Here is a 69,366-nt window from a genome sequence, read left to right as displayed (position 1 = left end):
ATGAGAAAGCTGTACAGTTATATGAAAATCTAAGTTATTTTTAAAAAGTTAAATTTTTTTTTAAAGGTGACCAGTCACTATCCAAATTTGGTCCAAACTTAAAATTGCAGCTTTTTTTAAGCAATAACTAAATCCATAAAAACGACAGCAAAAAAAACAAAGTACTAAACAGCCTGGCATTCAGTAAGATCAATATAAAAATGATTTAGCAGTAGAGTTTTATGAAAATGCAAGTTGATTTGAAAAAGTTATGAACAAATTTAAAGACGACTATCTTGAAATAACCTAAAACTGAAAATTTAGCTTTTTCTTAAACCTTTTTTATTAAATCCATAAGAATGACAGCAGCACACCAAACTACCAAACAACTTGGCATTCTTTTAGATCAATATATAAATGAAATAGCTGTAAAGTTTTATGGAAATCAATGTTGATTTGAAAAAGTTATAAACAAAATTAAAGATGACTATCTGGATTTAGCATAAACTGAAAATTTAAGCTTTTTCTTAAACCTTGTTATTAAATCCGTAAGAATGACAGACATACACCAAACTACCAATCAACGTGGCATTCTGTAAGTTCAATATATAAATGAAAAGGCTGTATAGTTTTATGAAAATCCAGGTTGATTTAAAAAAGTTATAAAAAACATTAAAGATGACTATCTAGATTCAGCCTAAAATTAAAATTCTAGATTTTTTTACCTATTTATAAAATCCATAAAAAAGACAGCAATACACCAAAGTACCAAACAAACTGGCTTTCTGTAAGATCAATATATAATTGAGATAGCTCTTGAGTTTTATGAAAATCCAAGTTGATTTGAAAAAGTTATAAAAAAAATTGAAGTTGACCATCTGAATTTAGCCTAAAATGAAAATTTGAGCTTTTTTTCTTACCTATTAATAAAATCCATAAATTTAACAGCAATACACCTAACTACCAAACAACCTGGTTTCCTATAAGATCAATATATTAATGAATAAGCTGTATAGGTTTTTGAAAATCCAAGTTGATTTGAAAAATTTACAAAAAAATTAAAGTTGACTATCTGAATTTATCCCTAACAAAAAATTTGAGCTTTTTTTCTTACCTATTAATTAAATCCATAAATTTAACAGCAATACACCAAACTATTAAACAACTTGGTATTCCATAAGGTCAAAATAATTTATAAGATAGTCCGAACAGAAAATTTTAGTTTTTTTAATCCTTAATTAAATCCTTAAAGTTGACAGAAATGAACCAAGCTACCAGTTTTTGAGTGCCCGCAAAAGAAATTTCTTACACACCGATAAAATGGATAAAAAAATTTCCTATAAAATATGTTCTGGCCCATCCACTAAATATTTTAAAAAAAGTTCTTGCCCATCCAAATATTTCCACAAAAAAAGTGCTTGCCCCGCCCCATTTTGCACCGGCCCATCCATCTGATAAATATTGAACGGTCCCTTAGACTGACCAGTGCATATCGCGCATGGCACTTTAAATGTATTTAAGCGCGACAAGTAACTTACATTTAGCTGGATTTATTGCCGTCGTAGTTCCATCTTGTCACCTTCGTACTTTTATTCGATGGCATCACGACGGGATTACGAGGTCTTCGCGAAGTCGTGTTGCCATCGTAAGACCTTCGGTTATCTTCGTGATTCATTCGTGTAGACATCGTAATGTCAAAACTGCCCGATGGAAAAGATGGAAACACGAATGCAATACGATGTTCAAAGATGCATTCCCGGTGACATTACGATGGTGAGGATGGTGATACGAACTCAATACGAACCCTAAACATCGGACGCACCTTCGGGGATTTTTTAACATGTTAAAAAATTTAGAACCCTTCCCGAAGTTGTCCCCGAAGGCTAGAAAAAGTGGCCGATGGTTCTACGATGGTTAAAGATGGCACTACGAATAGCCTGATCTGAATACGATCAGTCCCAATTTTGAAAATTTCCATAATCGTGTTACCATCGGCGTAAAAATCGGGACAGTGTGACGCGGGCAATATTAAAAGCCCAATTACATCAAACGAATGTTAAACAACTGTCATATTTCTTACTCGGTACATGAATATTTGTTGTAGAAAATGAAAATAAAACTTGGTCGTTTAGCTCGCTAAACCTCTCACTTGTATAAAACTAAAGTTCCATCTACTCCCTTCAGTACAAAAGTTAACCTTAGATTAACTTTTGGTTATTTTTTTTAAACCCATTTTGTTCATCAAGCTCCGAAAGTATCTAGTTTTTTTCTCTCGTATTGTTGATTTTTGTTTCCTTGCTGGTGATCTTCAGTTAATTTTTACTTAATTAGTCTTTAGATGGTTCGATAAGCTTATTTTTATATTATTTGGAGTTTAGGACTTCATATAATTCATATTTTGTTGAATTTGCTTACGCTTATGTCAATAGCTTTTCTAACGTTGATTCTTCTATTTTTAAGATGAGCTTTAAATCATCATAATATTGTAGACTTATCGGTTCGATGCACTTTTATAAAAATATTGTGAATAATTTCGGATTAGCTATGTTTACTCAATCATCAGTTCTCTGTATTGTTTTGTGGACTATTGCTTGTTTCATAGATGTTTTCGTTTAGGCATGATGCTCTCTATTTTTAATAATAACACCATTATAACATATATATATATTACAATTCTATATCAATATTCTTGTAATGGTTAGAAAATATATCAAATAACACCATTAAAAACTTAATCACAATGATATATTGAATTTTTAAAAATTTATCTGTGACGTCACTTTTTGTATGAACCACAGTTCATACCTCTATTGTACTGTCGTAAATTATTTTATATGTTTGTTGTTATTCTGCGGTTTAAATGTTAAAATGCATATGATGCTCTTTATTTATGTATTTTCTGCTCTGTGTGTCTTGCAATTATTTATACTGTATTCCGGTCAAGCAATGTTGTCATTTTAGCGGTAATTTTAACATTGTCAAATGAGCGGGAGGTTTGATTAGCCGTAAAACTAGGTTCAAACCATCTTATATTCTTAAAATGTCCTGTACCAAGTCAGGAATATGGCAGTTGTTATCTAATAGTTAGTTTCTTTGTATGTTACCTTTTCGTTTATTATTTGTTGCACTATTTAGTTGTTTTGTTTCGTTGTTTTTCTCTTATAGTTGATGTGTTTCCCTCGGTATTAGTTTGTAACTCGAATTTGTGTTCTCCCACTAGATCTATGACTTTTGAACAGCGGTAAACAGTCGGAAACCCGGTTGAAATAGAACAAAAGAATCGAAGCTCTTTGTTAGAGAAGGCGAGAAATGTTTACTGTAATGTTTACTATAGTGACAAAAATTTTAAAAGTTAATAAAAACAAACAAAATTACAATTTTCTTCTCAATTACGAAGTGTTTTATTTTAAAAACACCATTTGCATAAGTTTTCAATTTATTTACTACATAGTTAAGCAGAACAATTAGATATCAGGTCGACGACATGGGTATTTTTCAAATTGGATGTAGAAAATGCATTACCTCCGATTTTCCAAAAAAAATTACCAAGGACGGAAAACATATCAATCTATTAGTTCAGTAATTTTCGTGTCTGCCCCTCCATTGTGTGATTCAAGAAAAAAATCCAAAAACTAGGTAACAATTGTATCGAAAAGAGAAAATCGAATGCACCTTGTTAGGGCGTGTTTGAGTTGAATATTTTGTCTTGATATCGTACAAAGCAAGAATATTTCATAAATCGTTTCCCTTCAGATTCTATCTTTTTTATATATCAAAGCTACAGGTTGACTTTATAACATAAAACAATCACAGTACTAAAAGATAAAATATATGGGTCAAGTGAAATACCTATCTAATGAATCACAAAAACAGAGTAGGTGTGTTCGAATAGCTATTTTTCAAGTTGGATGATGAAAATGCATATCTTCCAAAAATTATATTTTTTTGTGTGTGATAACTAGGGTTTATAGTCTTCAATCACTAAAAAAATCTAGTCTGCCCTTCCACGAAGTATTTAATTAGAGTTTTTTTAAAATGTTTATGAATTTTCGAAAATTCCACCTTACAACCGATCAGACAATAGTTTTAAGGGAGCTACCATTTGATTTTTATGCGGGGGGCGGGGGGGGGGGGGGGGGGGGGAGGGGGGGCGCTAGGATGAAAAAAAATTTCCTGCATTTTTTGTTGTTGTAATCTCTGTCCTGCCTCTTTATTTTTCACTCTATTCGGTCCTGCCTTTTTTTATTAGTTTATCCTGACTTTTTTTACCTAAATTGTCATCCTGCCTTTTTTTTTTGCAAAGTGTCTCATCCTGCCTTTTTTTTTACTCAAAACTCCTGTCCTGCCTATTTTTTTCAAATTTCATCCTAGACGCCCCATAAAAATCAAATGGTAGCTCCCTAAGTTGAATCAATGCAGGCAATATCATTAACTGATGCTCATTAGCTAGTTGATACATTTATCTTTTAAAATACAACTGACATATAAGGATCGTAATGGTGCAATGTGGATAAATTTATCGGTTTTCAAGAGCAAAATTGGTAGCGCGTCATCCCTACAATGGCTTCCATTTCTACGATTGTGAAAATGAAATGGCGTAATGGGGAGATAATTTTGACGAAGTCGAATCCTGACTGTAAACTACTGTTGCCTTTATATATCTGTACCAAGTCACAAATAAAGCAGTGGTTATCAAATAGTCCGTTTCTATGAAAGTTGGCGTTTGTTTTTTGCAGCAGTTCAGTATTTTTGGTGTTCCGTTGTTTTACTCTTATAATTGACGTGTTTCATTTGGTTTTGGTTTGTGTCCCTAATTGGTTTCATTTAAATCAATTTATATCTTTTGAACAATGGTATACTGCTATTGCCTTCATTTTCTAAGATATATAGTTTTTGATTACAATTTTGGCAAATTTAGTTTCGAAAACCTTTATTTCTTATTCTGGTACTTTTTGCTTTCATCGTTTAACGAAACCAAGCAATAAATAAATTTGGTGTATTTACTGTCTTCTGATTGGTTAAAAGAATTAGCTTTATTTTCAATGTTATCAATTTTTATAGCGACACGCCCACTCTAACGTTGTGTATTCATACGCAAACATCTGTGTACATTGTTATTTGTATTAATATATATCTTTGAGCCTTATTTTTGATATAAATTTATTTATAATGAATGGCAATAATTCATTTTGAATTTATTGAACCATAAAATTAATTTTTGACTCTTCACATTTAACATAATCCGCTTCGCGGATTATTCAATGGGAAGAGTCAAAAATTAATTTTATGGTTCAATAAATTCAAAATAAATAACAGCCATTCATTAAATACAAATAACGAAGCGCCTTTCACATACTAAATATACCAGATATATATTTAATTGATACAAATCCTAATACAGTTTAAACGATTCTCATCATATATTACATTGTGTCTTGTGTTCCTAAAACGAGTTTTGAAATTGAAATACCGTAAATTTAAATTTTGCGAAACTCTGCAAATTTAAGGAACTTGTAACATCCTTTTAATATATAAAAAAAGAATCGAACTATTTACCTTTTGGTGTCAGACCACCAATTAAAAGTCCCTATCTGTTCAACCAAATTTTGCAATTTTCATAGCTTTCTAAATTTTTTATCTTAAGTTTAACCTCTTACAAACCAGGTATGTCCTGAATTGTACAGGTATCACCTTTCGTCATGCCAATTTTCAGCATACCTTTAAAGCAATATAAGAAAGAAGAAACCTTCCGAATGGATGTACCACTAAAAATAACCCCTGGTTTTCTTGAAATCTTAAATTAGTATACTATGGAGCGCATTAATCCTCAATTTTTAATGTGAACTCATAGACAAGTAAATTTGGGCTCAACATGGTCTTAATATATTTCTCTTTCACCAAAAGTTTCATTTCTGCAAATTTGTTGGGTAGTTTAAGTAAACAATGACATCAAATGCACTTTTTTTTGTCCCGAGTAGGCCTACTTTCACATACGTTCTAAATTTGAGGGAGTAATTGTTGGTATGACACCTATATATATATATTATGTAATTTTGCTGTCGTCTTTTAGATCATGATAGTTTGAAGATGCAAAAAGAAGAAAAAAGGCAATAAAACAAACATTACGAGATGTTTTTAAAAGGTCGTCATGATTTCATCAGCAGACTTATTAACATCAACGTAAAGTTGGAGATTTTAATCAGCTAATCTTTTTTTTTATCAATTCCTACTGGGTAGTAACATAATGTGCAATTCCAAATTTGTTATCCAATCATGAGAATATAATAATAGCAGTTCAATGCTGATGATTTTTTTCTGACGTCGTACGATCGTTTAAAAAATTAATGATGTATAAGAACGATTGGCTGAACGAATTTATTCATTTATATGTATAAATGCGGAAGGTGAAATCCACAAATCATCCTAGACGAAACTTACAACATGGTTTAAAACGAAGGACGACAAATGTATAAAAAAAACCCACATATGTAACGATTAATCATACAATAAAATGCTAGGTTTTCAATAATTGGAAAATTTCTTTTTAAACTCCGTAATACATCAAAATATATTTCTGTGAAATGTAATCATTATTTTTATTGTCTTTAGATTCTTTGTTATAAAACATCATACATAATATCCAATCTTCACGATAGCATATTATCTATTAAAACGTTTGCTAAAGATAATGCCTTTCCCTTACGTTTGCCCTTTTCCATTTCCTGATTTCCTGATGTTGATTATCCGTGGCTCCTTATTGCACGTATTTGAAACGTACATTTACTCAGCCTGGTACTCTGGCTTCCTGTATCAATACACACTGGTTGCTATTATATGAAGAGATTGTCTTGTTTTCTGCACAGCGGTATACTACTGTTGCCTTTTTTTCTGCACGTTAATATAGTGGTACTGATTGATATTGATATGTGAGAGCAGCGAACGAATAAAAAAGCTCCAGAGTTTCTCGAGAGGCTTAAAATTTACTTTGTGTTTTTCCAGAAAACTCGATAATCTGTTCGTCGTGGTTTTATGGTCTTAAGACAGCTTTACTCTTGACGAAAGTAAGCTTGATAGTGTCTTCTCATATATAGTGTCTTCACTAATGATATTGCTGTCTTTGAAGAATCTTTAATTTTAATATTTTTATAATATATGAAAACAATTATTTTAACATTATTTTAACATTTCACAAGTTTGTCTGGACTGATTTTGTCGTATAGGCTTCTATATCGCTGTGCTATTCCACAGTACAAGATTTGAAAAATGTAAATAACAAACGTTGCAGGAAATTTCAACGAATTCTACATTCAGGTAGTACAAGAAATTGAATTACCAATTTAAGTTGTTTGGTTCTCTTGATAGCAAAGGATATTTAAGAGCTGTCGTAAAGACTTTTGCTTTTAATAACTAGATACACGTTTTATTCAATATAGTTTTAACATTTTGGCTCTACACAAAAAAATCGAAAAGAACAAATCAAATGTTTAACATTGCCATTAAAGTGCGAGGTTTGGCATGCCACAAAACCAGGTTCAACCCACCATCTTTTCCTTTAAAAATGTCCTGTACCAAGTCAGGAATATGGTCATTGTTATATTATAGTTCGTTTCTGTGTGTGTTACAATTTAACGTTGCGTCGTTTGTTTTCTCTAATTTTTGAGTGTAAATTGACATTGCGATAAGACGTGTCACGGTACTTGTCTATCCCAAATTCATGTATTTGGTTTTGATGTTATATTTGTTATTCTCGTGGGATTTTGTCTGATGCTTGGTCCGTTTCTGTGCGTGTTAGTTACATTGTAGTGTTGTGTCGTTGTTCTCCTCTTATATTTATGCGTTTCCGTCAGTTTTAGTTTGTTACCCCGATTTTGTTTTTTGTCCATGGATTTATGAGTTTGAACAGCGGTATACTACTGTTGCCTTTATTTGGAAGGATAAAAACCACAAGGATAAAAATACCTATAGTCTATTTTTTTTATATTTATTTATAAACACTGTACTGAGTATACCAATAATGGGCCCCCCTCTTGGAAATGAAATTTATCTTATCTTATCTTATATTCATGAAATAGACCCAATCAAAACATATAATATATAGTTATCAAAGGTACCAGGATTATAATTTAATACGCCAGACTCGCTTTTCTTCTACATAAGACTCATCAGTGACGCTCACATCAAAATATTTATAAAGCCAAACAAGTACAATATATTTCATGCTAGTGACTGCTTAACTGAAGATATCAACAGGCTAGTAGACCTATATATGTAACAGCAGATTTTTCTTAAATAAACCGGAAGTAACAAGCTTGCATGGAGAAAAATAAAAAATGTTAATAATTTTTATCATTATAATGATTAGAAAAAGCTAATAACAAAAAATACCAAACTCAGAGAAACATTCAAAAATTGAAAGTCCATAATGGCAAAATCAAAATTGCAAACACATCAGACGATGAGATAACAACTGTCATATTTCTGACTTTGTACAGGATATTTTTTTACAATCCACGACTAAAATAAACATGATATTCATCCTAGAATCAATATCTAACAAATAATCTTAGCTTTACTTTTGTTATCTTATGTTAGCAGCTCAAAATGTACCATTTTTTAATGTAAGGCTAGTATTTGTATATACACTAATACAGACAAAGTTTTTGCTGTTGTTTTTGAATTAATTTAGACATTAAAAACTTAGAAGTTTTTTTTATGTTCTATCTTTTAGTAGATTGTGTAGAGTGGGGGGCCCATATTCGCCAGGGACACAATTTCGCCGTTTTATGATTTTGAGGTGTAAACACTTCAAAGGATGACTGAAATGGAAGAAATATGCCAATAAATTATAATTTTATAACAAATATGATTATTTTTTAAACTCAAACAAAATTAAGGCACTTACTGCAAAAGATCGAAAAACGGACAACGATTTTCGGTCAATTTCCTGAATGAAAAACAGGATTTTCATAGATTTTTTTCTTAGCATTTTTTTGACTGATTGGCCTACATTTCTGTTTTTTAAACCTTTGAAATGTTTGCTGTTTATCTATAATGAAATTTATTTGATAAATATTATATAAAGCTGCAGTTATTTGGTTTTAAATAGATGTGTAAAAACGGCGAATATGTGTCCCCCATTGACAAAACTTCAGGAAATTTCAAACACCTTTTAATCTAACTTTACACATGATTATTTTCAAACAAACATGTTTTCAAGCTTAGGAATGTTTTGCATTTGAAGTTATCTTCATATAGAAATATCAGTATACTTCAAAAACATATAGACCTGAACATAAACTGTAGAAAACATGGAAAGATATGGCGAAAATGAGCACCCCACTCTAGACGGATCACATAATACCATTTTTGTTTATAATTTCTTGTTGCCTTTATTTATTCAGACAATGAAATATACAACGATACTGATCTCATTGGCAGTCCTTTCTCTTCACATTTCCTGTATACATTGCTGGTTCTTTGAAAGCCCAGAACACCCGACAAGACGAGAGGACGAGGTATGTTTTATATAAGTGCATCTATATCATTTATATATATTATGAAATATGAGGTTTGGTATTATTTCCAATTAGGGAACAATCCTACACAGTCCAAATGAAGCGAATTAAGCACTATGAGTAAACGGACAGCTTCTGACAATGAGTAAAACCCATACTGTATCTAAGGACAGTCAAGATAGAAATACATATACAAGTTTTAATACTTTATTTAATAAATGAACATTTCAATTCATTGATAGCAAGAAATATAAAGAGAGAGAGAGAGAGAGTCGTAATATTGAAAAACGACGAAGAGACGAACAACAATAAAAACAATACAAGTAATATAATAAATTGGGATCCTCGAACCCTATCATAATCCTAGGGTGAACTCATGTGTAGTTAAAAAAAATAATCTTTTGAATTGTAAACTTTTTTTGCACATGTTTGTTTGAATTCTTGGACATAAGTTGAACATCGATATACTATATCATTTATACATGTAAGATTGTAATATAATTGTTTTGTACTTCCAGTTAACAGATATTGCTGAGGTAAATCCAGAAGATCTAGATGATATGCAGTTATTTTTAACATATAAACCTTACTTTTTGGAATACGCCAGACAACAAATGTTAAGGAAGAGAAATCCACAATCAAAACGATCACTGCCAATCATGTTACGACAACGGAAAGAGAAATAAGAAGCTTGACTCTAATACAATAAAATCTGTATCAACTGTACGAAATTATTTTTGCATGTAATTAGCCCAATTTTATAATAAAAAAGTTTAATTTACATATAACTCTATTCAAGTCTCAAGCAGACCTGTACTGACAAAAGTTATCTTTATTGGTTGTTTTTTATACTACAGGATGCAATGTAGGTAATGCACCCTTCATTTCTCGACGCGTATTATACCTCTTTATACATGTATAATGTTTGCAATGTGTCAAAGTTTGAGCTACAGCCAATGTTTCTATATTCTACAATATGATCTACAGCTAACTCGCAATTCAGTTTATTGAAAAATGAGTCGATGAGCCTACTTTCATTAAGTCTTGGTGTATATAAATCCGTTTAAAGTAATTATGGAGGAGGAGAAGAAATGAGGGCTAGCGCAACTACTTCGGACAAAATGTACCATTTCAACCAAATCGGAAAAACTACATGGTCACTGTTACCATCTTATATGATTCATAATCGTATTTGAACATGAAATAAATATAACATTATACAGATAATATTTTATTATAAAAATTACATTCACTTTCATAATTTCTGACTAAATTAAAGAGAAAAGTTCTTTAGTCCAAATCAATTTGATTTCCGCTATGAAAAAGGAGGATAACAAACGATTTACTAACTAATGAAATATTCTCCTCTTCAAAATCTAAGAATTAAATTCAATTTACAAATCGAGCGTTTTAATTGAATCTTATGTTTTGAATATCTTGGTCTGTCTCTTTTATCTAAATAAAAAGAACATATCAATCATTAACAATTTCCAATATTGTACCACACTGATACATAATTGAAAATAATAATATTCTGTCTTTACAACTGTGTATTCATTTTATACAAGCAATTAAAAGTGTAATCCCCATCGATGCCATTTTAATGTTCGAGTATGTCAATTTGAACAGAATACAGAAGCTTTGCTTACAATGATATGAAAACACTCCATCTTACTTTCTATTTTAAAGACCTGCGGTTAAATAAACAACTTCAAATTTTGAAGGGTGAAATTTCATTGGCTGATTATTTTTAGAACAAAAAATAAAAGGGAGGATTGTCAGATTATTGAAAGCAAAACTTCAATAGGATCTGAATGTAAATCAGATTGATGGTATATCAAGTTCGTATACAGTTGTTGTCTTATTTATCTCAAAGCGTTTTTGTTGTTTCATTAAAAGATACCAATTTGATTATTTTAATGTTTAGATTATTCACAATTTCTTAAATTTGGGAGGAATCAAAGCTTAATATTGTGTGGTAGATACATTAGCTATTTGTTACACATTGTATGAAGGCCTCTTTATGTCGGTTGGTTATTTGTGTCGTTTAGTTGCTTTCATACTAACGTATACGCCTACTTTGACTTGTATTCAAATGTAGATAAGTTTTCTAATGTTAAATCTATACATACCCAGCAGGGCAATCACATTCACATTTAGTTTTAAGGAACCCTGTACACTTTCCACCAATACATCCCTGCCTTAAGTGATCACAACAGAGGTGACAAGCTTTTTTTATCGGACACCCTCCCCATCTACATTTAATCTTTTTCCCTTCTGTTTGGTTTATGGTCATGCCTGAAAGAATTTATTAAGAAAATGTACTATTATTTAGAATTACACAAAGAATTATTGTAAAAATACAGCACAAATATTTTAAAGCTATTTAGAAAAACGAACAACGAAAAAGGAGAACATCATAAAATAACCGTTTTTTGTCTAATGTTATCGTGGATGACAAAAGTGTTCACTTATGACCGCTATTCTAGGAATGTGGTCAAATGCTGTATATTTCTATACATTTAGTGAATACGTGTATAAAAGGTACAGTTCTCAAACGTTACTCAAATAAGAGCGAGACTGAGTGCAGCGATCGACAGAGTGTCTCTTGGTATGCTGCATCACAAGTAGTAAGTCAGGTAAAAACTATTTCCAAAGATTTAATATCAAAATCAAATGATCATCAAAGAAAGAAAAGGCATATACAACAAAAGAGGGACAAAATATACCAAAGGGACAGTCAAACTCATAAATCTAAAGCAAACTGACAACGCCATGGCTAAAAATGAAAAAGACAAACAGAAAAACAATAGTACATATGACACAACATAGAAAACAAAAGAATAAACAACACGAACCCCACCAAAAACTAGAGGTGATCTCAGGTGCTCCGGAAGGGTAAGCAGATCCTGCTCCACATGTGGCACCCGTCGTGTTGCTTATGTGATTACAAATCCGGTAAATAGTCTAATTCGGTAGGTTACATTCATGAAAGGGAAGGGGATTGTAGTTACGACGTAAGGAACATATCCGATATCATTTGTGAAACGGTTATTCCATAACGGTCAACCAACTCGTGATGGCGTCCGTAAAATTTACGAAGGGGTGATTTCAACTTCACCATTTGGAACTCTTGGTTTATTAGCTTCCTTGTGAGCAGTAACCCTCTATAAAAAAAATCATGATAGGAAATGCAAGCACGGGAATATAGTATCAATTGGGAGATATATATCCAATGTATAGTCTTACACAAAAAAGGGCGACGAAAGTCTTACACAAAAAGCAAAGAAAGTCTCACCAGAAAGGAAAAATAATGTTTCATCGGACAGCAAAGAAAATCTCACTCGAAAAAAAAGGTATCACCCAAAAGACAAAGAAAGTCTTGCCTGAAAACTAGAGAAAGTCTTCCACAAGAAGCAAAACAAGTCTTACCCAAGAATAAAAGAAAGTCTAACCCGAAAGACTAAAAAAGTAGAACCCGAAAAATAAATTCTTACCCAAAAGGCAAAGAAAACCTTACCCCAAAGGCAAAGAAAGCCTTACCCGAAAGACAAGGACAGTCTTACCAGAAAGACAAAAAAGTCTTACCCGAAAGGCAAAGAAAGTCACACCCGAAAGGCAAAGAAAGTCTTACTCAAAAGCAAAGAAAGTCTTACCTGAAAAGCAAACCAGCAGAATTATTACAGCTACACTTGTTTTCATGGTACTAATCTGAAACAAAAAAATTACTGAACTTAAACTAAAAACAAATTAAAAAAAAAACGAAAAACGAACATTACACAATAAGCGGCTTGTAGTAACTTGGTGATATAAAATCATTTCTACATGTTGTAATTGACTTTAATTTTATTTTATTTACATAAGCTGTTTCGTTATTAAAGTAAATATATAATTTTTAATCAACAGTGTGTACTGAACAATCAAAAATGAATTTAAATGAGAAGATATTGTATTAGTGTACATTATGTATTTTGTAAAAAATACAAACCCGCATTAATTAATAACAAGCATTTAAAAAAAAATATCAGTTCCTAATACATGTTCAGATAAAACCATTCGCCTTATCAAATCTGCTTGAAAACAGAAACAGATAGTGTTTATAAATAAGAAATTAAAAAAAATCATTTACTTTTGTTTGGAACTTGCCTAACTAGTAATTGTTCTTACATTCACAATTAGAAATTAGCCAAAGTACTACCTTACTTTTTTTAGATAATCAGAATGAGAAAACTTTAAAACGAATATTGCTGAGAATTTATGTTTTTCAAGTTTAGTATACATAATTTATCCACACACGATTTTGCAACATCTTTAAATCAATAAATTTAGATTATATAATTATATTATTACTTGTAAATATAATAAAGTATGACAAAACTTACAAGATGTCCTTTTCAGTTATACCAGTAATTATATTTAACATGCACTTTACTCTTATATCTGAAAATTAATGAATATTATACAAAATATCATTGAAATATTCTTTTGAAAAGTATTATGTGTTCTTTTTTTGTTGTTGAAATAAGTAATTATTTTTAACAATTATTTAGATGCTTACAAAGTTTACAAGAAATACCAGTTCCTTATAATATTTACTGTAAATAAAATTTATAAGTAGATCAACGAATATTACTTAAATAAATAAAAATAAATAAAATAGACTTTTCAGAAATACACATTCGTTTGAAAAAATGCAGCTAGATGAACATACTTACTTTAACGAGACAAAATAAAGCTACTGAAACTTTGTTGTGCGTTCACAGTTATAAGTAGCTTGTTATTCCGGATCCACATAGCATAATTAATTACTTTTGTGTTTTTATTAGATAAGTGACACAATTATTTAGGTTATTTTTAACATGATAAATTTATATATAAAACAAAATCAACGAACAAGTAAACAACTAATTCCTAGAAACCATTGGCAACATATATCCTTACCGGACCTCACCTTTTTGTTCAATGTGATCTTTATCAATCATTTGTCTTAAAACAGCGGTGCCCCGGATTAAAACTCTCCATAAACAAGGTAACAATTTCTAAGGGGATTTTTTTCATTAGCAATTTTCCTGTTACAGTTTTCACACTTATATAACAATATATTCTAAGGTTCACTTGCATTATATATACTGGATACATAGTAATTTTGCGGATTTCATTGTATTGACCGCACTGTAGGTAAGTTTACAACATTGAATATACACAATTAAATGTCCCGTAAGGTTTGTCTATAATCGAAATTTGATTGATTATTTCTCGACTGGTTTTCGTACAGCGGCACCAAAATAATGCATGTTTAGAAAGGGAACAAATTCAACAATAGCTGTATGTACACACACGTCTGTCCAATGTTCAGCAAAGTATATAAACGTCTGTCAACGGAAATAAGGAGATTAATATGAACAGTCACTCGCAATCTTTTGGTAAGTACAGACATTTTGTTTTACGATAGATAACCTACCCACCCTAAACAAGCAGTTCATGACTTCCTATAGACCCTCATTATCCAGATTTTTATTGTACGTGGCTACGTACAGATATATGAAAGTTCCGATTATGTGGTATTCCAAAAATAAAACCCTTAAAAAATATTAACAAAATAAGATTTTTGCCCGTCAAGAAACCAATGTACCTTACTTTTAGTTTCATCTTGATAAAAACAAACACTTTCTTCCAGTATATCTTATACACACATATACAATTTTACCAAGATATGCTTTTGAAATTTCTGGACTTGGCTCGTCATCTCTTTCTCTTAGTCTCATATCTACTCCCCAACTTCATTTTGTTGTATTGCCATAAGAAAATTGCAAGGCGTAGGAATTATGCAAATTGCTGTAAAACATCAGAAGAAAATTAATTGAAGAACAAATAAATAAATAAGGAGATAACAACTTAAAAACTGTACAAAAAGCGATTGAAGAATGACTAAAATGTATTAAGGATGTTCGCTGCTCAGTTTCAAAATAAATAACTTTTCATAAAACTAGTATGTATTGATAGGGAATAAATTGAGGAATCCAAAAAGCAAAAAAAAATATAAGGGTCAATGTGCTTGTTTTCGAGATATTAGCCCTTGTAATTTTGGCGGGAAAATGTTCTCTCTTGATTTTTCATAGCTTTATCATTGACCAGTTGGAGTTCTCAAATACTATTAAAAAATAAATAAAATTTTATAAGACTTTTACAAATGACTTATAATTATACACTTAAAAGATGTATAAAAAGAAAAATGGGGTTTCATGGGCAATTTTTTTTAAGGCATTCAAATGGTAAAAACCAGAGGATTCCGAAAATCTGACAAAAATTTCAAAACATGACAAGCAGACATCCTTAAAGGCCAAAGAACACAATTAACCAATATTTTATTACATACTTGTTCTTTCCTTTAGTTGCAGTATGTTTTCAACAACTAGCTGTAACTACCATAAACAGCTTACTGTAGAAGTGAGTGCATTTTGAGACTGCTTATTTGATATTGGGGCGTCTTTCATTTCCATGTTCATCATGTTGGTCGCTACACTATGCAGTGTTTTAGGTGTCTTTAGTTAAGGGCCTGTACAAAAGTCAATTTATCTGAACCTTGTGATTTTTGTTATTGTTCTTCTTTTTTTGTACATCTAAGAGGGGCGAAAGGGACATTGGAAATCATAAGTCGAAAATAAACTGACAACGTCATTGGTTATAAAAGAAAAAGACAAACAGACAAACAACCGTACACAAAACATAATATAGAAAATACTAAGTCTGAATTGTCGAAGAAATTGGGTGTTTGTAGTTCGTGCATTCAATTGCCCGGTAATGTAATTACTGTTAACTTTTCTGTGGATTGAAAACACTGAACAGACCAACAGCTGTCATAGATGAATACCTCTAATTATGTTGTTTTGTTCAAATTCACTTTGGATGAGATCACATACCAGACATGGGGTAATCGTAATCAGTAATCGTAATCAGCTGTAATCGATTACATTTTGCAGTGTAATCCTATGTAATCAGTAATCATGCAATTTCTGATTACATGTAATCGTAATGTAATCGATTACATGGCAAAAAACAGGTGTAATTGTGATTACTTTTAGATTACTTTAAGATTACATTCATATGATTACTTGCTGATTACAAATCTTGTATATATATGAAAATAATTTTTGATAATGCAAGATGAAAATAAGAAAATGTAAAGCTTGAATGAAAAATCATGAAACTAGTATTCCCAATGATGGGACCTTGTTTAATGTGATAAATTGTATAACAAGTTTGTATAACCAAGTGTTTTATTTTGTTAACAGTTTACTAAAGAAAATTGCCTCTCCAATATTTCTTTGTGAGATTGAGCTCTTATGATACAAGAATATGCCTTGAAAGCATTTATTTTCTTTGATTGAAAAATTCTGATATTAACTCCAAATTCATAAAAGTTTACCCAATATTTTTACATAACTACATTGAAATTCAAATGCAGAAAACATTTAGTTCCTATTTGACTTTGATGGTCGACATAAATAAATGAGCCCAATTAATTCAAAATGGAAGTTAAAACCAGATTTCATTTATTGACTTTTTTTTTAGTTTTCCATGAATTTGTGTATAATATGTGCTTTCTAATTTTTATTCTTTATTAACTTTGAGTCTAACGGCTCATCAGTATAAACAAGTACATGTTCAGTATATACATATGACATAATATTACAAACAATATGCATAGTAAACAATAGGTGATGTTAGAAGTTTCATCAATACAAAATATCTTTTATTACTCTAAACTGTTTCTTAATTTAAAGAGAAATGTATATATTTTCCAAGTTACAAAGCTGTTTTGTGCTTTCACCTGACAATAATTCTATTAATTAGATTAAAAATTAAAAAATTTCAAAGAAATAATGACAATCAAGCACTTTTAACTTTATTGATATTGTTATAAAGACAATAAAATTTTAATACCCAAGCTCACCTATTGTTTGTTAAAAATTAGGAAGTTGTGATTAACACCTGTAAAAACATTCATGGATGTGTCAATTATGTTCCAACAGACAATAAAACTATACTTAATTAATTTTTCCTTATTTGCTCAAGGGAGTTGGTTAAAATTTGTAGAAAAAAAATCAAGTTATATCTTTTACATAGAGAAATGACACTTGTCTATAGCTATTTTATCAAATACACATGTTACACTGTACTTGTCTCAATTCTTTTAAATAAGATGAATAAATAAAGGCTTTAGAAAAATCACCAAAATTAGCTTTTTTGTGAGGATAAAAAGTTATAAAAAAACTTTGTTATTGCAATATACAATGTAATCATAAGTAATCTAAAGTAATCATGATTACTTTAAAGAAAAGTAATCTAATGTAATCGATTACATGTGAAATAGGGTGTAATTGTAATGTAATCGATTACATTTTATTAGCAAAGTAATTGTAATTTAATCGATTACATTTTAAAGTAATCGACCCCATCCCTGTCACATACCCGAATCAAGCACACAGAAACTAGCCCGTACATAGAAGAAAAGTCATTAATAACGTAAATCTTACAGTAAAAGTAAAAGTAGTATTGGCTCAATTGTATGTTCGTTAACAAAAAAAAAATGCCGAGTAGGAACTCTACAGTTTTCAAAATAAAATGGCACAAAAGAAGTATTTGCGAAATCTCTTATATTGAATAACCATTCATATTCAATGAAGACGCATTTTCAAATTTCTTCTCTTTGGAAACTGACAGTGTATTTTTTTCAAACGGACTCTCATTAAAGTAACGGACTTAAGTCATTTTAATTTCTTTTACCTGATAGTTGGGAAATCGGAAGACATACACAGGTGTCCTAATTCAGAATAATAGAATTCCTGTCGTATTTAGTTGAATGATATCAAGGTTGACGGAACGGATATATATCAGGTAATCAAACTTCGTGGTAAGACTCATAGGCGTACAAATGAATGTGTAAGTTCTATGAATATGTTTCCTCAATTACTATGAATTATTGTACTGGATTTATAAAAAAGATGTCATAAGCAAGGAGAATAGTGACGTTTAGTCATATCTAAAATTATTAGAAATTGGTGGCTGACCAGTTGCACATCAATATTTTTGACCATATACAGCATTTCCTCTTTTTTATACAGCAGTTCTGTTAACCATCTATGTATCTGGATCGATCAGCAGGTACAATCCACGATTGTCTACATAAGAAAATGTCTGTACCAAGTTAGGAATATGACTATTGTTTTCCATTTGTTTGATGTGTTTGATTTTTTGATTTTGCCATTTGATTATGGACTTTCCGTTTTGAATTTTACTCGGAGTGCAGTGTTTTTGTAATTTTATTTTTTATTTTGTTCTATTGTTTAATTTTCTGTTACACTAAAAACGAGCTGGGGAGTAAGCTAAATTACAAATGCGTCTACACACTTCCAGATAGCCGTCACCCCAATATTTAGTTGGTGTGCACCTTTATTTTTTACATAACCTAAATGCACGAATTTATGCATTAAACCATATAGATAAAACTTATCACAGTATAAAACTGTTTTACCATTACAAACGTAAATACGATCAATGTAAAATTCACTGATCCTTTAAATAAGACTATTCATAATGGTTAATTTGTGCTTCGTGCCAATGTAAAGAGGTAAATCATTCCTAAATGGTTTTGTTTTCAGTTTGTTCATTAAAGGTTATATTGTGATATCACATCACTGTCAGAGGTTATGGAGGTTCAAGCACTCACTCACAAACATGTTATATCCAGGCAAACTCTTGATGTAACTGTCAATTTAAGGATGTTCACTGGTCATGTTTTTGTCATAGTTGTTGCAAAGTAAATGGGACGAATGTTGTAAAACAAAAGTACATACATATTTCTATTGATTTGTTTGAAATGTGTATTCAATGTTTATCATCGATAAAAACATATTTTAAGCATTATAATTGATTCGATATAAGACATTGCTTTTATAAACAATAAGTTTCCGGTTCATTGTAAACAAATGCTGTCGGCTGCAGATATTAATAGTGAAATTCCGTTTTTACAAATTTTGTAACAGTTTACATCGTTTTTAAATATCTTTATAATTCAACGTTTTATATATGTTATAATAAGTAATGACTAAATATACACCGGGTTTGCAATCTGCAGAACAGAGGCAATTCCGGACGCTCAAGAAGATGATGGAAGACATCAAAATTTGATCATTGCCACCCATGTACGCTGTTGTTTCTGAGCGTATTTCAATAAATCGGATATATCAAACTGCATTAATGAGGAGATCATTGAGTTTGACTGTAGCAATATAATCGCAGATTTTACACGATGGAGAGTGGGTCGTAGTGTTGTAGAATTGAAGTTTTGGCAGATGGTTTATGAACTTGCAAGAAATGTGGTTCTCATTTCTTTGCAAAACTGCAGCAAAATTAACTCATATGGTATAGTTGGCATTTTAAAGATTGTATGTGCTAACATAAAATGTCTTCCCACAAACCTAATTCCCACATGAAAAAGACATGGAATGTCAATTGCAAATTAGCAGCATGTAACTTTCTGTTGTGACTTACATTAACAAGAATGGGGTAAAGTATTTCACCCCTGCAATATTTACTGAAAAAATTATACTGACAAGTAAAACATGTATGTATTATGGTCGTAAAATAAAAGGGGATGGGTCATAATTTCACATCCTTGAATGGCTGCTGTCTATATTTTTCTTCTTTTACCTATGTATCATAAAAAAAGACCGATAGTTTCCCTTACCACTTATTTCACATTTTTTTATCGATCCAGAAAAGCGCTTCCGACACACAAAAGTCATTAATAGTTATTTCAAATGAACTGGCCACTTTTACAGGTTTTGATCCTTCTTAATGGTCGTTCGGTGACTGATAGATTCCTACATCCACGTCACGTGGACTATTGATAGTTGTATCCTTGGTAATCATACCACATCTCCTTATTTTTAAATATACAATTTTCTAACACACAACACAAGCTTCTGAGAACACCTTCATCGGGAACACTGCTGATCAAACGTTTTGATCAGCTTCCCAATTGCGAACTTTCCATTTCTATGTAGCAACATTCCAGCAGCGCCTGTATACAGAGTATATATATCTCCAAGTTGATACGATATTCCCGGGATTGAATTTCCGATCATGATTTCCTTGATAGAAGATTTTTAATCACAAGGAAGCTATTAAACCAAGAGTTTCAAATGGTGAAGTTGATATCATCCCTTCGTGAATTTTCCGGACGTCATCTCGAGTTGGTTGACCGTTATGGTATAACCGTTTCACAGATGATATCTGATAAGTTTATTTTGTCAACAATAACTACAATACTATCCACTTTTCTAGAATGTGACCTACCGAATAGGACTATTTACCGGATTTGTAATTACATAAGCAGCACGACAAGTGCCACGTGTGGAGCAGGATCTGCTTACCCTTCCGGAGCAGAAGGGTAAGCAGAACCCACTTTTTTGTAGGGTTCGTGTTCCTTGGTCTTTTGTTTTCTATGTTATGTCTTCTTAATGTTTTTGTCTGTTCGTCTTTTTATTTTTAGCCATGCCGTTGTCAGTTAATTTTCAATCTATGAGTTTGACTGTCCCTTTGGTATCTTTCGTCCCTTTCTTTTGAAAGTCAATAGAACATAAATTTTGAGAATCAGGAAAAAAGCAGCAGAATCTTAGCCTTCTCAATTCAACTTAATCCGTGGGCTAATATTAGCACAACAACTTCGGACAAAATGTACCATTTAAACCAAATCAGACAGACTAAATGGTCACTGTTACCAATTTTATATGATTTAAAAAATGGTATTTGTACATGAAATAAATATAACATTATACAGATAATATTTTATTATAAAAATTACATACACTTACATAATTTCTGACAGAACTGGATTTAAGGGAAAAGTTCTTTAGTCCAAATCTATTTGATTTGCACTATGAAAAAAGAGGATCACAAACAATAAAGTAACTAATGAAGTCTTCCCCTCTTCATAATCAATTTTCAAACAGAGTGCGCGTTTACATTGAATCCTATGTCTTCAATATCTTGGATTGTCTCTTTTATCTAAATAGAAAAATACAAATCATTAACAATTTCTCAAATTGTGCCAGAGTGGTACATAACTGAAAATAATAATATTCTGTCAATACTAATTGTATATTCAATTTATACAAATAATCAAAAGTTGTATCCCCATCGATGTTAATTCATATCTAAAGGCATGTAAATTTGATTACAAAACAGAACCTTTTGTCGATGCTTTGCTTACAATGATCTGAAAACTATCCATCCTAGTAGCTCTTTCACAAGGAAGATATTCAACCAATAGTTCCAAATGGTGAAGTTGAAATCATCCCTTCGAAAATTTTACGGACGCCATCACGAGTTGGTTGTCCGTTATGGGATAACCGTTTTACAGAAGATGTCAGTTATTGTCCTCATGTCGTAACTACAATACACTTCCCTTTTCACCACGAATGTGACCTACCGAATTAGGTTATTTACCAGGTTTGAAATAACACGAAGAACACGACGGGTGCAACATGTGGAGCAGGATCTGCTTACCCTTCCGGAGCACCTGAGATCAACCCTAGTTTTTTGGTGGGTTTCGTGTTGCTAAGTCTTTAGTTTTATATGTTGTGTCTTTTTTACTATTATTTGTCTGTATCTTTTATATTTTTTTTTACATGGTGTTGTCAGTTTATTTTCGATTTATTAGTTTGACTGTCCCTCTTTTTATCTTTCACCCCTGTTTTAAAGACATTTCGTTATTCCCTGGTTATGTCGGATAATTAAACACCTTAAACATTTGAAGGGTGAAATTTCATTGGCTGATAATAATAAGAACACTAAGTAAAACGGATGGTTGTCAAATTCATGATGAATGTTAATCAGAATAAAAGTACTGTGGATTCATTTATTTTCATGGGCATCATTTTTCGTGGATTGCTGAAAACTTGCATATTCGTGGATATTTGAATTCATGGTTCACCTGTACCAATTAAACCCGCAAAAATTGGTATCCAACGAATTATAATAAAATTCACAGTATGCCAAGTTCAGAAACGTATACAATTGTTGTCTTATTTATCATAAAAGTTTTGTTACTTTATTAAGATAGCAATGTGATAATTTGACGTTTTGGTTAATTCACTGTTTCTAAAATTTGGGACGGATCAAAGCATAACATTTTGTTATATATGCATCAGCTTTTTGCAGAACACTGTATGAAGGCTTCTATATGTCGATTGGGTCGTTTAGTTGCTGTCATACTAACGTATACGACTACTTTGACTTATATTCAAATTTTCATATATTTTAAGATATTGAATCAATACATACCCATCAGGACAATTACATACACATAGGAATCCTCTACACTTTCCACCAATGCAGCCCTGCCTAACGTGGTCACAACAGAGGTATCAAGTTTTGTTCAACGGACATCCTCCCCATCTACATTTTATTTTAATCCCTTCTGTTTGGTTTATGGTCATGTCTGAAAGAATTAATTTAGAACATTTACTATTATTGAGAAGTACACAAATAATTATATTAGAAACACAACATAAATATTTCAAAGTTATTTAATCACTGTCAAGAACGAACTAGGAGTAAATCGTAAAATAACCGGTATCTGTCTAATATAATAGCGGATGACAAAAGTGTTCACTTATAACAGCTGTTTTTAGGAATGTGGTCAAATGCTGAATATTTCTCTTTATATTAAGAGAATATTATTAGTTGCATAAAAGGTACAGTTCTCAAACGTTACTCAAATAAGAGCGAGACCGAGTGCATCGACAGAGTAAGATATGGTGCATCACAAGTAGTAAGTAAAGAAAAAAAGAGACTTCCAAATATTTGACATCAAAATCAAATGATCATTTAAGAAATTAAAGACATAAACAGGCTTACCTGAAACGTCAAAAATCTTACCCAAAAGACAAAGAAAGTCTTACTTAAGGATGTATTCTTCTGACTTTTCAGTCTCATTCAGTCTCGTTGAAATCTAGTTCTTGAATTATTTCTATATCGTGTGATACAAGTGGAAAATATCAATGAATTTTAAAAATATTATAATTAAACATAACTCTGTGAAAAAATTGTGTATCTATATTGAACGGTTTTTTTAGTAATCCAGTTTTCAAATTTTAAGACCAATCAAGTCTGTATTTTTAGCCAAAATTTTTAATAAATGGGTGAGGGATACAAAAAATGATTTTACAGGAATCATGTACAGCCCATATAATTATGATCTTTTCAAATTAGTAAGATATGTATTTTTTCAATCATTTATAACAAAAACGTTGAAATAATTAGTTATCAAAGGTACCAGAATTATAATTTAGTACGCCAGACGCGCGTTTCGTCTACATAAGACTCATCAGTGACGCTCATATCAAAATATTTATAAAGCCAAATAAGTACAAAGTTGAAGAGCATTGAGGATTCAAAATTCCAAAAAGTTGTGCCAAATACGGCTAAGGTAATCTATGCCTGGGATAAGAAAATCCTTAGTTTTCGAAAAATTCAAAGTTTTGTAAACAGGAAATTTATAAAAATGACCACATTATTGATATTCATGTCAATACCGAAGTGTTGACTACTGGGCTGGTGATACCCCCGGGGACGAAACGTCCACCAGCAGTGGCATCGACCCAGTGGTGTAAATAGTTATCAAAGGTACCAGGATTATATGCATTTTGTTCTTAAAACTGAGAAAAATCACAAATATACAAAATTGACAGCATGGTAAATTTTACACAAAAAAGCGTCAAAATATTTGAAAACGTTCTTATATTAACACCTACCTATAGTTTTTTTAAGTAAAATTTATTCAGATTGGTCCACTTCATCTTTGTAGAAAGTATGAAAAAAGTTTAATTGTGGAACTGTGATTTGTTTCAGGATAATAGCTAAAAAAAAGGTAAAAATCGATGAAAAATGGGAAAATTATCAAAGTTGGGCATTTTCAAAGGGCCGTAACAGAAAAAGAAGTGCACCACCACATGATTTTTTCTTCACCAATTATTTTGTTCCAGTCTTATAAACACAAAAATTAGGTTAAGAAAAAAAGTTTAATTCTAGAAATTTTATGGCTCCTCAGAGGTGTACATCATTAAAAGGCAAAACAAGTATTACACGAAAAGCAAAGAAATTGTCAGAAGAAAGGCAAAGAAAATCTTACCCCAAAAAAACAAAGAAAGTCTCATCAAAAGGCAAAGAAAGCCTTACTCGAAACGCAGAGAAAGTCTTACCCGAAAGACATAGAAAGACTCAACCGAAAGGCTAAGAAAGTTAAACCCGAAAGACAAAGAAATGCTTACCCGAAAGACAAAGAAATGCTTACCCGAAAGACAAAGAAATGCTTACCCGAAAAGCAAAGAAATTCTTACCCGAAAGGGAAACGAGCAGAATGATAACAGTGTAACACACCCTTGTATTCATGGTGTAAATCTGAAATAAAAATTAACTATACATTGACTAAAAACAAAATCAAAAAACGAAAATTACACAATAAGCAGCTAGCTAGTAGACTGTGATTATTCTAACAAGTATTTAGATCTATTCGAATTTACATGAAATATTAGTTCCTTGCAATATTTACTTTAGAGACACTTTATTAGTAAATAAGGAATATTACATTAATGAATAAAAACATAACAATAAGTAAATAAAACCAAATAAATAAATACGACTTATGCATTAGTTTGTACACAAATTTAGATGCAGCTAAAAAAACAAACTTACAGTAACGATACAAAATAAAGCTACTGAAACTTTGCTGTGCATTCACGTTTAAAAACAGGTTATTACATATGCACACCTAAGATCATCAATTTACTTTTTTTTTGTTTTTTGTTGAATAAGTGACATTATTTAGATGTTTTTTACATGCTATCATTGTAATAGAACAGCAGAGCTCCGTGTGAATCTGGATCTGCATGCAAGCTAAGGTAAACATTTCAGAGGAAAACTTTTACGTTAATTTAGCATTTTCCCTGGTACAGTTCTCCAACGTCAAAAACACAACATCGAATAGACACCGTTAAATGTCACTAAATGTTTGTCTATAATCAAAATTGATTGATTATTTCTCGATTAGTTATTTCACAGCAGCTAAATTCAATGACAAACAATAGGTACATGTACACGAATATTCTGCAGAGTACATATTATGAGTCCAGTGGAATGTAAGGGTTTTTGAATTGTCACAAGAATAAATATTTGTTTGGTAAATGCAGAAATGTTGTCACGAGATAGGTAACCTACGCACTCCACACAAGTATTTCCAGATTCCTTAGACACCATAACTTTTCAGATTCTTGGTAAAAACAAATATATATTTAACTGTAAGAAGATGTGGTATAAGTGCCAATGAGACAACTCTCCATCAACGTCACAATTTGTAAAAGTAAACCATTATAGGTCAAAGTATGGTCTTCATCATGTAGCCTTGGCTCACACAGAACAGCAAGCTATACATATGTTTATTATCATATGTTTTTTTCAACTGACCCTAATTATTTACCTAATAACAAATATGAGTAACAGCAACAAATGGTATTTATTGAATTACAGGCTTCTGACGTGGGACAGGCACGTATAGAATGTGGCTAGACTAAAAATTGTTCTCGGGCGTACTAACCCTCCCCAAGCATGTGACAGTGGTATAACAGTATAACATTAAAACAAACTATGAAAATCAGTTGAAGAATTCGCAACTACTCAGATCGCTACAATGCATTGCATCAACTAAAAACATGCACACAAAAGACACAAAGATAAGATCTGAAAGTACTCACAGAAAGCTAGTTCAAAAAATATAACACTGATAATAAAAATTATGAATCTAAGACTAGAAATATGTCTGAAAGTATTTGAGAATTTACTTTCATTGAATACACGTCTTTAAACTTTTAACCTGTCCCACAACCTATAATGATGAGATATTAATGTGGCCGATATTTAGAGTCTATAGAGTTATGTGACTCCAATCGTTAAAACATGCCTTACTTAGGTAGATCCTTTACAATCAAATATATTTAGTTTTGTTTATTTACTCGCCATGGTTCATCTCATAGAGACATAACTTGGTTTTTAGGCATTATAATAACAGTTAGACAGAGTTAAAAATAAATTCTCGTGGAGATTCAAATAAAGGGAAGAGTAGTGAGCAAATTTGTTGTCATGAATTTAAACTGTAAGAAACAGGCGGTATATAAATGATAACAGCTGCCGCACAACCATATAGTTTTACATCTTTTTCTCTGCTGTATACTTTGTAGTTCATTATTATTTCTTAAATAATGCTGATTTAACACACTGAACTATATACTTTTTGATAAGAAATATAAGAAAACATATTTCATATTTTTCGGTTCGAAATATTGAACAAAATTTCAAAACTTTTGGCTATTCATCATGGTGGACATAATGACAATGTTCTTGCCTTTTTGTGCAACTGATGGTATATTTTGATTAATTGATTGATTTAAATTTAACCCCCCCCCCCCTTCCCCTTTCAGTTCTATTTGGTATTGTTTGATGATCACATTTTATAGTGGAATTAGCCGAAGTGCAAGGAGAGAACCAGTCGAACGCACCTGTCATATGTGAGGTTCTAACTCACAACATCAAGCATGACAGGCTAGTTATACAGTAGTAGTTGAAGTACCAAGATTCCTTAGCCATCTTTGGTTGAAATTCAAAAGGAAGATAGAACAGACCAATGATTAATTTGATAAATTCTACAAGTGTATCGTATTTTTATTCTTTGCGCCTAATACTGTAATATGCGATTTCGCATGATTCAAATAATGTTTCATTTTGAACTAACAGACGACGATAATAGTCATTACATTGGAGCCACAACTTGAGGACACCGCTGCTGGTGATCTATTAGTTCCCGATGGTATCAATAGATCTGTAGTCAATCCTTTGGTACTGACATGATGATTTATACCAAACATTTCTTTAATGTTTCATTCATGAATTTATAAATCATAAAGAAACTGAGGCTGATCTAAGACGGATTTGGATATTACTTGTAGGGCCTTTTTGACGGTATAGCTTTTTTTCATGTTTTGGTTCTTACTTATACATAATTAGCTTTTAATTTTTGGCTTGTATCGCGTTCCTAGTGAATGTGAATCCTTTTTGTTTCAGAAAAATGTATTTCTGAAAACTCTGATAACAGGAATCGCCATCACTGTTGTATTGTATATGTCATGACTGGTTTTCTTTATATATCCAATTAACTTTGCAACAAACAGCCCTTGTGGCTTACTATTAATAAATTATTAATCATAGCACCGTTTATGAACCTGTACAAATGAATGTTAATGTGCATATTTATAGAACTATCTTTTTAGAAAGAAAAATATTGGCAGATTTTATTAATATAGTACATTTTATTATATATATAAATGAAACATTTTGCTTCATCGGGTCCCTGTATATTAATACATATTTTTGTCATATCTGTACCGTTCATAAGTCGGATTAAACACATTTTGCAAATTATCCAATTACTATTATTCAGACTTGGTGACACTCTTTATATGGTGGGTTTTATACTCCATTCTCTAATACAGGGCATTGTAAAACAAAAATTCAATTTGTTATGCGTTTATCTTTTTGAAGTTTCTAATTTTTCGCAATATATTTGGCATATAATTTGGTGTACTAAATTTCAAGTTAGTTCATTGTAAACAACGTTAACTTAAAAGCATTAACCTGAACATGTACTTGTTTCACACTATTTCAATTTCTGGTATAATTGTGAAACGTAGCACTTTGTAATTACATGGCAACTCTACGTGATTTACTTTACACGTGCAACAGGATATGATTACCCCTCAGATCACCTGATATTACTTCAAATTTTTGGTAGCGTTCGTTTTGCTTAGTTTTCTCTTGATAGTTAGGTATACTGTTCTTTGTCTTTTAATCGTTTTCGTTTTTGCCATTAATAGAGATGGTCTCTCTTCGCTTTAAGAGTTCCGAATAGCCATTCTGGCATTGTCTGCTACTTTCAACATATCATAAAATGGAGAACCGTAAATGATTTGACCATTTCTTAGTCAGGAGTCTACTTCGTCAAAGTTATCTCCCCATTACGCCAGTTCATTTTCACAATCGTAGAAATGGAAGCCATTGTAGGGATGACGCGCTACCAATATTGCTCTTGGAAACCGATAAATTTATCCACATTGCACCAGTACGATCCTTATATGTTAGTTGTGTTTTAAAAGACAAATGTATCAACTAGCTAATGAGCATCAGTTAATAATCTTGTCTGCATTGATTCAACTTAAAACTATTGTCTGATCGGTTGTCAGGTGGAATTTTTGAAAATTCATAAACATTTAAAAAAATTCTAATTAAATATTTTGTGGAAGGGCAGACTTGATTTTTTTAGTGTATGAAGACTATAAACCCTAGTAATCACACACAAAAAATAGAATTTTTCGAAGATATGCATTTGCATCATCCAACTTGAAAGACTGTCGTCAAGTACTTTCAGTAAAAAAATAGCTATTCGAACACACCTTCTCTGTTTTTGTGACTCATTAGATAAGTATTTCACTTGACCCATATATTTCATCTTTTAGTACTGTGATTCTTTTGTGTTATAAAGTCAACCTGTAGCTTTAATATATAAAAATGATAGTAACTGAAGCGAGACGATGTATGAAATATTCTTACTTTGTACGATATCAAGACAAAATACTCAACTCAAACACGCCCTAACATAAAAAGGTGCATTCGATTTTCTCTTTCTGTTACCCATTTTTGGAATTTTTTCTTCAGTCTCATAATGGAAGGGCAGACACGAAAATTACTGAACTAATAGATTGATATGTTTTCCGTCCGTGGTAATTTTTTCATAAAAATCGGAGGTTATGCATTTTCTTCATCCAACTTGAAAGATACCCATGTCGTCGACTTGATATCTAATTGTTCTGCTTAACTATGTACTAGATAAATTGAAAACTTATGCAAATGGTGTTTTTAAAATAAAACACCTCGTAATTGAGAATTAAAAACTGCAATTTTGTTTGTTTCTATTAACTTTTAAAAATTTGGTCACTATAGTAAACAATACAGTAAACATTTATCGCCTTCTCTAACAAAGAGCTTCGATTCTTTTGTTCTATTTCAACCTGGTTTCCGACTGTTCTGCTACTTTTAAACATAGTATAAAATTTTATCTTGTCCCTATTTTCACACCATATTGTATTATATTTTGCGCATAAACTGCAAGATATACATGTAATTACTACCGTTCTTGTTCTTCAGCTAAAGGATACTATTACTCTTCCTGAGCACCATATCACGATAGTATTATTCTTCCTGAGCACCATATCAGGATATTATAACTCTTCCTGAGCACCATATCAGGATATAATAACTCTTTCTTAGCACCATATCACGATATTATTACTCTTCCTGAGCACCATATCAGGATATTATTACTCTTCCTGAGCACCATATCAGGATATTATAACTCTTCCTGAGCACCATATCAGGATATAATTACTCTTTCTTAGCACCATATCAGGATATTATTACTCTTCCTGAGCACCATATCAGGATATTATTACTTTTCCTGAGCACCATATCAGGACATTATTACTCTTCCTGAGCACCATATGAGGATATTATTACTCTCTCTGAGCACCATATGAGGATATTATTACTCTTTCTGAGCATCATATCAGGATATTATTACTCTTTCTGATCACCATATCAGGATATAATTACTCTTCCTGAGCACCATATCAGGATATTATTACTCTTCCTGAGCACCATATGAGGATATTATTACTCTTCCTGAGCACCATATGAGGATATTATTACTCTTCATGAGCACCATATGAGGATATTATTACTCTTTGTGAGCACCATATCAGGATATAATTACTCTTTCTAAGCACCATATCAGGATGTCATTACTCTTTCTGAGCACTATATCAGGATATTATTACTCTTTCTGAGCATCATGCGAAGACATTATAACTCTTCCTGAGCACCATATCAAGGTATTATTACTCTTCCTGCGCACCATATCAGGATGTTATTACTGTTTTTGAGCACCATACGAGGATTTGATTACTCGTTCTGAGCACCATATTACGATATCATTACTCTTTTGTAGCACCATACGAGGATATGATTACTCGTTCTTAGCACCATATCAAGATATTATAACTCTTTACGAGCACCATATCATGATTTTATTTGAACAGTCTTAGGTTATGAAAGGGTTGGCGCCTTCAAACCAGTTTAACCCCGCCACATTCTGCATGTGCTTGTCTTAAGTCAGGAGTCTGGTTTTTATTGGAACGTTTGTCGCTGTATCATCTTTGTTTTTCGTTCATTATTTTATACATAAATTAGGCCGTTAGATTTCTCGTTTGAATTGTTTCACATTTGTCATTTCGACGCCTTGGAAGCTGACTATGTAGTTTTGGTTTTACTCACTGTTGAAGGCCCTACGGTTACCTATTGTGGTTTATTTCTGTGTTGTTTTGTCTCTACTGGAGAGTTGTCTCATTGGCAATAATACCACATCTACTTATTTTTATAAGATATGACTCTGCTCTGATCTTGAACATCAAATATTGGATATTGTTTCGGTTTAAGATTATGAGATACTTCAAAAAGAGGGACGAAAGATACTAGAGGGACAGTCAAACTCATAAATCGTAAATAAACTGACAACGCCTCGCTAAAAATGAAAGAAGACAAACAGACAAACAATAGAACACATGACACAACATAGAAAACTAAAGAAGAAGCAACACGAACCCCACCAAAAACTAGGGGTGATCTCAGATGCTTCGGAAGGGTAAGCAGATCCTGCTCCACATGTGGCACCCGTCGTGTTGCTTATGTTATAACAAATACAGTAAATAGTCTAATTGGGTATACGAGAATATTACTTCTACGTCATTTGATCTCTGGGGGAGAGTTTTCTTATTGGCATTCACACTACATCTTCTTTTTTTTTAAATTTATTTCTACGTATTTTGGTTTCTGATGAAGAATTTATCAATGGCAATCACGATTATTTTTGAAACAATGCATTTATCATACTTCAATTTCGGTTATTCTATATGCTTTTAAAACGGTTCGGGCAAGTTTGATTAGTTTAAAAATAATCACATGTTGGCAAACAACAATTAGATTCATTAAATATCGCGACATTTCAATTCGGAACATAGATAACGGCATTTTCCATTGAAACATGAGAAAAAGAGATTCAACTACTTTACCGCGTATTCGTCCACGTTAGTTGAATTTATACATTTCAAAATGTCGGTTAAACTAGCATTATAAAAGTTAAAAAAATATACCACATAAAACACTTACTAAAATTGACTATAACAAATGGTTCAATATCGTAATCAAGGGAGATATGTGTAAACTATATACTAGTATATGTTATTTTCTCATTCGCTTGTATTTATGTACAGAAGCACGAGTTATGTAAATTTTCAGTTAGTATTCTTATTCATTCTTCAATTTTACATCCTGACACAGCCATGAGTCGCCTTCGTCAAAATTTTCTCCCATTCATGCGATTTTTTTTTTCAATTGCGAAAACGGAAGTCATTGTAGGAATGACGCGCTGTCAAATAGCTTTTAAAACATTTAACTATTTCCACATAATATCATATCGATCCTTACATGACAGTTGTATTTTTTAAAAGACAAATGTACCTACTAGCTATTCAGCATCATTTAATGTACTTTTATGCCTTTTGTCGACTTATAACTTTTGTCGACTTATAACTAATGATTGTGTAATCGGTTGTTAGGGGTGTATTTTCGAAAGTTAAAAAACAATCTAAACAAATTGTTATAAAATATTTTGTTGAAGGGTTGCCCAAAAATGTTCGAAGCGAGGTTGTTAATCAATATTTGAACTATACGTTTTCAAGATATTATAGCTATATATTCTACTCTGCAACTACTAGCAGGGGCTATTGGAACCAAGCTTAGACACAATTATCATTTGAGTATCTAAAGTTTCACAAATGCATCCAATGACTCCGCCTGCCAACATGACAACTTTGCAAACATGTCTAAAAATAGAACATATTAGTAACGTCGAAGTGTTGGCTGTCACCTTTGAAACCGATATGGAGAGAGAAACGGTGACTTTGCAGAAATGATTGCAAAGGTGAGCTATACCTACTGCCAATTTAATTCAAAATTGTAAGACTACTTCTTATTGAAATTACCCTAAAATATTGAATTCTACCATTTCATTTTCATCTATCATCTTGAAAACAATATCAGATAGAGTGAAAATTTTAATAACAAAAATAATTAGGAAGATCATATCTGAAAGCGTATCAACTTAACGAAACTTTTATTTGACTCCTTATAGTCGTATTGCCATTAAAGGATGATATATACTGATTTATATTTCAGGTATAGTAAACGTAAATATGTAGTTAGTGATGAAATGGAGGCTTTAAAATCATTAGCAAACTCAGATCTACAAAAAGTTCAACATAATCAAATTTTTCCATTAATGTTGCAAAAAAGCTTAAGTTATGGACACTTAATTCACTGTTATATTTCAAGCATCTCCAAGAAGAGAATCACAATGATTCGTAATTCAGGGACAGTCAAGATAGAAAGTCATATACTAGTAGTAACACATTAATGAGCAAATCGAAACAGTGATATTACTCAATTTATTTCACTTGACTGGGCGGAGTTAACCGTTTCGCTCATAATAAACCATTCCATCTATAGATAGGTGTTTTAGGATAAACTCATCAATAAAGTGTTCAGTTATTCTTTTGTAAATTCCTTTGATGGCACTGATAGGTGATTAGAAATCAGTAATAATTATAACGGCAATCATCCTAATCACACACATCTTCAAATAGAATGTCCTTATGCAAATTAAAACGTAAGCTCCGCCCGATCAGTTGAAATGACATTGGTAATAGCAACAAACATTGAAAAAGTAAAATAGCAAAAATACCGATCTCCAAGGAAAATTCAAAACGGAAAGTCTTTTTTTAAATGGTAAAATCAAAAGAAAAAAAATCTCACTTGAGCCAAAAAAATTGCAATTCACATAATCTTATATTTACATTGTGTCTCTTGTACTTTCAAAAAAATATGTTTCACTGGGTCGATGTCTCTGCTGGTGAACATTTTGTCCCTGAGGACATCATCCGCCAAGTATCAATATCAACCACTGGGTCTATGTCTCTGCTGGTGGATATTTTTTCCCCGAGGACATCATATTCGCCAAGTAGCAGTATTAACCACTGGGTCTATTTCTCTGTTGGTGGACATTTTGTCCCCGATGACATCGTCAACCCAGTAACAATATTAACCACTGGGTCGATGTCTCTGCTGGTAGAAAATTTGTCCCCGTGGATATCATCAGCCCTGTAGCAATATTGAATGAATTTACGAAGATCTAACATAAAACTTTCGCGGATGTCGCCCATGATAAAAAGGTCAGAAACAAACATCATAATTGACACGGTGTTGTCTGATAAGTCAGTCATAGATCGAAAATAAATTGACAACGCCATGGTTAAAAAGGAAAAAGACAAACTGATAAATTGTTCATTTCTGTATCATTTGGTCTCTTGTGGAGAGTTGTCTCATTTTGAATCATACTACATCTTCTTTTTTATAAATAATAGTATACAAGACACAACATAGAAACTAATGAATTGATTGCAACATATGTTTACCCTGTCGACGTACCTTGTCTCAGCTACCCGTTTGTTGACCATTCAATTCTGGTTGTTGTTACTCACTTCAAATTCAGAATGGAAATGGGGAATGTGTTAAAAAAAACATCAACCCAACCATAGAGTGTACATGTTTGTTTTAATTCTAGGACATTGACTAAACGTCGATAAACTATATTATTTATACATGTTACACTGTAAAAAAAATGTCACTTTCAGTTACTGATATTGCTGATGTAAATTCAATAGATCTAGATTATTCAATGGTTATATATATAAATATGTTCTGAATCTTTTGTTTATAAGATTGAGTATAAAGTTTAAAGTTATTATCTAATGACATATCAAACAAAATCCTTTATTAAGTGCTACAGTGATATTCATTTACACTATTCATTTATATGGGTTATTTTGAAATTCATAGTAATCAGATGTAATCAGATGTAATCATGATAAATAGTATATTTTTGAATATATTTTGGTTTTAAGGACCAGTGTCTCATAAGTAATTTTTTCGCTGGATATTGATTGTTGTTTGTGTGTATATTAATATTGTGTGAATGCCTTGTTTCAATCAATATGTGACACTATTATAAACAATATTATTCTTAATTTTGAGTGATTGTACAGTAAACTTGCAAGCGATTGTACAGTCAATAAAAATATCCGACATGGAGAAAATGAATATATATTTGGATTTCTACTGGGACAATGGCTTTGAAACTTTCAGACAGGTAAGACTATATATCAGGAAGGTACATGTGAAAATTCAGGTAGCAAACATTGATTTTTCGATGTTGATTTGACATTTTTGATCGCTGTTGTGTGACAATTTTGATCGTTTTACACGGAGCATCACCATTCTAAGGAAAACGTTTGGATGCATATATCTTTCTTATTATTTTATTGGTTCATATTTACATAAAAAATGTTTTAGCTACCAAAACTTGAAGCAGAAACGTTATATAGTAACATAAGAGTATATCAAAGTTTCCATCAAGCAACTTGTTATTTTGCAAATGTCGGAGCCCCGCTTGACAGTCTCCCGAATGACCAAATTATTAGAACATGTATAGTTCCGTTCCTACACTGTGTAAACGCAAATTGACATACATTTCCATCCACCCAATTTGAGAGGAATTGAACTGAGAAGAGACCTATTTTGTCAGCATGTAAATGAAGCAGTGATATTGTTGTCAGAAGAAGGATCTAAGCTTTTTCAACTATCAATGAATTTTGCTTCTTGCTTAGATCCATATCTTTCAACAAGGAGGATAATAGATTTGCAAAACACGTGATTAATTCTTTATAGAAAGCTAAATACCACATTTGAAGGTTCTTGTTATATATTGGCAATCTGAAGTACTGAAAGAGCAAATCCCACAACAAAAAGAAAAAAAATCAAATATCGTTTCATCCCGGCTATCAGTATTCTGTTGGCTCTGTTAAGTATTTCCAAAATTATTAATTGAGTCATATGGTACTTTAAATTTAAAAAAAAAAGTTAAATATGCTTATATATTCGAATGGTTGAGAGCGATTCTTAAGTTACGAACCTTGCATCAACTGTTCAAGGGGTCAATATGTGGCGTATTGCAAGGCTTAATTTATGTCACTATCCAGTATGCCCTTATGATCCAATGGCATTCCAAATTGCATGAAATATTGGATTCTAAGCACACAATGCTCATTCAATCAACAAAGAAGCTCAAAACACCTTTGTTACGAATAAATCCGACTGAGTAAGTATTGAAATACTGTCTGTCTAATTACCGTTTCCTTCAAGTCTTTTGTTGGGACATACAAACTGTAATGACGGCGTGCACAAAGCTGAGTCCACAAACGTAACGTCTTCAAATTACTAAAACCATTTACGACGTCGGCATTTTGCTCCAGAAAACAAGCGCGTAACAAAAACACTGGACACTTAGTTTATCACATAGCTTTAAATATTTACGTTCAACATATTTCTTTTTTCTTTTGAACCAAAAAGTGCAGCAAATGCACATTCTGGAAATATAAATAGATATATGCTAAGAGCAGTGAAATGGAAATGATTAGCAATTATGTCGTGGACCCTTTTCAGAAAATAGCGTTAAAACGTCATTTCTTAAGATTGTAACATACTAGCTGGACATTAAAAAAATTCAGGTGTTCAGTCTGGACTATCGAATCATTCATATTTTGCAGATTATTTTAAACCTCTGGTTATGCACATTTGGAATACCAAGTTATTTTGAAAATAAAAAGATTGTAATTACATATTTTTCTTGTCGATTCTTCCATTTCGATTATTAGTCCTTCCAAATTACTACTTCTTACACATAACGAAGACTATTCCAAACTTACCTACCATTATCGTTTTTGATTTTTTTTTGCGATGAATTTCGTGTGATGTTCGAGTCCGAATCCGAACAATTCTATTATACGAAAATGCAGGAAAATATGTTGAATTTGTATAAGTTTTAGGTCAAAAACTCTAATTTATGCTTATTTAATGTTACAAGCTACACCGTATTTTTGCCGTTTTCTATATGCCCGTTTCATGCTAGTAATGTGGACTTTAATGGCATGCATTCATCATTTTATCATAAAAAAAATTCTTATTTCTATTCTTATTCAAAAATATTTTAAACACGGTTTTATAAAACTATTTAAAAGGCGCATTTTACAGTTGCCGTCAACTTTGTGCACGCCGTCTCATACATTCATGTTCTAAAATTTTAATGTTTACTTTATTGTGAAATTACTAGGAAAAATAAAAAACATATTTTGATCAATCTTGAAGTAAAGTCATGTCTTTCAGTACAAGTATAACATGATCTGCAGAATAACCAGAACCGTCCACTTGAAATGCACCAAACCTAAAAGTAACGAAATCAAATTAATAGGTGTATGTCAAGGTTATTACTCAAGTGTAACTCTCTGACGAATCTTTTAAGAATGAAACGTGCGTCTTGGTAAAATAATCATAAGTCTGAGCTATTTTTAGTAAAGAAAATTTAAACGAACTTCTTATAACTTTATCCATAAAATATAAATGATTGTTAACAGTCTTACAGATAAATGAATAACGCATTAGATGAACGCTTCTTTTAATATTTTGAAACAAGGAATAAACGTGTGAATTTCGCATCAGAAAAGTAAACTACTTTTGCTAGCTTTATTTACAGCTGCTGTTCATTTACAAAAAATACACATTTCCTACAATGCTAGCATTACAAGGCAACACTATAAGCACTAATAAGACGCTCTAAGAAGACTGAATCATCCACATGGTGCATGTGAAATATGAAGGTAATACTTAAAAGTCCCTTACAAATTCATGCAAATTATTGTGAAAAATGTTATTCTTTTCTGCATCATTAAAAGGCATTAAACTCAAATTACGTGACATTTTCTAATCTGATCTGGAACTGTTTATGTAGTCCCAGATATATCTGCAAATTACAAGATTTTCAAGATAAATAATTTAGAAATATATTACTCCCTATCCATAGCTACTGTATGAAATTAATACTCGTAGCAAATAGAAAGAACATAAATGTTCAAATATTTAATACGGTTTCAGACAGACGTCAGACACACAAATCAATGAATGTGTTTGTAGATAGATGTTGTTGTGTTCTGTTAAATTGTTCCTTTTAAAATTGTTATACGATGATGACTGATGTACTCATATTCTGACTATTTTATTTATTGTGTCTGTTTAGTTAACGCATCAATGAAAATATAACGGAAATTGATGAGACTGTCATCAAAGTGAGAGGGTTAGCGCTATAAAACCAGGTTTAATTTACCATTTTCTACATTTGAAAATGCCTGTACTAAGTCAGGAATATGACAGTTCTTGTCCATTCGTTTTTGATGCGTTTTGTTATTTGATTTTGCCATGTGATTATGGACTTTCCGAATTGATTTTCCTCTAAGTTCAGTATTTTTGTGATTTTACTTTTCACTACGGGTTTAACTTTGGTAAAGTACTAGTACCTGCTGAATTACTATTTCCAGTTTGATGTTCAAGCACATGTAACTTGCCCTTTACTGTCACTCTATTATCTTCTTCCCTTGTACTTCTTTTGGCCATCTTCCAGTCTTTGTTTGTGCAGACAGTCGGCTTAAAGAATAAGTAAATTGATAGCTAAAATACATACTATCCTTCATTTTAACTCTGACGGGGAGTTGTCTCATTGGCTATCTTACCACATTTCATATTTCTTATATTTGGTAAAACGTATTTGCATAGCTTATATGCTCGAGGTGTTTTAGAACGTCATCCTTCATCAACATTAAAAATAAAAAGAAAATGTGTTATGATTGCCAATGAAACAACTCTAAAAATGAGACAAAAAAACCTAGAAATTAACAACTATAGATCACCGTACGGCCTTCAACAATGAGCAAAGCCGAACCGCATAGACACGCTACAAAATGAATAAAGGCCCCGAAATGACAAATGTACATTCAAACGAGACAACTAAACGGCTTATTTATGTACAAAAAATGAACAAAAAACAAATAATTATGTAACAAAACAACAAACGACAACCACTGAATTACAGACTCCTGACTTGTAACATGCACATACATACAGAATGTTGCTTGGTTGAACATGTTAGCGGGATCCCAACCCTCCAATTAACCTTAGACAGTGGCGTTACAGAACAACATAAGAACGAACTATAAAAATCAGTTGAAAAAGGCTTTACTCATCATTATATCTACCTTCCTGCACCAACATTTCCAAATATATCCAAGAAAAAAGGCAATAATTAACTTACAAAGATTTGACGAATTCGTTAAAAAGATTTTTTGTAATTTAAAAGGAAAGTGCTTGCTGGTCTAGCGTTTTAAAGTTAATGTACATTTTTTTAGTTTTTAAGGTAACAAATAGTTGCAAACTTCTACGTAATTTGGTCTCTTGAGGAGAATTGTCACATGGGAATCATACCATATCTTCTTTGTATGTACATGTACTTTTTTAGTTTAAACATATTTATTCATCATCAATACAAATATATCATCATACAAAATACACAATAATAATAGGATTCGGAAAAAATCTATATATAGCTTATATTAATCCGTTTCCTTGAAATACCAACTCAAGTTAACTATTACATAAATATAGCATTCAATGTTACAATGATATGGAACAAGAATAAATAAGTAACTATATAAAAGAAAAAGAAAGAAAAAAAAACCCTAATTTTAAAATAATAAAAATAATAATGTACTTCTTTAATTGTGTATTTGTGTTATTTACATTTTTGAAGACATTTTCAGTAAAAAAACTATTATTAAATTTGACTTGAGTGACAGACGCAGTGAAATTTATATCATTCATTTGTATATATAATAATGTCTAACGTCATTTAGGCATTACACTTACTGTCTAAGTGTTAATTTAGCTTATTGCCTAAGATTTAAGCTTAATGTCTAATTTCGCTTATTGCTGCTTACATATGTATACCTAGGTTACAGAATTTTAGAATTCGAATTAATGTAATTAAAACATGAGTCACACTTATACATGTTATAATCAAGGATACTTACTTTACATGTTGAATCTGTTGATTTTTTTGTACATACTTTAACATCACATTCAATAGTTATATCAGCATCAATGTCGAAATGAAAACCAAACATTTCTGCATACACAATATTGTCTGCTAAGTTTTTAAAAGTATGCATCAAATGTAACCTTTTTGACAGCTCAGAAACACAACTGCAAATACATATAAAGCGCATATTTATGTTTCATTTGAATAAAACTCATATTAAAACATAGTTCTCAATGAATCTATATTTTTAAATAGTATTGCTCACTTTTTAATACTTTGCATGAATCAAAGCGACCCCCCCCCCCCACTCCCACCCAATATATAATGGGGGCATTCAATTAACCAAATAGAAAGGGCGGCGATTGAATAAAAATTTAGGAAAAAATGTGATTAAAAGAACAGTTCAAATATCACCCTCGAAGCCAACCTTCTCCTATCCGGAAATTAAAAAAAAAGATAACAAAAACCTATAAAAGCGGTTAAGTGCTGATCATATTACGTTATATTTTTTGCAGCAAAAATATCTCCAACCGTATAGTATCATCAAGAACTTGCAGTCTGAAAACTAAAGATATTTATACGGCCCTCAACAATGCAAAACTCATGTCGTTATTAATATTGTGTGGATTAACAAAGTGTGACACGAAAAACTTTACTTATTACCAGCATCTCAACAAGTAAGACGCAAAAGTGCATGAATTTTAAGTACTATTGGTTAATTTAAAACAATAAATAGCTTTTTAATTATTTGTTTAAATCTCATATTTCAAAGTCTTCGATGTACCATGCAGAATACTAGTAGTTCACGTATATACTATTTAATTCGTGAATATGATTTGAAATATTTGATTTCAAATATATGATAGGTCTAGAGTAAGGTCCAATTGTTTCACTAAAAGAGGCAAAATCTAAGTTTGTAAAAGTCTGCTGTAATTTGAATATAAAATATTCCGTAATTTATCAAAATAAAATAAAAACATCAACAATTTTATACATAATTACAAAACTAAAATCCTATTAATTAATGTATTTTGCTAAAGTGAAGGCCATTGAGTCAACATTGCAAAATTCGGCTGTTTTTTGCAAATGTTTTTCATCATAAGAACTTGTAACCAAAATAAATTCATTTCAACACAAGCAAAACAATAATTAGCTTAACTTCCGACTAAATTTATCTAGCCAAGGGTAAATCTTAAAGTTGAAAATACATAGCCAAATATTAAAATAAGGTTGGATTATAAACTCGCAAGGAAAGAAACCCATCAGTGATGCTTTTGAGCTTATAATGAAGCAGGTTTGTGAGCGCCAAACCGTGGGAAGGGGTGTAACAGTACAACATAAGAACACACATTAAAAATCAGTAGCAAATGGCTAAAAGGATTGACACGAGGCACAAAACAACCAACCTGAAAATAATAGGCATCAAGTACGAAATAAGAGTACTCACAATTACCAAAAGCTTGCTAAAAGCCCATTACTGCTAATACACAAATAATGTTGTCTAAGGGTATGTAGGGAACAAAGGATCATCTTCGCTCAAAATAGATGAAAGTAACAATCTCATATCCCAAGTTTCTTAATAGATTGCCCGTGTGAACTTAAATATCTATAATACTAAAATTACGAGGTCCAATTTGTCAGCCGTCATCGGGTAAAAACGACAAATTAAAGAATTCAACTCTATATATAACTAATATAGGACAATGGTGTAGATTAAAAATTACACCACTCCAGACTTTTTTTGTTTTCAGCATAATTAATATTGCCAATAATTAACAAGTTCCGGGTCGAATCCGATACCGATACAAATAGTATATTCAGCTATTACCTTATCTGTACGTTCCGCATTTGACAGGCGCACCACCAAACGGTGTATTTAGGATTTTGCTATATACACGAGTCATAATCAAAGGACTGACACTACTAAATTCAATCATTGTCAAATTGTTCCCTATTGTAGTTTTATTCAGCAATCAGCAAGACTTTCTAAGATAACTAATATAGGACAATGCTGTTGATTAAAAAATACTCCATTCCTAGATAGCCAGGACCTTTTGTTTTCCAAATAATTAATATTTCCAATAACTGATAAGTTCCAGGTCGACGGGTTCAAACAGAAAGATTTGAAAGCAGAGAAAACTGTGTATCTTATAATCGAAATGACTTATCAGATGACAATACCAATTACAAAATAAGGCTTAGGCATAGTTATATACTTTAATTAAGTCACGGACCCGCGATATCACGGGTGTGCACTTGTCCATATTTATAAATGCACAATTAATAATGTCTGTATTAGATCTATATTACGGTGAAACAGAGTTACCTTTATCTAGCTCCCATCTCCTTATTTCTAAACATATCCTGACAAGTCTAGATCTGCTAGACTATGAAAATACATCATGCAAACATTTTCACGGATTGCTAATAAAAAGCAAAGTTATTGTAAAAGCGCTTTGAAAGCACCAAGCATAATTTATTGTTTTAAATATTATTTGCAAATTAAAAAAATACGTTAATTTTGTACACCTTCTACTGAGTTCATGCATATAACTTTTTATGTACTCACTCATTATAATTCCATAATTCAACCTTTTGTTGTCTGGTGTCTTTTTCAACAACCGCTCTTTCACCGTCACCATATGCTGTACAGTTTTGTGGTGATATTGAATAATCTGTAATTTAAACACAATTGTAAGTGAATAAATGATTATGCTTCAAATGCTTTTTTTATTTATATTAGCTGCGGAATCATAGCTGTTACGTCCTCTTGATATGACAATTTGCTGACTACAAAACCTAAGGACTACGGTTTCTCAGCTACAATGAACTGTGGAAAGATGTCATAAATATGACTGTGTATAGTTGTAAGACGAACAAAAAACTCACCTACTCATCCATTACGGCACCATACTACTACCCACAAACCCAACCAAACGCACATCAACACCACACCAAACCATCTATCCACACACCAACCAAACGCGCATCAACACCACACCAAACCATCTATCCATACACCAACAAAACCCACACAAACGCACACCCATCCCCAACCATCCATCCCAAACACTGACATCAAAACACCTTTTGAAATGTTATACTCGTGTATGCAAACTATTAGTTTTGTCAATGTACACGCTAGATAAGTCTTTATTTAATGTTATTCAGTTATAACACTTATACAATGCATTTTGCAAACAACAAAAACAAATAATTATAATAAAGGTTGAGTTTTAATTTGAATCTATCTTCTTCCATGCCCATTGCCAAAACCAGCTTTATGAACTTGGCTTCAAAACTACGCAATTGTTAATATAAGTTTCCGTGATACCTCCAGTTATGAACACAATCTATATAGATTTTATTAAAACTCGCACCAATAAAGATAATTATCCTGCAATTAGCCATCTATTGTACAAATAACAGGTATACAAATAAATTTTTGCTTTATGTGTACATGTACAAATAAAATCTCCTGTTACCCTGTTTCCATGTTGAGCACGGGGTAAAAAGTAAAATTACAAAAATACTGAACTCAGAGGAAAATCAATTCGGAAAGTCCATAATCACATGGCAAAATCAAATAACAAAACGCATCAAATCCGAATGGACAAGAACTGTCATATTCCTGACTTGGTACTGGCATTTTCAAATATAGAAAATGGTGGATTGAACCTGGTTCTTAATGGGGATTTTTCTTTTCGTCAACCAGTTCAATTTGGGTGTCCTCTTCGCTGTCCGCGCTTAAACTGTCGATTTTTTTGGAACATACGCACGGGTAGTAAGGTCGTCATATCGAGGGGCGTTAATTACAGTGATTTTGTCATAGTTTGGTTAAGTTAGACATGGTTGTGTTAAGAGTTTTTATTCAAAATCAATGACAAAACATAAACATTCGGTTTTTTTCGCTAAAGGAACCTCTGAATGTCAAATCAAGCGGGTAAGTATTATCTATTGTTTACTGCTTGTATGTTAGTACATTAAAGTTTTCATCATATAATTATAATTTGACACAGGATAATGCCTGCGTATGTCAAAATTTACAAGTTTTTGTTCGTTACTAATGCATAAAGTACAGTTTTTTTTTACTGTCTGTTACATCCCATATTTCGTTATGGTATACATCTGCCGTCAATTATTCCTAAATTTGCACACAACTTAAGATTACGGAAAATTATGTGTCATGGTTCATTAATGTCATGGTTTAGTTCATGTTCATGTTCGACATGGTTCAGTTATGTGATTCCTGTCGCGAATGATGGAAGTGTTACGATAAAAATAAACAGACATTATGTACAACCATTAAAATACTGTTACCCAATATTTTCGCTGATATTATTATTTTTCGTGTAAAACCCATTCTATCCTATTTTGACTAAATACAGTGTCGTTTTTTTTTTATGTTGTTGATTTGTTCCCAGTCGAGTAGATCTGAATTTTACATATTAACGATGATCAAAAATATACCGCTTGAGAAAATAAGTCGTCGACAGTAAAGCTAAGATATTATCATTTAATTTATAATTATCATAATTATAAAACAATCACGTATAGAGATCACTAGAGTAATTATATTAGTGAATTTCAATTACAGCAAATTTCTTTAAAAATTGGTGTATTCGGAATACACTATGACCTAAGATTGCACATAGTAATATACAATTAGTAATTACAGTATGATTTCCAATGAAACAACTATCCACCGGCTAGACCAAATAACGTAAATGGTAGGTCACCATACGGCCTTAAAAAATTAACAAAACTCATACCTCTTAGCAAGTTGATAAAGGCTCCGACAAAATTAAAGATAAAGCAATTCCAATAAAAAATCTTACAGCCTGACTTATGTTCAAAACAATAAGCAAAAATAAATATTATGTATGTATACAGGAAAAAAACGACAGCCAGTGCATTACAGACTGTACACTTTATACAATGTCATACATAAGATGACGTGGTTTAAATGTTTGCGGGCTCACAACCAGTCCATTGTCTAAATCTGGCCATACAGGTTACATCACAACAAACTATGCAAAAAATGTTGTAAAGGACTTGACTGATCAGATCGATACTGAAAAGAAATCAAGTAACAAAACACCAAAGAAAGAACAGTTCTGTGAGTATATTCCAAGCCAATAACAACTAATAAAAACAAAACATAAATCTAAGACTAAAGGTTTCTTTTTTTTTTTTTATTTCAGAATGGAACACTGCTACCAATTTTCATTTTATTGTCTGTTTTCGCCTTGTCGGGTAAAAAACGAGGCTGTACACCGTTTAAATATACTAGTACTAAGCACAACAGTACGAGTATCATTGAATTTTTCAATTATGTTTTTCAATCACATTTGATAATGTACATTTTTTCATACTAAATACTAAACCGACAAAGTTTTTTTTTCTGATATTATCGGAACTTTATGGCATACAAGAAAAATGGTATAACGAGTTAAGTGGTACTGCATAATACACTTATACAATATGAAAAAAAAAATTCCTTTTATTCGTTCGTAAACATAGACATTATGGACTTATTTCTAATTCGAACTTTTAATCTTTCATACATTTAAATTCCACACTTTGAAATTAATTTTCATATTGATTTCACATACAGCTTACTAAATAAATAAGTTTAAACTGTAGTTCAGGTTAACATATTGTTCCGTGAATGTTTGAAGACTATTTCGTGTCCTCTCGATATCGTGTGTTTAATTTTATAGTTGAGCTATTGTACCATGGACGGTATCATTTCTATGTAGGTGGACACTGACGGGGATAATTATCGTGAGAAATGATTAATGACGTCCACTTAGAGTTGTAAAACGTAACAGTTAGATAATAAAAAATAATCTTTCGGTATTAATTTTCAAATCAGTCCAAAACATGGCTGATATCAACCTATGATTTAACTTTCATAAAATTCGATTGTAAATTGTACATATGAGAGCACTTAAAATGCTATTCTCCATATAATCATATTTCTAAGGTACACAACTCTTTTTAATAAAGGCAACAATAGTATACCGCTGTTCAAACTCATAAATCCATGGACAAAAACAAAATCGGGGTAACAAACTAAAACTGAGGGAAACGCATTAAATATAAGAGGAGAACAACGACACAACACTACAATGTAACACACACATTAATTAAAATTAATTGATCGGCACTAACTTTTAAATTCGTCCAGGCCATTGGTAATTTAGACTTATAATGTAAGTTTCGTAAAATTTTGGTAAGAATAGTACATTTGAGAGTGCTTACAATGCAATTTTTAATTTAACTAATGTTCAAAGGGGCATAACTCTTTTGAACGGCCTGTGTTTCCATTGACCCCGCAATGCGTTACACGGGGTACAAAACTGTAAGAATGTACGATTTACCGTTTTCGCCTACCAAATTTGGCATATTTTTCTCTTTAGTCAATCAATTAATTATGTTACTTTAACTTTTCACAATCCCTTTCAAACAAACTATCAATTTTAAGGTGCCACAAGTATGTATTAATATGGATCTAAACCCTAACAAATATAACCAAAACCATGACGAAATTCTAGACTCTTTACTGAACCATGTCAATCGCTTCCAACCGAACCATACCAATTTGGATATTTTTGTTATCCTGCGTTAATTTCTTAAAAACAACAATTTCAATTTAGATAGTTTGATTTACAATATAGATTCAAAACTCTAATTTGCTTTTTATTTGCTTATTTGAAAAGAACTGAGGCAATCGTTTTGGGAAGTACATTTTTTGTTGTACCATAACTCATCCATAATCGACTTAACCAAACTATGACAAAATCACTGTACTAAACGCTCCTCGATATGACGACCTTACTATCCGTGATAAGAGACAATGCTTTACATTTGACAACGAGTTTCGAGTGTTGGGTGTTAATTTCAGGATAAAAACAATATATACATTGTCCCTTTTCGTCCTGTTTCTAAAGCTCATACAAATAAATTTTATATTTTCCGACAATTTACATATACTGTATATATACTTGCAGAATTGGTCAGCAATGGTTCAAGCATGTAGAGCACCTCATTTTGTAGTTTAAATGTTTTGATTTTAAAAGTGAGTACAATGAAATGTTGAAGTTGGTTTATAATAATATTCAGGATTTTTTTTGGGGGGGGGGGGAGAGAGAGGGGGGGGGGAGATCGTGTTTAAGGGCATACGATACAGTTACAGGGAAGGTAATGACGTTGCTAACGTAAAATGTTATTTTCGCGACGTCAAACTATGACATATCGGGAAAAGATGCATTTTTCAACTGATTTTTATCATTCAAACTGATTTAATTTGAAAACGAGTGCATGGACCCCTATTTTTTAAAACAGCAATTTGTTTCATTTTGCAAGGAGATTATGTGAACCAAATTTTATAAAACTGTAAATAGCGCAATTTTTTTAATTTTGATAAACATGCAGCAAAAAATGACGTTTTTTTCTCTATTCATGAACATTTGATAAATATAGAGTTATTTCGGAAAAAAAATTACATACTTTTCAATGATACTTATAAAATACAGAAATTATCTATTATTTAACAAAAAACAATTTGTGTTTATCTTTTAAAGCAAAAAAGTTACGTCGTTCTTTCGAAAAAGAAAATACGGACACAAATCTGAATTTTGAGCAAATATACAAAATTTCGACCTCATTTTACTCAAAAAGTAGCACATGAAGGTATATTTTTTATGACATATTTGATTTAATCAGGTAAAAAATAGCCTATATGCAAATTTTCATCAACTTGTAAATACAGGTTCAAAACTGTATCGTATGCCCTTAAAAGTATAAATGACGTGCCATTGAAGATGAATTACATTGGTAGTAAAGAATTCAGAGTTCTGTTGCACTTCATTTTTCTGCTTATTTGAGGACATTTTAGTTATCAAATCCAGCATAATTGATATTTGGAAAAGTTAAAAGGAGCACCAACGTTCACAAATTTCAGTCCAGTGTGAAAGGAAAATGGGAAGGTTGGATGATGATACCTTTATTTTCCAAATGTGATATTTTTAGGTTTCATAATGAGTAAGAATGGGATATCAAGCGATATTTTAAGACTTTTTGTACCCTCGGAATGCAATAAAATTGACAAAAAAAAAATTGTCAGGTGAAATGTGCGAGTAATTTGTATATTATTGAAGAAATCACATATATGGATGAAATGAACATCGTCTTAACCTTTGAAAGTTATCAACAACTTGGAATATCAACAGATAAACTACAACAAAAGTCTTGTGATACTCGATAACTCAAATTACAGCCGATAAAAACTTATCCAGGAGTATCAATTTTGAGACTGTGGGCGTGTCCTTAATAAATGTAATTGAAGATTCTTGCTGTTGTTATTTCTCATCATAATAAGAAATATAACATTTGATGAAGCCATCAATTTTGTAAAGCATGTAAAGCTGATGTCAACAGCAAACTCTGCTGGATTCTGGATTTCGGCAAGTTCTTTTTAAGCCGTATCTTGATGATGGATGGCTGATTAAAGCGACATATCAAATGCATAATCAGGACGAGAACATGTTTTAGATATAAGAAGATGTGATATGACTGCCAATGAGACAACTTTCCATCCAAGTATGACAATTAACCATACTTTGTACTAGGCCGACACGCTGAGTCTGATTTATAACGAATTATTCCACGAGGTAACAGTCCATAGGAAGACATTTCACTCTACCCGGACATGATTACTCTGACTGCGAGCCGACCAGTCTTTGTTCTTATTTCCGAATATCACATGCTTAGGTAGCACTCCACAGTTAGAAAATAAAATTAAAAATGAACCACAAAATGTTTAATCATCTCCTATTCCTGGATTTCTAATACATTAACCTAACTGTTTGTGTTGTACATGTGCATATGTATGTAATCAGTATCTTCTATAGATTTGATTTTCAAAAGTTAATAGGGTGAAATATAATTCCTTTAATGTGTATCCATGACAACAATCTGCATTTATTTACCATAAAATATTGCAAAAAGGGGGATAAAACTGTCACATATCCCCCAAAAATTTGAATCAAACTAGAATTTCAATACCCATGAGTAATACCTTTTTAGAAACTGTTGACATTAATCTTCCTAATGATCAAATAAAAAATGGGTGTCTTTCGACTCATTTTTTCGTAAAATTAATCCCAAAGTTCGTGCGACAAAAAAGTTGAAAATAAAATTACAATAATTGCCAGACCCATGTATGGTATGGATATGCAAATACAAACTGTCATACAGAAAACAGCCTATATTACATACATTACATAATCCTAAAGCCTCAGTCACACCTTACCGGATAGCTCGAACGGACGCCTAACGGATAACTTTTTTTCAATCCGTTCATATCCGCTAGACGTCCGTTCTTATCCGTTAGACGTCCGTCCATATCCGTTGCATGTCCGTTAAGCGTACGTTTTATCCGTCGACGTCCGTTCTGTCCGGTGGAAAGTTTTGAGCATGTTCAAAACTTTGAACGGACGTCAAACGGATAAAATGTCCGTTGAACGTCCGTTAGGCGTCTGTTTTGTACGGTACTCGTCCGTTTCGTTTCCGTTTTGTATCCGTCACGTGTCCGTTATACATCCGTTGGAGGTCTGGAAGATAAATTAACCAACGGACTTCTACCGGACGTTTAACGGATAAAACGGATGTTGAACGGATGAGAAACGGACTTCTACCGGACGTATAACGGATAAAACGGATGATGAACGGATCTGAAACGGATATATGCCAATTGAAAATGTTGCGTTAGAAATGCTAATTTTTGGTATGTCAGATTTTTTAAGGTTCATGAATTCTTATTATTCATAATCGATCTTAGAGTATAGGCACGTCTTCACAAGCAAGCAGTTCATATTCAGGGCAGACACTGCCCTTTTGCGGAATTTTGAAGAACAAACCAAAACCAGTAACACAGAAACATTTTGAATATTTATGCAATTTACATGTTTTATAATTGTCGCCTTTGATTTTTCCGTATATCTTGTTCATCCGTTTTATCCGGTACGCTTCCGTTAGGTGTCCGTTCTGTCCGGTACGTGTCCGTTTCTCGTACGTTGCATATCCGGTGTGTGTCCGTTATGCATCCGTTACACGTCCGTTTTATTCGGTCAGTACATCAACGGACTCCCAACGGATAACAATTTTGTCAACGGACAACTTTCATTTTCATCCGTTAGGCGTCCGTTCGTGCTATCCGATAAGGTGTGACCGAGGCTTAATGGTCATATAAACCCAATAGGAAGGCTATTTTAATCATCAGCTATCCAAAAATGAATTTTATTCCACACTAGCTCTCATCTTTGAAAAATCCACAAGGACCAAAATGCGAAACTACACACCTAACTGTGGAGTGCTACCTTAGCAGAGATGCAACAAATACTAGGTTTTGAATCTTTGGTTTCTAACGCTAATAACCACAAATATACCGGGACGGTTTTACGATTTGATAACGGCATCAGGAATCATGATACACGCAATGGCATGTATTCCCGTTGTAACTGTAGAAAAATAGAGGCTTTAAATTCTCGATCGTATGTTTGCATCTCTTAGTCAAACCCGTGATCGCTAGATATGGTGCCAGCTGCTCGGTTGGATAGATGCCCATAATCAACTTTCCTCTGTTGTGTACTGCTTAGTGACGCATTATTCAGAAATTGAATATTCTTGAAAAGGCTGTTTGGACCGAAAATCAAACCAAACCCTTCGAAGAATTTATACCACGTATAGACAGTCTCAATAGGTTTGAGGTAGTCCTGACCGAATGACCTCGTTGAAGGAGACACCTCAGTGCATCAACAGTCATATCTGGAAGTATAGTGGTTACTAACGCAGGAAGCATTGAGGACGCAAGAATTGACAGCATGGGTAAATTTTCACATTCTCTTTGCATTATCAAAATTAGTTGTTATAGTAATTTTTCAATTTTTATTGTTTTATCATTACATTGTAGAATACGACGTTAGTATTTCTACTATTAGATTCACACTGTTAATATTTACCAAATGCACATGGTTTGTGCACAACACTCAGCTCTGATTGCATAATAACCATAGATTTACTGTTAATTGACATCACTGACAGACAGATATACAAGTGTAGAAATTGAAAGTGTTAATGTTAAAATAACTAATGAGATGATCCATATTGAAACCTTTAGCGAAAAACTGATGCATTTTGGTATAATCTAGATAGTAGGCTACCTTGCGCAAAGGTAACCTTGAAATCTACAGCTGGATAGTGGTGAGCATTGTGAAAGCAAGAATATTTCGCAATCATGAGTGTCAAACAGAGCTGCATTATATTATCAATATTTTTGGTCAGTTTGGAGGGTTACAATGATCCATCTAGGTTTATCTATAGATATAATATCCAGGGGAACCGTGTACTTTTGGAAACAGCACTGTCTGTTTACAGCAGTTTACAGTAGTATATATTAGCTGCGGAATCGTTGCTCATAGGTCCTTATGCTATTTTTTTGACAATTTGCGGACGATAGAAAGACAGATTCTCCTTTTTTCAAAACGTTCGGAATAGCTATACCCAGGTTCATGTCGCACTTGATTTTTTAAATTTAAATTTATACTACTGTAAATTATTTATCACCCGTGTATAGCTTGTCAATATATACAGTTCGTTTCGTTCGACCTCTTTGAATGATATGACTTATATATTAATGTTTGAATATTCATTCCCTTGACACTATTAATTAATTTTTAACTTTGGTATTCGTGTCCGCCTATTTTGTTATCTTATTAGTGCTGTCGCCTATGTGCAGAATTTTTGAACTATAGATCATTCAGTTTGAGCCGTTACTCTGAAATATCTTCAAACTAATGCCCTTAGTATTAAAGGAATATTACCTTGCTGGCCAATATATTTAAGATACATATAAAACTTGTCACCAAGGTAAACAGTGGAAATATCTGGTAGGTTGTTTATATCTTTTTCAGTATCTGCTGAAGCTTCTTCACTTTTAAATCGCATCTCTACAGTTCCAATCGAATTGAACACATTAGGTAATGATGCAACATTTCTATAAAAAAAATAATAGCATACCATTTTTAGCATTTCATTATCCAATCTATAATCATTTTAATAAATATTTAAAATCAAGGCAATACATCTAAAAGGGATCTTTTAGCGTTTTCTGCCTAGTTGACTTATGTGTAGATCGTATTGTTCTCGGCATTTTCACTGCTTAACATTTGTCTCTACTTTTTTGTTCGAAGATAATTAAAAACGTTGCAAAAAAATACATTTCAGGGGCAATTACCCCAAAATGGATTGTTTTTTTCTTTTCTTGAAGTTCTGCAGATGATAGATAAAGGCAACAGTGGTATACCGCGGTTCAAAATTCATAAATCGATGGAGAAAAAAACCAAATCCGGGTTACAAACCAAAACTGAGGGAAACGTATCAAATATGAGAGAACAATTTGATCTTCTAAAAGTCAAAACCCTGCACAATTTGCTTAACCTGCTTTATTTTTGGATTTTAGTTTTTTAGTTTTTTGTATGAGGCTGAGAAACTGGGGACGGGCCAGGTTCTACCGAGCCCTTCCCAAGTTTTGCGCCGAGTACAAAAAGTATATACTTTTATGACATTGATCTAATATTTTTTTTATACTGCAACTTAAATTAATACATTGATAGATTTTTAAATCGTAACACTAATGTCAAACTTATTTTCATCCCTTAATGGACCCCTGATTGTGGGGAAAGTGTTCCATGATGAAATTGAGATTATACAAAAATATAGCTATGTTACTATATATAGGAAATAAACACAGCTAGTTGCAGTATCAAATGTTTAATTCTGCAACTAGTTGTTTTTATTTCATCATGGAACACTTTTTCCAGTCAACGGTTTATTACAGGATGAAAATAAGTTTGAAAATTGTGTTCCAATTTAAATAGCTATCAATGTATTTATTCAAGTTGCAGTATAAAAAAAACATTAGGTGAATGTCAGAAAAATATATCTTATTTGGTACTCGGCACAAAACTGGAGAAAGGCCCGTTAGAACCTCGACCTGTCCCAGTTTCTCTGCCTCATACTTAAAAAAATGTTTATATATTTTCGGACATTGTCCTAATATTGTATATTTATTTGTAACAACAGTGGCTATTTTTGATATTTTTTTGGTCCGCGGATGAGGTCAGGTGATCTACCTGGTTAATTCTGACCTCTGAATTCGGAAATTTTTATATGTTTTGAAGCCTTTCGTTTGATAGATAACATACTTTCAAGTTATGTTCATATCCATTGATAATCAACTCTGAAGAGCATAGGCGTTAAGGTACATCGCTTTGAATATATTTTTTGTTTTGTTGGCACTGTCGATAAAGTTTTCTATTTTAATACCAAAAAACTACTAAGCTTGTCATACTTTGTTTTGGATGTATTTACCACCTTGATACATTCCCTTATTCTATTTTACTTCAAAACAACATCGCAGGTAACTAGAGCCGATTAAATACAGAGAAGTTGACTTTTCTTGCAGTTTTACATGAGAAAAATAACTCTTTTCCCGGACCTTTTTCGGCTCTCATCAAGACATTGTATCTACACGTGAAGCTTAGACAAACAGGAAGACTTGCTCTGTTAAAGTCAAGGGGTAATTTTCTTTTCTTTAAACGCCAGATTTAATACTCTGTGATAAGACATTTTGTTAGTCGGTCAATTGAGAGCAACTACAAAAGATAAAATCACGATCAGTATATACCATCGGTGCAATTTGGGGGAAAGAGCTGTTTTCTGATGATTTTATCGTATAGTATTATATCTGTAATATGTAAGTTGTAGATTTGCGCAATAGTTGGCTAATGTATTAGAAAGCCAGGAGTATAACATAATAAACCATTTTGAGGATGCTTTGCAGTTCTCCATTAGGCCAAATTATCCAAATAGAAAACTTCAGAATGTCAACGTGTAGAAAACTGAGGTGCATTTCCGCAAGACTAAAACGCTCTTGTAACGTTGAAGCCGACGATAATTATAATTTCCAAAGGTTCGATAGTATAGTCGGAAATTACTGTAATAACGGTACTAGTGAATAATATTGATACGGGTACTTCGTATGTACACGTATGATATATAAATCTGTTGTAGAGTGTTCACTGGCTCATAAGTACTTATAAATATAACTATTTCTGTGACTGTATCTTACATTAATTTGTAGGATCCTTTACTATAGATAATTTAGCTGATGTGTAAGAATAACATCTTCATGCATTATATATCATGTACTGTAGTACGACGCTAGATTAAAACTGTGATATTGATATTAAGCGGGAATATTTTTCCTTGTTGGTCACTTCTAGCCAAGCATCAGACTGGACAGCAGTGAAATAAAGTTCATTTCAATTGAATTGTTATTCTAATTTTTATTTAGTAGGAATAAGATATTTTACTGAAGAGTAGCTTATTACATATAGTATATTTACTTTATATACAGTCTAAGTATAACACTCGAGACGATCTTCTGTGCATTTGGGTTTGGACACATATTTCCCACATTTTTCACTTTATTTAAAATGTAGTCTTTTGATTGCAGTTTAAATGGAGTTTGACCGGAGGTAACTCGTTTTTGTTGGTTTTTCCTGCCCAGCGGGATAGTTGATGAAAAAGCAAAATATATTTTAACCTCATTGGTTGATATCTTTGGCGGAAGTGCATGTGATACATCCTCATTTTTTCAATATCCAAGCTGTGGGAAGGTCGTGCTCCACGTGCTGTCGGCAAAGTAACTATATTCTTTAACTTTTACTTACATTTGCCTTGGTGGCAATATAGGCTTGGTGGCTTTAAGACATTGGTGGTCATTTATATATGCCTTGGTGGCAATAGACCTAGGGGGTCATTTATATATGCCTTGGTGGCAATAGACCTAGGTGGTCATTTATATATGCCTTGGTGGCAATAGCCCTAGGTGGTCATTTTTATAATTTTTTGCATTTGCCTTGGTGGCAACATTAAATTAAAAATACTAGCCTTGAAGGATTTAAGACCTTTGTAGTCATTTATATTCGCCTTGATGGCTTCTTGATAGAACAAGATGGTAATGTTTGACCTTGGTGGCAAAATGTTTTGAGATGTAGACCATGGGTAGTTATTATCAACCCATGTGGCCAGCCAGCTATTTGTTATGCCGTGCGCCGGTTAAACGCAGGGCAAAGTGAAATCGCTATATAAAATCTATGTGGAAGTGGGGGCTATGGCCATTTTGGGGACCTGTAGTTGAAAGGAGGATGATAAATTGCTTATAGGGTAAATAGTTTCTTTTGTTATTTTAGAGTGTTGTGGACTCTTCATTAATTATTACATCGTACATACTGATAGAAAATGCTCTTTAAAGACTTTGTTAGAAAAGAAAAGAAATATTGAGAACGTGGAATAATTTAGTGTGACATGTCACATGATATTAATGTTGTTTACCGGAGTGATGTGTATTGAATTAAAAGGTGTCTTCGTCGAGGTCCGCGTTCAACGGTCTGTTTGATTGTACATCGAATTGAATATAATGTGTTTTGTTTTGTTTTCAGATGATGTTACCTACAGCTTTGATAGGCTGACGAATGAAGGAGAAGTAATATGACATTGCACGATGATTCATGTCAATGTGTTCGAACAACCTAAAAGCAAAGGATTTTTTCTGGTCAGAATATGGTGAAAACAAATTGCAATTTAAGTAATGTTTTGATTTCTGAAAATAGGATAAAAATTATAATAAAAGAAAAAGAAAGACAAAAAAATGAATGGGAGAAATATGGATATAACACTTATTATATATGTCTGTGTTGAGATGGCACGGTACTAAAAAAAAAATCTGTGATGGAAGCAGCTTTATGTTCAAATTTAAAGTAATTCTAATAATTTGTCCGTAATTTCATGATGTTTACTATTAGATGTGTATATAATTTCACTGATGTGTTGAGATATGTCACAAAAATCTTTTTGTCTCGGGAAATTAAATAATGGTTGCAATATCTTTGTTTTGTTTTATTTGATAAATATGTTGAATGATTTTGTATACTAGTACAAATGTATACTAATTTTCTGTATGGTTACATTTTTTAATTTAAATTTCTTTGTCTACAGTTCGAGGGACACTGATTCCCTAGTGGTTTTCCACGTGGATTGTAGGCAAAGGGATATTTCCTTTTCAAAGTGTGACTAATGCTGTCTTAAGTGCAAATAAACAAGTTGTTATTGGTTAATACATTTTCAGCAGACATGTGAAGAATCAAGTGCAAATACAATTGTCAGTGTTCCTGATTAGGACGTAAAAAGTGTGTTTGATTCAACAACAGTAAAGAAAGAGACAAGCCAGCATAGTCTACACTTGGAGGTGAAGTCCTTTTGCTTACAAGCTTTCTACATGTTGAAGATGTTATTAAAATAATAAAATAATGACAATGTTCATTTTGATATCAGTTCATTGCCTTAACGCAACTTTTAAAAGTCTGTATATGGTCAATTTCATGAGAATTTAGTGAATTATGAAACTACAAAAATGTATTTATAAAGAACTGTGTACATGTATCTTGAAATGTGTAGTAGTGTTGTAAAGTAATTAAGGAATAACATTTAATAAAAAAGATATTTTTGTTTTGAGTATTGGGAATATTATTCCTTAAGGGAAAGCCTTGCTAGTGCTGTAGTTTGAGATTGGCCTGCAAATATGCTGTATGGACTATAGAGTTTTCTATGCCCATAACTTAACATGAACTGGATGCAAGATTATATCAATCACTGAAGATATGTGTATAACCTCATTGGTTGATATCTTTGGCGGAAGTACATGTGATACATCCTAATTCTTTCAATATCCAATTGTTGGTTGGTTTAAGGGCTATGCTTCGTCAGGCAATACATATTGCCTGTTTGGGTTGATGAGGTTCTTGATAAGTTCCCCCTCTCCCACCCATTAGTACCAAAATGTGGATATGTTTTTATATTAATATTTAAATATTGGTATTACATGTATGCATTTTGGGTTGATGAGCACGAGACAACATTAGAAAAACATAAGGATTACCATGAGATCATGTTGACTAAAGAAACCTTCCCTTTATCTATTTTCAAGGGAAAGGTCAATTAGGGCAAGTGTGTTCGTATGTTTGTGCTTGCCATTTCATTACAATGATAAAAATAAGATTATTAATCTCGGATGACAATAATGTTGATTATAATTAATGCTTCATTTTATGAGCTCCAGAGTAGTTATATATAAGAAACAAATGTGCACTATATCCAGTGAGCTCCTGTTTATTGCATTGTGCATAGTAGTCCACAATTTGGTTTCTGAAACGTATAGATATTATCTTGCATTCAGTTCTTTCCTCTAGAGTTTTCTATGCCCATAACTTAACATGAACTGGATGCAAGATTATATCAATCACTGGGTATATGTGTATACCACCATTGATTTTCCCCTGTGAGTCCTAATCAAATTTGTACTTTTCAAAAAATTGTGCGGATTTATCTTAGTTTTAAATAAAGAAATACTTGGCATGAGTAAAGTTTTATCCTGTCCAGTACTATATAAAAAATTCTAAAAGTTTTACCAAAAACAGCTAAGGTAATCTATTCCTGAGGTAGAAAAATCTTATTATTTAAAAAAAAAATGAAGGTTTTTTAACAGTTTATTTATATTTATGGCCAAATCAATGATAATGTCAACACAGACATGCTGACTACCGGGCTGGTGAAACCCTCGTGGAATTAATGCTCCACAAGTAGTGGCATCGAAACAGTGGTAGTAAATACACTTATCATAGATACCAGGATTGAAATTTTGTGTTTAAGCTAGACAAGCGTTTCGTCTATAAAGGACTCATCATTGACGCTCGATTAGAAAAAAAGTTTAAAAGGCCAAATAAAGTACGAAGTTGAAGAGCATTGAAGACCAAAAATTCCTAAAAGTATCGTCAAATACATCTGAGGTAGAAAAGCTTTATTATTTAAAAAAAATCAAGGTTTTGTTAACAGTTTAATTATGAATGTGACCATATCAATGATAATTCATGTTAACACAGAAGTGCTGACTACTGGGCCGTTTATACAATCGGGTAGTAAAAAAAATCCGTAGTGGCATCGACTCAGTGGTTGAAAATAAAACTCATTATAGATATCAGGATTCAAATATTGTGTTTACGCCAAACACACCTTTTTAAAAAAAAAAAAAAAAGACTCGTCAACGACGCTCGAATCAGGAAAAAGTTTTAGAAAAAAAGAAAAAAGAAAAAAAAAAGCGGAAATAAAGTACGAAGTTGAACAGCATTAAGGATAAAAATCCCTAAAAATTTTGCCAAATACAGCTAAGGTAATCTATTCTTGATGTTCAGTGGTGTTTTTTTTGTTGATGTAGTTCATAAGTGTTGCTCGTGTTTTGTTTTATATGAATTAGACTGTTGGTTTTCGCGTTTGAATGGTTTTACAGTAGTCATTTTTGGGTCCCTTAAATTTACTGTTCGATGTGAGCCAAGGCTCTATGTTGAAATTTATATTCTCAAGATACTCGATATTTGATAATATTAATAATAATCTTTATTCTCATAAACCATAACTTCCAACGGAAGCAACATTTACACATGGCCTGGGCCGTGATATTCAAATATTATCCTGAGCGTAGGATAAAATTCAAATGTTTGGCCTCCGTGAATTATGTCTTAAACAGAAACAGTAATAATAGTTTCTATACACCAGCAATTCTTGATCAAATACTAAATAAAGAATATCTCTAGAAGACAGACTTAGACTTTTGTCTTGCGTATTTTACGTGGGACTACTTACTTTACTCCTACATGGCCTATGACATGATCTACCACTCCTTTCGGAATTGCATTGCACTGTATGCTAAAGTAATGATATCTCTGTCCATATGAAAGTGTCGGCAGGTCCCTTCTTTTTCTTCTGCCAATTCCACTCTGGGTATTATTCAATTTTTGTTTAACGGGTACTGCTAGTGTTGTGTGTACTGCTGGTGTTGTTTGTACTGCTGCTGATGTTTGTACTACTGCTGCTGTTAGTACTGCTACTGCTGGTGTTGTTTGTACTGCTGCTGCTTTTGTTGTTTGAACTACTGGTGTTGTTTGTACTGTTGTTGTTGTTTGTACTGTTGTTATTGGTACTGGTGGTGTTATTGTGCCATCTATTAAAGAGTCATAGGCACGGAAAACAACAGTTCTGTTAATCTAAAAATTGAAAGCTTTATAAAAAAATTTCGACGTCAACAATAGGAAGAAGATATGATGATGGTCATCAAAAATCAAATAAAAACAGTAAATACACAATGGTTAGAAATGAAAAAAAAAGAATAAAAGACAAGTAACATTAACAAAACATTACATTGCAAACCGAAATTGAGCAACACGAAACCACCACATAACTCGGGATGGACCTAGGTGTTCCGAATAAGACTTATTACCGGTTTTGAACTAATATGAGCAACACGATGGGTGCAACATGTGGAGCACTATATGATTACCCTTCCGGAGCACCTTAGTTTTCCCCCAGTTTTTGGTGGGGTTCGTGTTGCTTGAAAAGGAAATAATGGTAAAAGTTTACAATAAGACGATATCTAGCAGTCATACATGTATGTTGACGAAACGAAAAGATTAACGCGGATGCAGGAAAGTACTTATATAGTGGCAAACAAAATTTCACCAAACAGTGATTATGAGAAGGAGATTTTTCACAACAGTTACATTTTCAAAAAGTCTTCTTATTTTAACTTCAGTGTACAGTATCATAGCGCCGTGTGTGTATTGTTGCAAAAGTTTGGCTGATTTCGAAACTTTCAAAAACTTGGAAGTCGGACACAATATAAGCCATTCTGGTAACTTATATCCTTCCATCTAGTTTTTTTTTAATTTAAATTGACCTCTTAAGCAAAATGTCGAACTGGGGAAGACTTTTTTCATGTAAACATTTAGAAAAAATATGTTTAAAATAAATTTGAATCAACAAAATTTATGTCAAAAGATATAAGGGAAAAGAGAGGCGATAGATACAAAAACTTGTAAGGGTTTTGCGCAATGTCTGACCTACTTTTGCTGTTGGCTTTGTTTTATGCTTAAGTGTGATATGTAGTGACGGAATGTGGAATGGGTATGTCTTGTTTTTGCGACAAAAGTCCCAGGCTCAACAAAAGTGGTAAAATATTTCCTCTAGATACTATCTTTTGATTGTAAGAAACTTCTGTCCAAATTGGTAAATCCAGGATGGTTTATGAATTTAAGAAATATTTCTAAAACTTTAAATGCAGACAGTATATAATGTTAGCTAGAAAAACATTCCATTTATACGAAAAACAGGAAATAATTTTTTTACAAAATTTCCTTCTAGATACTAGATTTTGATCATACACAAGCTTTTCGGGTTCTTGTCTCTGACATATTTCCCATTTCTATTCTCAATTTTATTGTCTCAAAGTTGGTACAAACCAATGATAGTTTAAGAAAATTAATAAAATTTAAAAAAAAACTTTAACCACAGATTGAATTTAATGTTAAATAACGGATAAAAGTGTGTGTGTGTGTTTTTTTTAATTTACTTCTGGATACTTTCTTATGATCATAAACAAGATTTTGTCCAAGTTTGGTAAAAAAAGATCCAGGATAGTTTGAGAAACTTTAACCACGGAAGGAATATTTATGGACGCTACCGCCCCCGACGACGACGACGGAATATAGGATCGCTATGTTTTGCCTTTGCGACATAAGTCGCAGGCTTGACAAAAAGGATAATCAAATGCATAATTCGAGAATTAATTGATAAAACATGCCAAACACAACATATCACCCAAAGGACAAACAACGGTATACAAAACTAAAAAAGAAAACTTAAGACTGAGCAACACAAACCCAAGAAAAACTATGGACAATCTCAGGTGCGCCAAAAGGGTCAGCCAATCCTGCTCCACATGTTGCACCATGCTCTTAGCTCGTATAAGAACATTGACGGAGAGGGAGGTTTTGTAAAAATGAATTGTGATGATTTTCATACATAACGTTGGATATTTTGTGAATTAAACTTATGGTAGCATTTTTTACAGAAACAAAATTGTGTATCGAATCAGTATTCAAAGACTTTGTAATATCATGAGAAATAATTCAAACAATATATTTATGAATTACTAGAAATGAGTTGTACATATTTTTTTTATGCTAAAATTATATTGTTAAGTTTTCTTTCGTTTCACATACTAATTGTTTTCTTTCTATGTAGTATATGTTAAAAATCAAACAATTTTGCAGACCCTGTGGTTCGGAAAACCAAATATCTCAAAATTTTGAAAATAGCATAATATTAACTATCAACAAAATATCTGAGTTACATCTTGCTTAACTACTTTACACCACAAGAATAAAATTTAGCGAAAAACAACTAATAACGATTGAAAGTCTTTCAAATTTCTAACTTAATTGTTAGAAGCTTCTTCCTGTGTAATTAAAGTTACTATTGGCGTCAAATCATTGTTTTTTTTTTCACAGCTGTAATAAAATGTCATTTTATAGTTTTGTCTGAAATAAAGAACAATTTGCTACTTCCTAAAAAAATATGTCACTTTCAGTATATAATAATAGTTTTGTTCACCCTGATTACAAAAAAAAAATTGTTCTCTATAACTTTGTCTGTAAAAAGCGAGACAATTTGCTATTTCCGGTTTATCGAAGGCTTCTTCTAGTCTCAAATGATACATTTACGCTTTCTTCTTTAAAAAAAAGTATATGGTTTTTATATATTTTCCCCTGAAAAGTGTGCAAAAATTGCTTCTTCCGGTTATCTCAAATTCAATTTTGGTTTGCATTTTTCGAGGTATATGCCACACAACCTATTTCAAAAGACCCTTTAACGTAACTATGAACTAGTTTGAAATGATAATAAATTTACCCATAATTTTACAATTTCGGGGGCAATAAGTCATAGCATGTTATTATATCGTCTAACGAGAAAATATGGATTCAATATCAAAACTTTAACTCAACTTATACAACTACATCAACTATAAATGAGGATATATTAGAAAATAAAAAATATCTTCTTTGTTTTTAATTTTATCACAAAAAGTACAACAAAAATATCATTTTGTTTTAAAATTGGATGTCCAATCTTCACAAAGATATCTACCAAGAATAATTCATAATATGATTATTGAGTTTTAAAAATCAGATTATATAATCCTTATATTATATATATAGAACGGGCTTCTAAATGAACTTTTCTGCTTCGTATAATTTTAATCTGTTTTCCAACTTAAAACTTATAACATGATCAAACGTTAATTAGACAAACAACAAAAGACATAAAAAAAAAATACATCCTATGTATAATAGCAGCTTTGGTGCCGAATTTGAATGAAATTAGAAGTAGAAATACACAACGACTTAGACTGAATCTTAAAACTGTCTTACCGTTAAGTTCGTCCCATTTATGCACTTTTTTGGAATAGAAATGTGGCCATATTTATCTGAACTGTATGTACCGGTAGTACAATTTTTATCTTTGCCAAAAGTCTTATTGTTGACCGACTCCAATTGAATATATGATTGTAAAGAAAAACCGTGTAACACAAGGTCTCCATTTTCTTTACATTCTGTAAAGTAAAAGTTATAAAAGATCAAATGTCCATAAATAAAGGTGAGAAAATAAAAACAAAAAACAAAAAACAAACCCCCCCCCCAAAAAAAAAAAAAAACAACACAAAACAAACTTAATCAAACAGAAAATACAAAAAAAAAACTAAAATTGAAAGTTTAAATAAATACTACTCAAAAAGTTTACTTCACACTTTCTAACTACTAGTATAAATGAAGTAAAATAAAATCTAGATTGACTTTTCCAGTTTGAATTTTCTTAATCATTAGTTTTTTGTGCTTTCAAAAGAACTACAGTTATGTTGGGATATTTTCAGATATTTAGACTGTATAAAAACTTTGAGGGAAGGGGTCAAGATTGAAAGTTACAAAAGAGAATAAAGATGTCTGAACCGAGGGATGAACAGCTTGTCAATGTCGTTAAACACTTCCAGTAGAAAATATCAGTTAGCAGGTGAACATAGTTATTACATGTAGGAACATATGCACCGACTTTCGGCTTGCATATAAATTTATTGAACAAATTGGGTTTCGATAAAAAAAAAAATCTAACAATTTGATTATATCATCTTTGATGCTATTTGTTTTCGGAATCAGTGATATTCTTCATACGGTAAGATGTGTCAAACCTTAAACAAGGAATTTGTATTTTCGTTTCAAATTCTTGTACAAAAATCTCTGTTGTAGTAAATATTTCAATTGAGCATGGAGAATGACCCTATCAACAACAAGTAACATGGCAGAACTCGACAATGATGAATTTTATCTCTGTATAGAGCACCAAATATGTACGTATATCTTGATCATGCAATAGCAATGTACGGATGTTGTAAATAGCTAATATATAAATCCCGTCGGAAATTTTGCAGCTTAAAAGACAAATTTGACATGTTTGCAACCTCTCTGAAATTCGCTTTCCTTTCTCTCTGATAATACGGAGTTTTTTTTATGTTGAAACCGAAAAGACATTCATCCTTTTATTAGGATTCTTTTTCAAGATTTGAAAAAACTAATTTATAGTTCTTTAAATGATAACAATGCAATATTTGATAAAAACGATACAGTTCAAATTTTAAAGATTTACTTGAAGACAGTGAAAATGGTCAAGAAGTATAGTTTTTCAATTGTTACCTGCTGATGTCGCACATATTTTATAAAACGGTGCAATATCTCTTATTTCTTCACTTTAAATCCGCCATCATATCGTGTACTTAACCTGGGACTATTATAAGATACCAAACTACAGCTATTGTTTTGTATTTATTACACATGCAACAGTGATGGTGCAGAAAACAATTTCACTCAATAACATAGCTGCTGAAACTTCATTTTCCTACTTATATGATATACTAAATTGTGCGAGGAAGATCACATAACCAGATAACCACATATACACAGTTATCAAAAGTAAATAGTGCTTAGAATTTGATTAACTTGAAAAATTATAAACTTACCATATGAATACTGCGGCGTTTCCTGTCGACTTATACATAAGAACATCTACAAAATAAAATTGAATAAATCATCATTTTAGTTATTTATAAAATAGACAAAATGACATTCTAGTTAATTATATACTTTAAATGAAAAAAAGCTGCCATGTGTGGTCCATGAAATAATATGGGAAGATTAGAACCACGAAAAAGAGTACACATATATATATAAACAATGAATAAAAAATAATGCTAAGCAAATAGTTATTTTAACTCAAGTGTTTATAGAAAATGCAAATATACAACAAATACACAAAAACACACACACACATCAATTGTATATTTATGGATTTCAATATTAATCAATAAATGAATATGATCTTTAAAAATTTGTTTTGAATTAAAATATTGAATAATACTTTTATGAATCAAAATGTATTGCTTGCGAAACTTCCTCATACGCAATGACGAAACAGAGCATTGATGAGACGTTTCTATCTTTATTTCCCATGGGTAAATGATTGCCTCCCAATGAAAAGTTTACCTTTATAATGTCTCCGTGCATAGTTGCATCCTTACATAAATCTTGTGTTAAAGTAATATCAAAAAGCAATTGTTTATTATTCAAATTTTGTGGCGCCCAGTGAATGATATTTCATGCATAAGAAAGGGAATTCTTGTATATTTGATACAAAGAAGATAAATATTATTTATCTGAAATGTGTGTTACTAGTATTCGGTTTGATCTACATACTAATTTCGAGGGTTCGAGGGTTAGTGTGTATAAGTCCCATTAAAGATCACAAATAATGGTGTTCGTGTGATCAACATGAACCCATCCCATTGAATTTTTTGAGCATATAAAATTGTAAAAGATATCACCTAATAATTAATTCTTATTATGCATTTACACACACAGTGGTAATAGTCTGTATGCATATCTATATAGATGATACGAAGATGTGTAATGAGTGCCAATGAGACAACTCTCCATCAAAGTCACAATGCATGAAAAGTGCTCAGTTATAAGTCAAAGTTTCAGCCTCCAACACGGAGCCAATGTTGGCATCGTCGTCAATTGGTCGAATAATCAAAAGTATATACTGATATCATTTCCTGTGAATCAATCTTCTCCTAAAAATTAGATCTGTTTATATCTCTCACATTTTTATATTTATTTTGCATCGACAAATATTTTTTAACAACAATGATTTTTTACGTACCATAAATCAATATCTGTAGCTATAATTCCTTTAGATACTGATATCCCTCTCATATACCGGTGTAGTTGTAGTGAGATAGAAAGTATCCGTTCGCAAAATTTAGCAAAAGTGTTCCCAAATAAGATTTGAGCCATTCTGAACATAAATGATTAATCTGTATGTTCAGAATTAAGACATGATGCTGATCAATTCACATTGCACCCATCTTGAGCTGTGATACCAGAAATGTTCTACATATGGAAATGCCTTCACCAAGTCAAGAATATGATAGTTGTTTTCTATTCTTTTGGTATGTATGAGCTTTTGATTTTGGTGTTCTTTTAATATTTGCTGACGTATTGCTTTTCCCAAGATCTCCTGTTTTTCGTTATATCTAGCTGATTATAAATTAATATAAGTTGAATAACTTACCAAGCACAACAATGTCTTTATTGTAGTCGTTAGAGCACACATGATCTTTTATTGACTGTCTTAAAAAAAAGGTTTTAAACATTAATGTCTAGAGATATAATTAATATGAGTAATGCTTTTCAAACCGTATTTTACGAACGAATCAACTGCTATGTATATCGACAAAACAAACAATACACAGTATAACTAATATGAGTAAATGATAGGAAGAAAGTGCACAATATATCAAAAATAAAACATACTGATAATTATATTGAATAATACAATCAAGTGCCTTTCTCTGGGACCTATGATATATATATATATATATATATACAACTCGTCTAAACATCAACCCAACAATGTTAGATCTGTAAATTTGCTTTCGCAAATTTTTGGTTCTTCCCTCGCCGGGATTCGAACCCATGCTACTGTGATATCGTGACAACAAATCGCCTGCACTGCAGCCGTCCCGCTAGACCACACGACCACCTGGGCTCTACAATAATAAAGCTTTCAGTGGCCGTGTGTTACCTTTCCTCGTCAGTTTTAATCTAGCGTCGTACTACAGTACATGATATATTAGGCATGGAGATGTTATTGTTACAGATCAGCCCAATTATCTATAGTAAAGGATCCTACAAATTAATGTATATATATATATATATATGAATCTGTTTATGTTTGAATGGCTTAACATTTCTGTTTTTGCGTCATCATTTAAATGATCAACATTTTTTTTACAATTTTCCTTGATTACTTTTTTGGATAAAAGATGCTTTTTATAAATCTTCATCATGGTCAACTGTCTATTACAGGCAATTATCAGTATGACAATGAAGCAAAATTACACTAAACAAACATTCATAAAGTCAGGCGAAATAATTCACTGTATTGGGATATCAATTCATAATTAAGTTTGAACCTCTATCATAAATATGATAAAACCAAACTGTTATTGTAAATAATTCTGAATAACATGTCAGATTTTTTTTTCAGAAAAAAAGCTATTTAGATTTAATTTATAAAGTTTGGTATGTTTGCGTATCAACATTTACACGTCCACTGCATGCAACAAAAGTGACTTAAAAGCTGTTGGAAAAACTCATTTGGTATGTTCATACTATACTGACTAAGCTGACATACATTCTCAATTTATTTGCAATACACACTCTTGTGTTAGGCAATAAAAACATCAAGCACTCGGAGGCCGTCTTCAGCTGACCCCTGAACAAAATTGTGTACTAGTTCAGTGTACGTGAAAATGGACGTCACACTAAACTTCAAAGCATATAAATGAACTAAAATTAAAAAAACATATGTACTAAAAAAGGCCAGAGGCTTCTGACCTATGACAGACGCAAAAAAATGTGACGGGGTTAAACATGTTTTGTGAGATATCAACCCTCCCACCTTACCTCTAGCGAATGTAGAATATATCTTACAATGTTTTATATACATCTAATTTGTAAATATATTACTTATCAAATTGTCAAACATGATAATTGAGTTTTCTAACTAAACTTTATTGCCAGACGACGAAATAATTACTTGATTAAAGACTCTCATTGATTTTTTTTAATAGGAATTGGGGATGACAATGTGTATATGTGACTGAACGTATTATTTTTTATTCAAAACGTTGTAAATGTGCAAAAACAAATCAAAGACAGATTCAAACCAAAAACTTTTGAGAGAAGATTTGACTGTCATTTCAATATTATATATTCATGTTTTTTAAGTCACAGGTAAGCTTTCGTTCCTATTCCGTGATGCCTTTTTGACGATTAGATTATGATTCTTTTGTCATTTTCATCTCTCCAAATATAATATTTAATCTAGCTTAAAAACCTTCTCCAACGTTACTTTTTGTGGATAAAACCTATCCCCTCCTGCAGAATTGAACACTTAAATTAATTATTTTAAATCATCATGAATAAGTACTGTTCAAATGTCATCCGTAAAAAGTTGAAAATTGAAAAAAAAGAAGATATCTTACCTTAAACTGTTTCCACCAGAAAGATAGCAATTTTCTTGTCAAGACGAGTTTTTATAACATTATCATATCTCTTTCAAAATGGGTTATCTAAATTACAAGATGTTATCTTTCAAAAATGAACGAGACAAACACAAAGCTGATTATTTTTCTCATTTTTTGTTTACTTGTTGATTTTAACCGAACATTCATAATTTTATCAAACTTGATAGTTGCTTATTCTTTTGTTTTATATGTTGTGTCATGTGTTCTATTGTTTGTCTGTTTGTTTGTTTTATTGTTTGTCAGTTTATTTTTGATTCATGAGTTTGACTGTCCCTCTGGTATCTTTCGTCCCTTTTTTCGATCAGCGAAAGAGAAATATTCTACATCAAAATTATATCAATGAGGTCAGTATTTTTCATTAAAATAGAAAAAATTTGTATAAGTTAAAGATTTTTCGGTTTTCTAATGATTATGGGTGATGTTGAAATTTTCTAAATCTGCGTCGCACATAATGCAATGACATCGTTCAATGTTAACGATGTTGAAGTCAAGTGCAAACCGTCTAACATTATACAGAACGAAACGCGCTGATGATATATCAATCTTGAAAATCCCTCGTACTTACCTCACAAGTCTTTTTGGGACAAAAAGGTGCTAGCTGAGTGGGTGACAGAACATAAGAATTCGTGCTTTCCAAAAACATGTGGTTTGATTTCTAATTGACACTATCCATTACTTGACTTTTTTGTCCATATTTGGTAATATACTTTTGACGTGCCTCGGTAATCATATAATCCCATTTGCTTAATTGTGATGTGGCCTTTTTTATTCTTGTCTCACATTTTTGCTTAATTTTATGTACTTTCTACAGAAGGTCTATATGCCATCTTATTTTTTTGTTGTTGAAATAGTATTTTTTTTTTATAGTGATTAAGATAATAGCACAACGTTGACTGCTGTACCCCTATTTTGGTACGTTTACCTGTTATGCCAAAAAGAAAATCACAAAAATACTGAACTCCGAGGAAAAAGTCAATCGCAAAGTCCCTAATCAAATGGCAAAATCAAATGACAAAACACATCAAACGAATGAACTTCAACTGTCATATTACTGACTTTGTACAGGCATTTTCAAATGGAGAAAATGGTGGATTGAACCTGGTTTTTAACGCTAAACCTGTCACTTATATGACAGTCGCATCAGAATCCCTAATTGATTCGTTCACATATTGTTGTCAATATAATTGAAGTATATGCAACTGTCATACAAGTGACAGGGTTAGCTAGCTTCAGCAACAGGATTAATCCACCATTTTCTACATATATTAAAATCCTTGTACCAAGTCATGAATGTGACAGTTATTTTCCATTCGTTTGAGGCCTTTGAGATTTTGCCATTCGATAAAGGACTTTCCGTATTAATTTCAATTGGAATTCAGTATTTTTGTCATTTTTTTCAGAGAACGAACGACGTTAAAGTGCAACCTTTCATCCCGTTCTGCTTTTAAAAATAATCAAATACCATACCGTACAATAATCTATAATAATCCCCGATGTAACAAAATGTAAAACAATTCAACTTTGAAATCAGACGGCTTTTTTATGGGACGGTGTTAAAAGTTAATGTTTACCTACGCCCAACCCTCCCCATGATATTTCTCTTGTTATATCTCAAATATGTTTGAGAGAATAGAAATATATATTCTTCCTCATTGAAGGTTGTCCTATCATTCATTATCAACCCAATCCTTTATGAAAGATATGATATAAGTACATTACTGATGACCCTCCACAAGATCATCAGATAAGTATTAAATGTTATTTGCTGTCTTAGATAAGAAAAGTGGCAACTGCGTTGTAATTGTTTATCAAACTGTCATCCTGCGTTGTTATGG

At 31.9% G+C, this 69,366-nt stretch overlaps 1 protein-coding gene and 2 long non-coding RNA genes across 3 annotated transcripts in view; 1 reads left to right on the top strand and 2 right to left on the bottom strand.

The window, feature by feature from the left end:
• The window catches only part of LOC139522533 (uncharacterized), a 14,369-nt gene extending 4,103 nt beyond the window's left edge, over nt 1–10,266 (top strand). Inside the window, exons 2-3 of the long non-coding RNA XR_011664467.1 lie at nt 9,381–9,494; nt 10,013–10,266. This is a non-coding gene — a long non-coding RNA (uncharacterized lncRNA). The remainder of the gene's footprint in view (nt 1–9,380; nt 9,495–10,012) is intronic.
• Nucleotides 10,267–10,726: 460 nt separating this feature from the next.
• Nucleotides 10,727–14,284, bottom strand: LOC139522532 (uncharacterized). Its single transcript, XR_011664466.1, has 5 exons — nt 14,210–14,284; nt 13,877–13,934; nt 13,151–13,205; nt 11,627–11,792; nt 10,727–10,949 (listed from the first exon to the last, which is right to left on the bottom strand). It is a non-coding gene; the product is annotated as an uncharacterized lncRNA (long non-coding RNA).
• A 22,672-nt stretch (nt 14,285–36,956) lies between these two features.
• Nucleotides 36,957–65,572, bottom strand: LOC139525257 (uncharacterized). The gene is made up of 9 exons (XM_071320456.1): nt 65,512–65,572; nt 63,899–63,944; nt 62,262–62,443; nt 58,639–59,039; nt 51,702–51,874; nt 42,383–42,488; nt 39,806–39,977; nt 38,240–38,366; nt 36,957–37,113 (listed from the first exon to the last, which is right to left on the bottom strand). The coding sequence occupies exons 1-9, from the start codon at nt 65,551–65,553 to the stop codon at nt 37,052–37,054; spliced, it is 1,311 nt and encodes a 436-aa protein (XP_071176557.1). The 5' UTR covers nt 65,554–65,572; the 3' UTR covers nt 36,957–37,051.
• Nucleotides 65,573–69,366: the final 3,794 nt, after the last annotated feature.

This window comes from Mytilus edulis, chromosome 5, assembly GCF_963676685.1.
Source record: "Mytilus edulis chromosome 5, xbMytEdul2.2, whole genome shotgun sequence".
NCBI lineage: Eukaryota > Metazoa > Mollusca > Bivalvia > Mytilida > Mytilidae > Mytilus > Mytilus edulis.
The sequence above is the reverse complement of the archived record's forward strand: the minus strand, read 5'-3'. Positions and strand labels throughout refer to the sequence as shown.

What these genes read in the sequence shown, in the direction of transcription:
- LOC139525257 (XM_071320456.1), bottom strand. Translation starts at nt 65,553, where the DNA reads ATGTGTGCTCTAACGACTACAATAAAGACATTGTTGTGCTTG. An exon ending in TAAAGACATTGTTGTGCTTG is followed by an intron (nt 63,945 to 65,511) that starts GTAAGTTATTCA and finishes TTTATTTTGTAG; the next exon opens with ATGTTCTTATGTATAAGTCG. An exon ending in TAAATGGGACGAACTTAACG is followed by an intron (nt 59,040 to 62,261) that starts GTAAGACAGTTT and finishes TTCAATTTTTAG; the next exon opens with ATTAACAGAACTGTTGTTTT.